This window comes from Mugil cephalus, chromosome 16 (assembly GCF_022458985.1).
Source record: "Mugil cephalus isolate CIBA_MC_2020 chromosome 16, CIBA_Mcephalus_1.1, whole genome shotgun sequence".
NCBI classification, from domain to species: Eukaryota; Metazoa; Chordata; class Actinopteri; order Mugiliformes; family Mugilidae; genus Mugil; species Mugil cephalus.
The window spans coordinates 216,830-286,987 of NC_061785.1; the positions used below are offsets into that span (position 1 = coordinate 216,830).

Consider the following 70,158-nt stretch of genomic DNA (forward strand, 5'->3'; position numbering starts at 1 on the left):
CATGGACAAATGTCCCCTGGTGGGACGTCCCAGGACGACATCACATGACCCAGAGGAAGAGAGAGAGAGGGTTGTCCTCCTCCTCCTCCTCCTCTTCCTCCTCTTCCTCTTCCTCCTCCTCCTCTTCCTCTTTCTCTTTCTCCTCTTCCTCCTCCTCGTCCTCTTCTTCCTCCTCCTCTTCTTCCTCCTCCTCCTCCTCTTCTTCTCTGGGTCTGAGCTGTGTTTATTTCTGAGGTCACAGCTCCACCAAGAGGACGAGGACAGAACTACAGGACGTCTCCATCTGTCCCCTCTAAACTGTCCCTGTTTGACTTTGATGTGAACTCTGTATTGATCTGAGTGTGTGTGTGTGTGTGTGTGTGCGTGTGTGTGTGTGTGTGCGTGTGTGTGTGTGTGTGTGTGTGTGCGTGTGTGTGTGTGTGTGCGTGTGTGTGTGTGTGTGTGTGTGCGTGTGTCTGTGTCTGTGTGTGTGTGTGTGTGTGTGTGTGTGTGTTTACATTCCACCAGGTTTAAACTCATCAGTTTTCATACGTTCTCGTATATTTATGACCAGTGGTTTTCTTATAAATGGTTGTAGTTGTCCCCGTTGTCCCCGTTGTCCCCGTTGTCCCTGTTGTCTCCTCCGTGGTAGAGACACAGTGTTTCATTTTGAAAATGAAGGTAAATGATTAAAGAGGCTAAAGTTAGCTACCGCTAGTTATTGTTAGCCACCGTTAGCTCTGGAAAGGACCTGACCTCTGACCCCTGGAGGTGACGAAGATGAGGATGAGGATGAGGATGAGGATGAAGGTTAAAGTGCAGCTGAGAGTCAGTGAGTGATGAAGATGAAGATGAGTGAACGCATGAATTCCTGATGGAAACATGATGTGAGGCTGAGAGACGAGGATCCTCAGAGAAAAAGATTTCACGCTCAGGATCCTCGAACATGGAGAGGAAACAAGAAACAAGATGGAGGGATGGAGGGGGGGGGGTACATCTCTCTATCTGTCCTCTGTCCTCTCCTCCATCCATCTGTCCTCTGTCCTCTGAGATCATAGATAAATAATTAAATGAGTTATGGTATTAATTAAATAATATAATACATCTAAATGTGTTTATTTGTCCTCCCCAGTTCACTCAGAGCAGCTTTTACCGCCCCCGCGTCTCTGCCGCCCCCTGCTGTTCCCTCACGGTCACTGCAGCATGGGAAGACAACAAATATCGCGAGACCCGTGACTCGTTCTGATTGGCTCGCTGTGCTATGAGGTCTCAGCATTTGAAAAGGACGCATGCGTGGAAAATAACAACGCGACGCGTCAAAAATCGTAAGTCAGACTTCCGGTGCAGCCAAACATCTTCACATTAAAAGTCTTTTCTTTTTCTTGACGTGAATGAGATTTAAAGTTTTATATCATTGACTTAATCAGATATAGATGAATCTAGTTTTGAAATTAAATTTAATTAATTTTATTCTATTTTGGTGTATTTCTCTCAGTTGTACATCTAGAATTGTGTATTAAATATAATTATATATATACATATATATATATATGTATTTTATTTATTTATGTATTTATTTTGTGTGTGTGTGTGTCTGTGTGTGTGTGTGTGTGTGTGCACAATTTCTACCGTTTCTGCTGTAGTACTTTTTACTACTGGCTGCAGATACTACTACACATTTCACTAAACTTGTGACAAATAAACTTGTCTGACCTACTTGGTTTCCATCTGCTAATATGAACCAGAATTAATCCTCCTGGGTGTTTATTTACTTCAGTAATAAATGTGGTTAATTACATAATGATGAGTAACAGATACTGGAAATTTCTCCTACTAGTGTTCAGGTTCATTAATCAGATATTTACTTTCTGTGTCCTATTTAATTTCTTTCTGGTCAATGTTTTTTTTTTTTCTGACTTGTGCCGCTCTAACATTTGAATTTCCACAGCGGGGATCAATAAAGTACCATCTTATCTTATCTTATCTTATCTTATCTTATCTTATCTTATCTTATCTTATATTTAAAGGCAGCAATCTGGCTGCTTTTATTGTGAAGGACCGTGTCCGTGTCATACCGGAAGTGTTGCTGTAGTTGCTGCACACTTTAAGTTGCCGGTCAAAAGAAGGTCGGCCAACAACAGCAACAACAACAGCAACAGCAGCAACAGGAGCAGAAAGTTGTCTGAAACTTAAACGTCAGCGCCCGTTTGATTGTACGAGCTAACCGGCTAACCGGCTAGGCTAGGCTAGGCTAGGCTAACCCCAGTGAAGAGTGGCTTTAGCCGTTAGCTGTTAGCTGTTAGCATGCAGTGTGCTAACCTCCTGAAGAAGAGGAGCTTGGAGGCGGAGGGGGGGCCGTGGAGCTGCAGACCGGTGAGGAGGCGGTGTGTGTGTGAGTGTGAGTGTGTGTGTGTGTGAGTGTGTGTGTGTGTGTATGTGTGGGGGGGATTAATTATTTTATTAATTCCTACAGGAAACTGTTCTGTTGCTCCCTTATAAGGTAATAAATATATAATAATAATAACTGAAACAATAAACACTCAGAGTTATAAAGTCTGATGGTAACAGGAAGCAATGGGTTCTGTGGGAGGTACTGGAGGTTCTCTGGGGTTCTGTGGGAGGTACTGGAGGTTCTCTGGGGTTCTGTGGGAGGTACTGGAGGTTCTGTGGGAGGTACTGGAGGTTCTCTGGGGTTCTGTGGGAGGTACTGGAGGTTCTCCTGAGCCTTGGAGTCGGATGTTCGTCTGAGCATCACTGGCTCAGGGACGTTTGCTGAGTCTGTGATGGTTTGATGTTGAAGGTGACTGTATGTATGACTGTGGTATGTGAAGGTGGTGTTTCAGAGGGATCTGTCTGGGAGGCGGAGGTTCTCTGGTGGTTCTGTGCAATGGAAACGTAGAGTTGATTGTGACATCGGCAACAGGTGAGTTCAGGAGGTTCTCTGGGGTTCTGTGGGAGGTACTGTGGGGTTCTGTGGGAGGTACTGGAGGTTCTCCTCAGCCTGGAGTCCAGGATGTTCCAGCTCCTCCAGCATCACTGGCCTCAGGGATCAGTTTGCTGAGTCTGTGCATGTGTTTGATGTTGAAGGTGACGTCATGTATGAACAGATGATGATGAGGAAGGTGTTTTGTTTCAGAAGCGGATCTGTCTGGAGGCGGAGCTTCCCTCTGCTGTCTGTCCAATGGAAACGTCCCACAGTTGGATTGTGACCAATCAGCAGCAACAGGTGAGTTCAGGTCGCCGTGACAACAGCAAGTCAAACCTCAACATGCACTGTAGTTATGGCCGATCTAGTTGATCAACTCAGTCACATCAGCTGACTGATGACCACGATCAGCTGACTGAAGACCACGATCAGCTGACTGATGTCCATGATCAGCTGACTGAAGACCACGATCAGCTGACTGAAGTCCACGATCAGCTGGCTGAAGTCCACGATCAGCTGACTGATCGATCAGCTGACTGATGTCCATGATCAGCTGACTGAAGTCCACGATCAGCTGACTGAAGTCCATGATCAGCTGACTGATGTCCACGATCAGCCGACTGATATCTACGATCAGCTGACTGATGTCCACGATCAGCCGACTGATATCTACGATCAGCTGACTGATATCTACGATCAGCTGACTGATGTCCACGATCAGCTGACTGATATCTACGATCAGCTGACTGAAGTCCACGATCAGCTGACTGATGTCCATGATCAGCTGACTGATGTCCACGATCAGCTGACTGATGTCCATGATCAGCTGACTGATGTCCACGATCAGCCGACTGATATCTACGATCAGCTGATGTCCATGATCAGCTGACTGAAGTCCATGATCAGCTGATGTCCATGATCAGCTGACTGAAGTCCATGATCAGCTGATGTCCACGATCAGCTGACTGATGTCCATGATCAGCTGACTGATGTCCACGATCAGCTGACTGATATCCACGATCAGCTGACTGAAGACCACGATCAGCTGACTGATGTCCACGATCAGCTGACTGATGTCCACGATCAGCTGACTGATGTCCATGATCAGCTGACTGATGTCCACGATCAGCTGACTGATGTCTACGATCAGCTGACTGCGGAGGAAGAGTTGGGAGCTCATATCCAGGACAGTTCTGATCATTTTGAGCTGAAGTGATGATTGTGGATGTCTCTTCCTGTTTGTCCTGGTGTGTGGTGTCATGTGATGCTGCTGTTGCCGTGGTAACGTGTTACTGTGTGTTGATGCAGGTGGGCGAGGTCCGGCCTAGACCGTCTCCTCCTCTCTGCTGCCCCCGGTGTCTGGGAGGAGAACCGGTAAGACTTAGCACCTTTAGCTTTAGCATCATTAGCTGTTTGTGGAGGAATTTTTTTTTTCGACTAAATATTGTTTTCATCTGATTTCAGGGTCACATCAACCACATTATGGGCCACTGAGGAGGAGGAGGAGGAGGAGGAGGAGGACGAGGAGGAGGTACACTCCTAGAGGAGGAGGAGGAGGAAGATAATAAGGAGGAGAATCAGGAGGAGAAGGAAGTACACTCCTGGAGGAGGAGGAGGAAGATGAGGAGTCACAACCATCCAGTCTCATTCTTGCTGAATGTCAGAGGGACAGTGAAGGCATCACTAGCGTTGGCTAATCAATAATCAGTGAGAGTTCTCAGATCTCCAGACTCCTCCTGAGAAGTGAAGGGCTCTTACACAGTTTTATATCTCAGGATAGCTAGTTAGCTTAGCATCTGACCCATTAGCTTAGCATCTGACAGGTCAGTGAGGTGTTTGTAAGAATCATCCAAACGTCCGTCAGTTCAGAAGCTGCTGAGAATCTGAGTTTAGATTCTGTTGTTGATCAATGATTCATGGAAACAGGAACTCGAGAGAGAAAGAAACAAAATGAGATGAAACTTAAAGTTAAACAAACTGATTTAAACAAACTGATTTAAACAAACTGATTTAAACAAACTGACTAGAAACAAACTGAAATGAAACTAATATTAAACTAAAAACAAACAGATTAAAACAAACTGAAATGAAGCTAATATCAAACTGATTACAGACTAATATTAAACGAGTGATCAGTCGACACATTTCTCGTATTTGTCGTTAAATCTGAGGATGGTTTTTGTGTAATCAGCTGTTTTAAAAAGGGACTGAATGTGTGTCAGAAATTAACGAGACATTAATTAAAGCTGGGAACCAGATTTTCTATTTTTATGAGGCAGATTTTTATCTTTTCTACTTTGACTAAATGTAAAGCAGCTTCTTGTACAGACATATTTTTGATGACATCATTTCCTGGTGGCTGACCAATCAGAGGCCAGCTTTTGTACAACAGGATGATTTCAAAATAAAATACTTGACTGAAACGTGCTGTGTGTTTTTTGCAGAAAATTAAACCCAAGGGGCGGAGCTTCACAGTCCAGGTCACAGGTCAAAATATTTAGTCTTATAAAAATATCAAGAAAAATATCTGAACTCACTCCAACATTTCCACATGAACCGAGATCTGGTCTGAACCCGTTTTATTGTGTCATGTTTATTATATTTTGATAGTAATCGTGACCTTTGAGTCATGATTATACACAACAACAACAACAACCTTTGAGTTCATCAGAGTCAATAAATGAAACACAAAGTGATTCTTCATGAGATTTATTTAGAAACACAAAGAAATGAAGCAGATTGAAGAAGAAATGAAAGTCGTTGTCCTCCTCCTCAGCTGTCACTCACTCAGTGTCGGGGGGGGAGGAGGGGGGGGGGTTGTTTTGGGTCTCTTGGCTGCAGGAGCTTCACCTGCTCAGGTAAACACACACAGGTTGAGTTTGGGTTAATGAACCCAGAGGGAGCAGGATAACTCCAGCCTGGTCATTTAAACCTGACAGAGTTTAACTTCCTCTTTGTGAAACAGGCCCCAGATCTGTGAGGACTGAGAATCAGAAGCTAACTCACCGTGGTCCGAGTCCTGCAGCGCCTCCTGCTGGAGTCTGCTGGTGTAGATGATGCCACTGGCCGTCCTCCTGGTCTCTGTGGACATATGACGTGTTTGTTTATGTTGTTGTTGTTGTTTATTGTGTATATTATGTTAATGATGTTGTTGTTTACCTGCGTGCAGCAGCACCGCTCTGCATGTGGAGGAAACGGCTTCTTTAGAGTCTCGGTCTGACAAACCGAACAACAAACCTCTGAGCAAACACATCAGGAACAAAACACACTCAGTTCTCTGTGGATCAGCTGAGCCATCCATCAGCTGTTCCCATCAGCTGTTCCCATCAGCTGTTCCCACCAGCTGTTCCCATCAGCTGTTCCCACCAGCTGTTCCCACCAGCTGTTCCCATCAGCTGCTCCCATCAGCTGTTCCCACCAGCTGTTCCCACCAGCTGTTCCCACCAGCTGTTCCCACCGACTGTTTCCACCAGCTGTTCCCACCAGCTGTTCCCACCAGCTGTTCCCACCAGCTGTTCCCACCGACTGTTTCCACCAGCTGCTCCCACCAGCTGTCAGTAAGGATACAGGTTGGTGATGTCATATGGTCCTCTGAGCTCCAGAGCCTGAAAATCAACAAATCAGGTTATAAATCAATCAATAAAGATCAAAGTCTCAATAGTTTATTAATTATTAACGGATCCATTAACATATAAATTAACTGATCAATTAACGGATTAATTAAGTGATGAAGTGTGTGATGTCTGACCTTCTCTGCGCCGCTGGACAGGATCACGTTCTGAAAGAGAAACAGAGTGACCTTAGGTTCACCCATGACATCACAGTGACATCACACGCCATTAGCCAATCACACGCCACCACGCCACAGGACGTTCCTACCTTTCCTTTGCAGACGTCCATGAGGGCGACGGCGTTAGCGATGGTGTAGCGTCTCAGGGTGGAGTCTCTGAGGGCAGCGGAGTAGGAGACCTCGAACACCACACCTCTGTCTATGGCCTCAACACAACAATACACACATTAATACACACCAACACCACGCCTCCACCTACGCTGGCCGCGGTTGCCATGGTTACCCCGTTGACTGGCGCTCTCTTGAAGAAGAAGGGCAGTTTGTCGGTCACTGGGACACAGATGATGTCGATGTCGTACGAGGTGCAGGCGGCCTGAACACAAACAGCACAACAGGAGTCAGTGAACGCATCACAACGCTGGAATGAACTGAGAGACAGTGAAGCTCACATGGAAGAGTTTCTCTGAGGTTGGCTGGACGGCCAGGAGGTCGAACCGACGGTACTCTGCTGCACTGGGCCTCTGGACACACACAGGGAACACACACAGGTAACACACAGGTAAGACACAGGTAAACACACACAGGTAAACACACACAGGTAACACACACAGGTAAGACACACACAGGTAACACACAGGTAATACACACAGGTAAACACATACAGGTAACACATACAGGTAATACACACAGGTAACACACACAGGTAATACACACAGGTAACACACACAGGTAACACATACAGGTAACACATACAGGTAACACACACAGGTAACACACAGGTAAGACACACGTAAACACACACAGGTAACACACACACAGGTAAGACACACACAGGTAAGACACACACAGGTAACACACAGGTAACACATACAGGTAACACATACAGGTAACACACACAGGTTAACAGGTAAAGAGAGTCCTCAGGTCTCTGGTCTCTGGTCTCAGGTCGTCTTGCACAAAAGTTGAATGAAGACGTCCAGGATAAGTGAGGAAACCCGGTTTGACTGAACCTCGTTGATGCTCTCTTGGATTAATCGGTTGCATGTTTGCTGAGCCAGGATAAAAAGACGCGGTTTAATCCAGACACGTGTGGATTGTTGGGATAAGAGCGTGTTCACGTTAGATTTCAGAAGAACACGAGATCGATCGCAGCATCACCGCTAAGAATGTGGATCAGGGACGTGCGACGTACTTCACCGTCGCTGAGCAAGAGCTGCTTGTAGCTGTTTAGTAGCTGTTTAGTAGCTGTTTGTAGCCAGTAGTCAATAGTTAATTATTATTATTATTATTATTATTGTTGCTTTAATGTGGCCCATAGAAGTGCATGTTACTCACGTTACGTAGAGTTTAATTAAGCTCAAAGAAATGATCTACTCTGTGTTGAATCTATTTCCCCATGTTGTGTTCTGATCCATCCATCATAAGAACAAACCTGTCGGTCCAGAAAAGAACCAGGCAGCGAAGTATAAGAATATTCTGCAGTCTGCTGAGTTATGTTATTCTAGTCTAAACACCATTTATTAAATGAAGTGATGGGTTTGTTGTCTGCTGACAATGAATTTCTTTATGGTTTTAGCAGTAAAAAGAAAAGCACATAAACCGGTCCAGGGCTGGTCCACCCAGCCGGGACTCGACCCCAGCAGAGGAGCTGGGAGTCGAGCTGAATAGAGGGAGGCCAGTGATGGAGGAGATCCAGGGAGGAACCGTGACGGAACAAAGTGGCATCTTCTGAAGACGTTCATACTGTTCCATTATAGATCAAACAATGTTTTACTGTCTGACTGAGGATTTTCTTGCAGCGTCTGGGGACACGGTTACACATCTGGAGCCACCAGAAGATCCAGTACTGTTCATTTATTAAATTAAGGCTTGTCCTTTAAAATGTCAATGCGTTCTGTCGAGTCACTGGAGATCTCACATCACTGGCCTATGAAGTCAGTGATGTGGTGCTAATAAAAATGTGTTCAGTCAATCAGGCTGGGAACATAGTGAGAATAGTCTGAAGTAAATCTATACGATGCACAAATGCTGCTGCTAAACTGACGTTTCTTCTACAGAATCCGCAAACTACAAGAGTTTTATAAAAACAGACTGAGCTAACACAACTCAAAGTCCAGAGAGAAAGAAGAAGCCTGGGACTGATGGAGCTGGTAGAGAAATTAAACGGGGAACGCTGAGGAAACCAGACACTGGAACGTGAGGCGAGTATTCAACTGCACATTGTAACCGTTATAGTGACGTGGTGTGTTAGTCCTCGTGACGTTTGCTTGTTTCTCTCTACTCCAGGCTCAAAGCTGAGAAACAAGAAGAGTGAAGAAATTAAAACTACAAAACAGGAACAAAACACACGCAGTTCTCTGGGGATCAGCTGATCCATCCATTAGCTGTTCCCATCAGCTGTTCCCATCAGCTGTTCCCATCAGCTGTTCCCATCAGCTAAAACAACAAACTAATTGTGTGCTTTTTTTCTTCTACCTTGAATGTGACGTATTCAGTCGACTGGAGAGGTAGAATAATGAAGTAACTACAAAGTGCACAACTAATACAAAGTAAAATGCACAACCACAGAAAAAGTACAAGATCATTTACTGGACAAAATTCTAAACTCAGCACTTAGGAAACAAATCGGAGCATTTTCCCAGATAACTTCCACAGCCACTAGTGGACGATGTCCTCTCTTACGCTTGCTGTGTTGTGTAGCACTGTGCGCGCTGCAATGATGTCGCCTCAATGCGAGCCCTGTTCCTGCTGGGGTGGGTTAGAGGGTCGATAGGGGAGTCAAAAGAAATGACGCAGGCAGGACTCAGGGCACCTGCAACCTTGTAGAAGTCCTCCTTGTTTTAAAGAAGTCTTCTGTGTGAATGAGTGACTTCAGGGCCAGGAAACGTGCAGCAAATGGTTCCTTTCCTGAGGTTCTCTGCCTCCCCAACTGAATACAGGACGCTCCCACTTGCAAGGAACCGTAATGTTAAAGCATGGCTTCCAGCAGTCTGCTGTGTTTTGGGACAGAGGAGCCTGCATAGGTACCTCAGCCCTTCACCAGAAAATCTGTGTCTTTCAATGAGTCGTCTCCAAATGCCAACTGGTCTGACCTCTCCCTGAAACTCTTTCACGTCCAAAGTTTCGTCTGACGATGAGCGTTTCTTCATCAAGTACATCCTCCAAAAGAGGCCATGCCATCATGAATAGGAAACAGGGGAACGAAGAACTGGACCTGTACTATACCTACTATATATACTACTACATTTACCTACTATACTAACTATGTTGCCATCATTAGACATAATCGAAACCATCTTTGCAACTCCAGAAATCTTTAAAAGTAAAAATCTAATCACTACAATAATACACACTGATCAAACACTAATCAAACCTCTAACAGCAATTCAACAAGCAGCCTTTACTGACACTGGACCTGACTGTAATAAGAACAAATGAATGAAGGGTTAAAAAGCAAAGTCAGCATAATGTGGAACCCTTTACATCCAACAGTAAAGTCCCTTTCTTTCAAATGATCTTCTGTCAGTTGCACTGTTGTCCAAACGTTTAAGTAGTGATATATTCTTTTTCCTATATAGTTTGGTTTTGTATCTTTTTGAAGCTTCAGTGTTGGTGCTGTATTAATAAGGAAAATATTCAAAATTAAGATTCAGAATGAACCTTCTTGCTGCGTCTTTTTCTTACTCAAATCTTTTCTCCACTGACACAAGCTAATAAATACGACTTAAACTAAAAGTCAACCGGCAAATGAAACAACTGTATTTATAATATTTGGATGCAGAATAATTGAAATTGTCTACATGTGTAGAAAAACCACCTTAATCTCTCACAGTGTTGACAACAGATCCAACACAGGATTGATCTGATCCTGGTTCTGATCCTGGTCTGGGGCAGACTCGCTGCAGAGGATAAATCACCATGGTTACTGGTCCGGGATAAAGTTATCCTGCTTTTGTGCAACCGACTTGAGGCTATAATCATCCAGGATAACCAACATATCCAGGATTAATCCCTTATCCTGGTTTTGAGCAACAGCCCTTTGGTCTCAGGTGTAATGTGACTGAACACTGATCAAACTCACAAAGTGGGCGGAGTCTGACGTCACCACGGTCAGTCTGTTCAGCGCTCTGATTGGACGAGAGCGGCCCTGGACCAGGGGCATCTCTGGACCAATCAGCTCATGGATGGGAGTCGGAGTCGGGACGTCCTGTTAACAGAGGGACCAGTTAGAGGGGGGAACCGGACCCAGACCCAGACCCAGACCCAGACCCGGACCCAGACCCGGACCCGGACCCAGACCCAGACCCAGACCCGGACCCGGACCCGGACCCGGACCCGGACCAGGACCAGGACCAGGACCCGGACCAGGACCAGGACCCAGACCCGGACCCGGACCCGGACCCGGACCAGGACCAGGACCCAGACCCGGACCCGGACCAAGACCCGGACCCGGACCCAGACCCAGGACCGGACCCGGACCCGGACCGGGCCCAGACACAGACCCGGACCCAGACCCAGACCCAGACCCGAGCTGCAGGTACAAACTCACCTGCTTCTTTTTAGCCGTGGGTTCAAACACGTAGTTGATGGCGACGGTGGAGAAACCGACTGCAGGAGCAAACAGACACGTTTCAACACGTCATACAAAACAAAACAAAACAAAACAAAATAAAACAAAACAAAATAAAACAAACAAAACAAAATAAAACAAACAAAATTAAATAAAATAAAATAAAATTAAATTAAATTAAATAAAACAAAACAAAACAAAACAAAATAAAACAAACAAAATAAAATAAAATAAAATAAAACAAACAAAACAAAATAAAACAAACAAAATAAAATAAAATAAAACAAACAAAACAAAAAACGAAATAAAATAAATTAAATTAAATTAAATTAAATTAAATTAAATTAAACAAATACGTTTTTTTAACCTCCTCTCATTCCAGCCTATTTAGGACCCAAACTAAACTGAACGCTGTTGATGAACATGTTGGAGCTCATTCATGGTCTTGGTCTCTTTTCTTTTTAAAGACATAACTCAGAAGTGGTTTTATTGTTGTGGAGGAATCAAAGTTGTTGAATCCTATAATGACTTTTATCAGTGAACCCGGAAGAAATAAAAACGACAGATCACATCATGCAGCGTTTACTCAAACAGCTGTGATTGGTCCATGAAGATCCTGCTCAAACAGCACAATGTTAAAGGGAGTCTGGTGTAAAATGTGCTGATCTATAATAAACCAGTCACATACATTAAACGCTGCCCTGTTTGCTCCTGGATTTTCCACAGACTCATGGTTGTTGTTAAAATGTCTTGAGTTGTTTCTGTTTCTCTTTAATGTCTCAGAAATCAAGGAAAACCTTAAATGTGAAGGTTTTTGAATGGAGCCTGGTACAGTGGTTTGTAAGGACAGTCTACTCATTACGAAGGCTCATTAATTATTTCTCACTAATACTTTAAGAGAAACTCTCAGTGACGATAAACTCCAGTACCAGTAGCAGCGGGGCTAGCAGCGTTAGCTCCCCGCCAGCAGCAGCAGAGGTCCGGCTGGAAAAGTGGAGATTTAAGGCGGAGGAGACTCACGGTGAGCGGCCGTTTCTATGAGCGCCTGTAATCTGCTCCTATCGGCCGAGAACATCACGTTTAGATCCATGAACATAGACATGATGCTGCGGGTCCTCGACTAGATGCATGTACTCAATATCCACGACACACGTGTGCAGCCGAAAGGCCTCCTGGGAACTGTGGTTCTTCCTGGTGTCAGCAGGAGGCTGCGCAGAAGAAAACAAACCAAAAAAAAAAACAACTTTATTACCTTTATTAAGAAATAAAGTCCAGAGATTGTCCCAGGGACAATTTAAGGTAGAAGTGAGCAGCATGACGTGGAGGTACAACACACTTTAACAATGACAAATAACAATAATAATAACAATAATAATAATAATAATAATAATAATAATAATAATAATAAAACATTGAACAATACAAATAATATATATATGTTCAAAGCAAAAGGGGAAATGTGGTTCAGTCCAAGTAGAAATCAAGTGGCAGGAAACATCCCATAATTTAGTGACGAGACCAGAATAAATGAAAAACATGTTCACAGAAAGATCAGTTTACGTCGACATCTGTTTAGAATCGTTGTAGACAAACTTTAGGTGAGTGAATTATTTTATGAGCTACTTCTTTGACTTCATTATTTATCTTATATCTGGCAGGTAATTAATACCTTTATCCTGCAGGAGGCAGCGACACAGGGAGTAGCTGCAGCACTACCTCAAATACACGACGAAGAAGAAGAAGAAGGAGAAGCAGAAGAAGAAGAAGAAGAAGAAGAAGCAGCAGCAGAAGAAGAAGAAGAAGAAGAAGAAGAACGCCTTTGCTGTACATGTTTATATTTGTTTTTATTGAATCACCTCAGACCTGAAACCCGAGGATCATTCAGACCAGACTCCATTCAAAATCTGTCAACTTTAAACTTGTGCCCGGACCTGACTGTGAGTTTAATGGGAGTAAAGCTCGTGTTTACGTGCGTGAACATCACAACTTAGACTTTAATCATTTAATCAGACGCAGGCGAATGAGTCACAGTAGCTTAGCTGCACATTCACAAGAACCAGTAAAAAAGAAAGATTAATCAAAACTGTTCAAATAAAAGGAAAATGAAATAAAATCTAGTAAAGTAGAATAAAAATAATAGGAGAAACATTTACAGGATTAGCAGGTGAACAAATGTCCAAGAACTACAGACAGAATAATATAGTTTGTACAGAATAATATATAGAATAATGTACAGAATAATATACAGTTTATATAGAATAATTTATAAAATAATGTACAGAATAAAGAATAATGTATAAAATCATGTACAGTTTATATAGAATAATTTATAGAATAATATAAAGTTTGTACAGAATAATATATAAAATAATATAAAGTTTGTACAGAATAATATATAGAATAATGTACAGTTTATATAGAATAATATATAAATAATATAAAGTTTATATAGAATAATGTATAAATTAATTTATAGAATAAAGAGTTTATACGTAGGAATAATAATCATGTGTCAGAGTGAACATTAATTACATGCAGTTATCAGCTGGACAGTGTCCTCCTTTCCAGTGTCCAGTGTTTTGACTCATGTCTTTTTCACTGGTTCTGCTCCCAGAAGAACACAGGAAAGTCCAGACTGGAAGAAAGTCTCCATTAAAAACCTGAAGTGCTCAGGTCCTTCTAGTCCAGCGTCCCTGTTGTCCCTGTTGTCCCTGTTGTCCCTCCAGTCCACTCTGTTCTTCACGTAAACTCCCAGGTACTTTGTCCAGACCCTGTGTCCCCTTCCTCCTGAAGTCAATGTCCAGCTCCCTGGACAGCATTCCCCCGTCTTTATGTCTCTGTCCGTCTCTATGTCTCTGTCCGTCTCTATGTCTCTGTCCGTCTTCATGTCTCTATCCGTCTCTATGTCTCTGTCCGTCTTTACGTCTCTGTCTGTCTCTATGTCTCTGTCCGTCTTTACGTCTCTATCCATCTTTACGCCTCTGTCTGTCTCTATGTCTCTGTCTATCTTTACGCCTCTGTCTGTCTCTATGTCTCTGTCTATCTTTATGTCTCTGTCTGTCTCTATGTCTCTGTCCGTCTTCATGTCTCTATCTGTCTCTATGTCTCTGTCCGTCTTTACGTCTCTGTCCGTCTCTATGTCTCTGTCCGTCTTTATGTCTCTGTCCGTCTTTACGTCTCTGTCCGTCTCTATGTCTCTGTCCGTCTTTACGTCTCTGTCCGTCTTTATGTCTCTGTCCGTCTTTACATCTCTGTCCGTCTTCATGTCTCTGTCCGTCTCTGTCTCTGTCCGTCTTTACGTTTCTGTCCGTCTTTATGTCTCTGTCCATCTTTACATCTCTATCTGTCTTTATGTCTCTATCTGTCTCTATGTCTCTATCTGTCTCTATGTCTCTGTCCGTCTCTATGTCTCTGTCCGTCTTCATGTCTCTGTCCACCCGTAGAGTCTTAAACGTACCGTGGTCTGGGGAGTCTGCTTGGATCCAGGTCTTGTAAAACACTAAATATCCTCCCGTCGTTCTCCCTCTGGGTCCCAACGAGCTCCGTTGATCAGAGGGAACCTCCAGACCCACCTGGTCCCTAAACACCACCCAACCTAAACAGACAAACACCGACAAATAACACGGTGACTGTTGTTGTTCCAGACCGGCGGCCATGTTGAAACCTCTGAGGATCCTCCTCACTGTCCCAAGACGTCCTCTGATACGATGCTGCTCCGGATTCATCTCCAGGACGAGGTTCATGGATGGATGGATGGATGGATGGATAGATAGATAGATAGATAGATAGATAGATAGATAGATGGATGGATGGATGGATGGATGGATGGATGGATGGATGGATGGATGGATGGATGGATGGATGGATAGATAGATAGATAGATAGATAGATAGATAGATAGATAGATAGATAGATAGATAGATAGATAGATACTAGTTGTTTATCTGTTCCTCTCAGGTTCGTCAACAGGCTGAAGGAGGATGATGCTGCCTGTGCTGCTGCCCTCCAGACTGGAACCATCTTCCTCTTCCATCAACTCTCTCCTCTGCTGCAGCGCAACAACTCAGGAACCTTCAGACCAGCTGCTCTCACCTGCTCAGGTACAGAACCTCAGAACCAGGACCTCAGAACCAGACAGGACCTCAGGTGGAAGCAGACGGTCTTTGTGTTCTGTGTTCCAGATGTGGAGTCGGTCCTTCAGAGACTCGGGTCTCGTGGATCCCTGCTGGAAGAGTCGGTTCTGATTGGTTGCTCTGATCAGAACCAGGCTCAGTTCTGTCTGGATGTTGGTGAGAAGACGTTCTGTCCCCTTCTCTGTGTGAGCTCCTGGTTCTGGAGGGTCTGGTCTGATGTTGCGGTCTGTGTTCAGGAGAACTGGACCAGGCTGCAGTAGAGGAAGAGTGTGAGGGAACCTTCGTCGACCTGAGGAAAGCTTTCTTCCTGCTGGCAGGAGCTGAGGCGCCTCTAGTGGCCAAGGTGAGGAACTGCAGCCGGTCCGTCTCAACCCCAGGAGAATGGTTTTATCTGTGAGACCTGATCCATGTCCTGGTCCGGTCTGTCCCGCAGGGTCAGGCTCTGCTCCGCTGGCATCAGACCAGCAGATTCTGCAGCTCCACGGGTCAACCCACCCACCGGAACCAGGCCGGCAGCCAGAGGGTCTGCAGCAGCAGCTCCATCATCTACTACCCCAAGGTACCTGAACCAGGTCCAGGTCTGACCCGGTCCTGCCCGGTCTCTAAGGGTTTGTCTTGATGTGGGTGCAGATGTCCCCGGTGGTGATCGTCCTGGTCTCTGATGGGAAACGGTGTCTGTTGGGACGTCAGTCGTCCTTCCCTCAGGGGATGTACAGCGCTCTGGCTGGATTCTGTGACATGGGTCAGTCTCACCTGTCTGTCTCCGTCTCCGTCTCCGTCTCTGTCTCTGTCTCCGTCTCCGTCTCTGTCGCTGTCTAAGTCTCTGTCTAACCCCTCTGTCTCTGTCTCTGTCGCTGTCTCTGTCTCTGTCTCTGTCTCTGTCTCCGTCTAACCCCTCTGTCTCTGTCTATCTCCCTGTCTGTCTCTGTCTCTGTCTGTCTAACCCCTCTGTCTCTGTCTTTCTGTCTCTGTCTCTGTCTGTCTAACCCCTCTGTCTCTGTCTATCTCCCTGTCTGTCTCTGTCTCTGTCTCTGTCTCTGTCTCTGTCTCTGTCTCTGTCTGTCTAACCCCTCTGTCTCTGTCTTTCTGTCTCTGTCTCTGTCTGTCTAACCCCTCTGTCTCTGTCTCTCCCTGTCTGTCTCTGTCTCTGTCTCTGTCTGTCTTTCTGTCCAGGGGAGAGTCTGGAGGAGGCTCTGTGCAGGGAGGTGGCGGAGGAGGTGGGCCTGGAGGTTCAGGGCGTCTCCTACAGCTCCTCACAGCATTGGCCTTTTCCTCACAGCTCCTTCATGCTGGGCTGTCATGCCTCCGTTAGCCCCGCCCACTCTCAGGTGAGCTCACCTTCATCATGTGTGTGTGTGTGTGTGTGTTTTAATGTTGCGTCATGTGACCTGCCGTGGTTTCCTGTCCAGCTGAGCGTGGACCACTCGGAGCTGGAAGACGCTCGCTGGTTCACTCTGGAGGAAATCACCTGCGCCCTGAAGGTGAAGACTCCTCCCAGGAGAGGCCACGCCCCCGTCCTCTGGCTGCCCCCCCCCCACGCCATCGCCTACCGCCTCATCACAGAGTGGACACACCACCAGAGACTCAGAGAGGATGTTCAGCCTGTGGATGTACAGTAAAAACCCTGACGGTCTGAGCTGGACCAGAACCCCTGTGAGGACCAGAACTCTGGATCTGGTTTTAGTTTCCTGTCTCTGGTCAGTGAGTGAGATTCAGAGTCAGACTCTTTGAACAGAACCAGACTCCTTCATCCTTCATGTTTCTGTTAATGATGTCATCACAGACTCTAGTTCTACACAAACACGATGTTGTACTAGAATGGATTTCTGTTAACTGGTGTTCCTAATAAAGTGGCTAGTGAGCGTCAGTTCAGTATTCAGTGAGAGTGATGTCACAGACGCCCCCTGGTGACATCATTAGTTATGTTCCTTCTGGTTGTCAACCAGCTGTCACCTTCATCTTATAATCGTGTTTCTGTTCTAGGATTTATTGTAGTGACACAGGTGGTAGATCCAGACTAGCGTCAAAAGCACTTTTCATACAAATGTAGCACAAAGTGCTACACAATAATCCCCCCTGTACCTATGAATAGTGGACTGAGAAACACTGCTCTAAGGTAACATAACCGTCTCTGTCGCTAAGATTTAGGCCGATTACAAACAGAACCAACCAGATTATGAAGTCTGTCAGAAAGAACTGAGTGAACCACTGTGTCGGAGGCAGCAGTCGATCAAGTAGGACCAAGGTTTTCTCACAGTTTTCTCATATCCACTCTGGACCTGGGGTCATTTAACGCCTGGACTCAGTCTCAGTGCTGCGGTTTGTCTGAAGTCCTGATTGATATGGATCAAATACACTGTGGTTGTTTATAAAATCATTTAACTCATTAAAACAAGTTTCTCTGAAATTTTGCTTAAAACTAAACACTTCAGTATCAAACTTCTCTAGTGTTTTCTCTCACATAAATACGTTTATACGATATATATATATCATATATATATATATATATATATATATATATATATTACACATACAATTACAGCTGACATGCGCTGCAAATTCTTCACAGTTGGAGCTGGCTGACTTTCTGCTAGAATTATTAAAAGAAGGATTAATGAGGCATCAGCTGTATCAGCTTTGCCTGACTTGTTTTTTTAATTGCTTTATTGTAGATGGTTTGTTTTCCCAGAATATTTGAAAGTTGACCACTAATTTGTTCTTCCTCCATCTTCTTTCTGCTACACAACAGTTTCTCTTTAGTTGTTTGGTTGTTTGGTTGGTTTGGGAGGTGTTGTGTTGGTAGTGGTCTTTTTCACTTTTAATGGAGCCACTGGGTCAAGAGCTGAACTTAGTTTCTTGTTAAAACTTTCCACATTAAAACCACAGGAGGACGGTAAAAATTCTGAATGTCACTTAAAAGTCTGATAAAATTAGAAGCCACTTCAGCAGTAAGATAGCGTTTCCTGACAGTTCACTCCATTGGATTTTGTTGCTGAATATGTCATAGGATATGTCCTTTGTGATGAGTGGGCTGAGTGACATAACCACATCAGAGCTGAACACAATGTAAAGCTGTGCTGTGGAGCAGAAAACACAGTCACATAAACCGGGTCAATCACTTCTTTAAAACATGTCAGATTTTTCTCCCTAACCGGACCTGGTTCCATAAAAACACATCAGAAATGTTGAGTCCTGGGTCATTTTGGTTCCAGTGATCTACTAATGAAGGCCGTGCTTTTTATTAAGAGACATTGTTCTGTTGCTTCGTGTCTATATAAAGCCAGAACATTCGAAAGTTCTTCAGAGACTAAAACGTCTAAAACAAGGAACCTAAAGAAGATCCAGGTTCTCAGCCAGGAAGGTCCAGCTGCCTCCAGATCACCAGGAAGTACAGATTCAGTCCTTCATCAGTCGGATCCACTCTGCAAAAATACAGACGACCCAACATCTGGACGTCCAAGGGTTTCTACAGCAACCAATGACCCTGATCAATGAGAGACAGAGCTTAGCCCCAAGAACACAGGAACTGGACAGTCAGGACCTGGAAGAAGATTCTGTGGTCAGATGAGTCCAGTTTCCAGCTTTATCTTCCTCCTGCTAATGTTCTGCTACGCAGAAGGCCAGGCCAAGCATCATCTCCAGCATGGACAGTAGCTACTGTCAGACATGGTGGAGGCAGCATCATGCTTTGATGCATGATGCTGCTGGTGGATCACAGAGACCATCCAGATCAGGAAGGAGGTGGACCAGACCATGAGCATTCATGCTCTCCTGCACATGGGACTCTCTTCTCCAGAGACCATCGGACAGCACGGGGCGTACACATCACTTCCACCGGATGATGCCTCTGAATCAGACTGCAGAAACATGTCAGGTATCTAAAATTCTCACCTATCCCTCCTGTCTTACTAAAAGAATCAAATAACACTGAAAGATTAAGGAAGACACAATGAAGTTTTGAGTTATTGGTGAGAACAAGTGAAAACTATGACAAATATGACAAAAATGAAAATAAACTGTATACTCTGAATTACATGTGGAAGCGTGAATTATTTTGTTGTCCTGTAAGAGGTGTGTTACTGAATGTGAGTGTGTATTTCATTGTTCAACACCCTGTGCTGTACTGGGCCTGAGACAAAGTCATCACAGTCACTCATGTTCTTCAGATATTGCAGAGGAGTCATGAGTCTGAGAGTGTTACTGAATTAAACAACCTGTCTTTATTAATGAAAACAGTTCATTTCTGAACAGAAAGGTGATGTTAGCTTATTTCCTTAGGCCTTAACCTCCAGTAGTGGAGGGTGGTGCTCAGTCTTTTCTTCTTAGGATTGGAGGCCTATGGTATAAATCCTCTTATTGGGAAGGTCAGCAAGGTGGAACAGACAGACCAGGGTTCAAACCTGTGTCATAAGGGAGATGGAACAAGAATCTCTAGGGTTCAGTCCATCTGAGTTGTTATTTTCCCATAAATTCCAAGATTCATTAAAATGGGCGACAGTAGATGTGTCCAGGGGAGCTGTCCAGTGCTGAAGTGACCTCTCCTCGTGCTAACCTGGCTAAACTCAATTGACTCCTTGAATCTGACAATATCCCACATGAACATTTTTTTTTCTTTTTTTCTAAACGTTGACCTATTTTTAATTGAGCACCACATGAGATCCGACACGGTGCTGGAGATACTTTCAGTCCTGTGTGAGACACACACGATACACTGAGTAAAGTCAGCCGCCACGTTCTTCTGCACTATCCTTAATTAAAGCATTAGTTTACCACATATAAAAACAGCCCTTCAAAATAAAAGCGTCATTCATGCATGCTGTCAATTGGTAAAAGGTGATGATTCAATTCAATTCAGTTTTATTTATATAGCGCCAATAACAACACAAATCGTCTCAAGACGCTTCACAAAAACCAGCCTGAAACCTCCAGAGCAGCCTGAGGGAAAAACTCCCTTTAACAGGAAGAAACCTTGAGCAGAACCAGCTCATATGGAGGAACCATCTGCTGAAGACCAGCCGGGTAGAACCAGAGAAGATAGAGAGAAGAAGAACAGGAGAAACAAGATAAACTAACTTCTGTCACAGATACAAACATCAAGCTGAAGGAAACATGTAGGGTCTAGTAATATAACACATAGCTGATGATCTGTGACAGTTTGTGAGTATAACAGGAATCATGGGCAGGTTGGTGAATAGTTCATCTAGGTAGGAGTGGACACCTGGAGGAGGACATGAAGACTGGGACAGATGTAGTTTATGGAGCTCCACAGGTCTGAGACACAGACTCCAGACCATGAAGACTGGGCTGGTTGATGAGGCCACGGCAGCAGATGTAGCTTAGAACTCCACAGGTCAGATATTCAGCCTCCAGACCAGAGACCCTCACAAGAAGATGGAGGGAGAGAGGGAGACACAGTGGTTAGTAAATTATAAGAGATAGAAAATAAAATGATAAGATATTAGAGGACAGGAGCCAGAGAAGAAAAAGGAGAGGACATGTCCTCAGTGCATCGTCCCCCTGCAGCCTAGGCCTATAGCAGCATAACTAATAAAAATAACTTAATAAAAAATAAGGACTAACAGAAATGAAAACTGTATGTCTGTGTCAAATAATGTCAATATAAATATAAATGTGGAGTCTCAGAATAAAAGCCCCTTCAGTTTTGTAATATTTTAGTTACTTTTCACATGAGTTTAATTTGTTAATTATTTTCATAAAATTTAAATTCATTCACCATTTACCAGTTGACTGTGTGCATGAATGACGCTTTTATTTTGAAGGGCTGTTTTTATATGCTCTTACGGTAACACTTCAATTGAGGACGAAGTGCAAAAGAGCACTGGTTAAAAACTGGTGAAACAGGTGGAACCTGATGTGAGCTCAGATCTTTATCTTTCAGCCTTTATCAAAGCCACGCCTCCAACACATGAATCATCCAATCAGCTGAGGCCGGTAAGAGGAAGGAACCAGGAAACAGTCTCCTCTGACTCTGACTGGGGGCGTTGACCAACAACAAGTACACAACGTTCACATTAGACAAGTAGAAACTCTTCCTGATGAAATGCATTCTGGGATACCTGGCAGTACAAAGTACACACTAGATACCTCCTGATCCGTCCTGGTTAAAGCAGCCGGGACAAGAACACATCCAGGTGGTTCCTGATCAGATGGGACTTTGAACTGAACAAAACTTTAACACAAGAACTGAAGCTGATGAACTCCTGTGTCTCTGCTACAGGTCAGACTGGTTTCAAAGTCACTCTGATGAGTTTTTACAACTAATGAGGGACAACGAGCAGCTTCTTCTCAACACATGAATCTGGAAAGTGTCTGGAAGTCGACCTGAGGTGAGAAACCTGGAAATGTTTAACTGGATCACTCTGATCATGTTGTGTTGTATCCGTACATTTCATATATTTCTTGATGCTGATTGGCTGTTTTAAAACATCTTTAAAACATAATGTGATTCTACCAGGTATCAAAGTATTTTACAGTGATTTAAACATGTTAGTGTCACAGAGTTTAATCTCAGCTCTGTTCACGTAAACAGAGAATGTGAGGACTGGTCTGACAGCTTGGATCAGTCTTACAGTGTATTTCTCTTTTCCAACACTGAGGAGTGAAGTTCATCTTGAACAGTTCATGATTCAACTCATGCTGCAGCATCTTTTCTCCATGTTTCCAGAGTCTTAGTTCTGTCTCCTCAGTCATCAGACCAATACAACATGTTGTTTAGTATTTAAAGGTGAAGATAAATCATCATGATGATCATTATGGACACTTTCAACATAACTATTTGATGTTTGCTGGCTCTAGAAAACATGGACAGCAGTCTGCTGATCCAGGGTAAGAAATCTAAACTGATGCTTCATCTAGTATTGTACACATTCTAGCAGCAGGAGACATAAAGACACATTCATCCATCAAATAGAAGAGTATCTAGAGCTGCAAAAATAATCCTTCATGTTTCCTGAAGTTTGTCCTGTTATTTCAAAAAACACCAACAACAACAACAAAACACACAAAAAATAAGCAAAAAAAAAAAAAAAAAAAAAAAAAAAAAAAAAAAAAACAGGGTGACCAGCAGGCCAGCACTCAGTCACTAGCAACTAACAAGAAGACACCAGCTATGGCCACCTCCCTTCACCAGTGTTTCATTAAGTTAGGCCCATCACCATGGGCTAGTTGCACAAAATGAAGACACAATTTCTCCTATATTCAGCTCCAAAACTAAATGTTAAATCTAAATGTAAGTGTTATTTCTAACATGTTCATAGTGGGTGGAGCCCTGAGGAGACATTTTTTTCCAGATACAGTAGCATTAGCATTAGGATGATGTCAAAGCAAATGTGGTCCGTACGGTGCATGTTGATCGCCAACTAATCTAGCAAAGAGTTGGTTCATCTTCTGCTAGTCTTAGCTAGACAGATTTTTCCTCCATGCTAATCATACTAAGCTAGTTGGAAGACAAACTTACCGATGCAGTCGTGGTTCAGAGTTGCAGAGCTGCACCTGAACATGTAGATGCATGAAAGTCTGAATTTTAGTCAAAAATCGCTCTGCCAACGTTTTCCAATAAAAATGGGACATGCAGTCAGCCAGTCAATGAATGGCAGCATGGAGAGAGAAAGATCCGAAAGAGACGCAGTCCTATCACAACACTGCTCAGAATGAAGCTTTAATTTTGGTACTGCAGCGTTAATTAGCATATTGGTTAAATGTTTAGTTTCACCTAGCGCAATATTTAACATTCATATTCAACCTTTAACATTTATGTTAAATATTTACAATTAGATTTAACAATTACATTTATATTTATCATTTAATGTTTAGATTTAACTTTTAGTAAGTTTGATTAAAAAAAAAATAATAATAACAATAATAAAAAAAAGACTGGAAAATTCACACCTCATATTTTATGAGTTATTTTGCAGCCACAAATGCTAATTTCACGCAGGAGAGCAATGGTGGATTTTGCTACAAATCCACGGCAACCAACCTCCGCCTCCACCGCTGCTGTCCAGCTTCTGCTGCCATCTCTGCATATCTAGTTCTCTTGCGCTCATTAGCCTCCTCAACTCTGTCTTCCCACAGGACAATAAGTTCAATAAAATACACTACCTTCTCTACTTCTGACCACAACCGCATGTTCAGTCTCAGCCAGTTACTCACTATCTGCACTGGGATGATCAGCTGGTTTGTGTCGGCTCTCAGCTCCCAGGCTCCACCTACCCTTAGCTGCCCTGCTAACCTCCATGCTCCACAGCTTTCTCCACTTCAACTTGCTTTTCTCTACACTCTCCCAGTTCACCCACTGTCCTTGCTTACCCTGTGACACTGCCTTAGTGGAGTAGATTCATAGGCAAGAGGAAGCACTAAGATGCACTTCTTTCTTTCTGTTACTGATGCCTTGCTCCACAGAGGTTTCCGTGCACACAGCCACAGGCCTTCACACCCTTGCTGTGTATGAGCTGTGATATCCCTAAGCCTGAGGTCTAAGTTTGAAATGCTTTGAATAATTTCTTTCCTCAATCCTTCAAACGGCACTTTATCTATAAGATTAGCATCATTCCACGTTCCCACTCTTCACTGACTTCTCTAACATATCATAACAAGGAGGAGGATCCTTCAACAGAAACATGATTCTCCTGAACACAGCTGTGTGTCCATGAAGAGTGACCGGTCTATGGGTGAACCTTATAACTTCAAAGATGGACACCAGTCTGATGATCCAGGGTGAGAAGAACAGCATTTATCTGAACAAACAAACCAAATATTTAGCATTAAAACTTAAGAATCCAGAAAGAATTTACTCAGGATGTTAATCCAGGTTGTGTTTTAACAGGATCCATCAGCAAAGACCAGATCCCTCTGGAGTCACAACTGTGTCCATAAAGAGTGACTGGTCTATGGGTGAACGTATTAACTTCAAAGATGGACAGAAGTCTGCTGATCCAGGGTCAGAATGAACACAGATCTATTCATCATTGTTCAGTTGTGTTGATTAGTCTGTCATGTTTTAGTCCAGAGTTTATCTGTAGTTTAGTTTCCTCTGTTAAACACCACATTCAGTCATCAGAGCAGGGTTTGTTGTTCTCATCTTGTGTTTGTGGCATCAATAAAATGATGATCATCACCAAAGTGTGTTTGTTAAAGAAGTGAGTTTGAATGAAAGATGTTTCTCCACAGACGTCAGCAGCAGATCTCAGTGGTTTCCAGTCATCAGTCTGAGCAGCAGCATCACAAAGACCTGGACTCCATATTCATGGTGAGGAAATGTTCAATCACAGCTGCTACTGCTAACCTCAACAAGCACAAACTACCATTCTGCTTGGAGAAGTCTTCATGTTGCATGCTGACCACAAGCAGCCTTTCACATCAACGTGACTGGAGATTATTATTCTGTTCCAGCTGCTGGAGGAGAAAATGGTCAGTTTTATGAAGAAGGAGCTGAAGAAGATCCAGAAGGTTGTGAGTCCAGATTACCCAGAATGCTCAGAGAGTCAGAGGGAGGATGAGGAGGTGTTGGAGGGTGAGGATGAAGAGCAGAGGAGGAGCAGCAGAGATTTATTGGTGAAGATGACAGTGAACTTCCTGAGGAGAATGAAGCAGGAGGAGCTGGCTGACTGTCTGCAGAGCAGTAAGAGGATTTAACAGCTTTAACTGGATGGAAAGAGGAAATGGAGGAAACATGGGACAAGTTTACATTTCTACACTCTGATGTTAATATGATGCAAACATCTGAATCAGATCTATGAATTCTACTGGACTGAAAACAGTCACATGTAAATGTTATTGTTATATCACTGATTAATTACATTTCTTGTTTGTTCAGGAACTGGTGCTGCAGAGTGTGGACGTAAAGTTAAATCTGATCTAAAGGAGAAGTTCCAGTGTTTGTTTGAGGGAATTGCTAAAGCTGGAAACTCAACCCTTCTGAATGAGATCTACACAGAGCTCTACATCACAGAGGGAGGGACTGCAGAGGTCAATGATGAACATGAGGTCAGACAGATTGAAACAGCATCCAGGAAACTACACAGACCAGAAACAAGCATCAGACAAGAAGACCTCTTTAAAGCCTCACCTGGAAGACATGGACCAATCAGAAGAGTGATGACAAAGGGAGTGGCTGGCATTGGGAAAACAGTCTTAACACAGAAGTTCACTCTGGACTGGGCTGAAGACAAAGCCAACCAGGACATCCTCTTCATATTTCCATTGACTTTCAGAGAGCTGAATGTGGTGAAAGAGAGAAAGTTCAGCTTGGTGGAACTTGTTCATCACTTCTTCACTGAAACCAAAGAAGCAGGAATCTGCAGCTTTGAAGACTTCCAGGTTGTGTTCATCTTTGACGGTCTGGATGAGTGTCGACTTCCTCTGGACTTCCACAACACTGAGATCCTGACTGATGTTACAGAGTCCACCTCAGTGGATGTGCTGCTGACAAACCTCATCAGGGAGAAACTGCTTCCCTCTGCTCGCCTCTGGATGACCACACGACGTGCAGCAGCCAATCAGATCCCTCCTGAGTGTGTTGACATGGTGACAGAGGTCAGAGGGTTCACTGACCCCCAGAAGGAGGAGTACTTCAGGAAGAGGTTCAGAGATGAGGAGCAGGCCAGCAGCATCATCTCCCACATCAAGACATCACGAAGCCTCCACATCATGTGTCACATCCCAGTCTTCTGCTGGATCACTGCTACAGTTCTGGAGGATGTGTTGGAAACCAGAGAGGGAGGAGAGCTGCCCAAGACCCTGACTGAGATGTACATCCACTTCCTGGTGGTTCAGGCTAAAGTCAAGAAGGTCAAGTATGATGGAGGAGCTGAGACAGATCCACACTGGAGTCCAGAGAGCAGGAAGATGATTAAGTCTCTGGGAAAACTGGCTTTTGATCAGCTGCAGAAAGGAAACCTGATCTTCTATGAATCAGACCTGACAGAGTGTGGCATCGATATCAGAGCAGCCTCAGTGTACTCAGGAGTGTTCACACAGATCTTTAAAGAGGAGAGAGGCCTGTACCAGGACAAGGTGTTCTGCATCGTCCATCTGAGCGTTCAGGAGTTTCTGGCTGCTCTTCATGTCCATCTGACCTTCATCAACTCTGGAGTCAACCTGATGGAAGAACAACAAACTACATCTCTGTGGCCTAAATTACTTGAAAAACTAACACGTCTCCATCAGAGTGCTGTGGACAAGGCCTTACAGAGTCCAAATGGACACCTGGACTTGTTCCTCCGCTTCCTCCTGGGTCTTTCACTGCAGACCAATCAGACTCTCCTACGAGGCCTGCTGACACAGACAGGAAGTAGATCACAGACCAATCAGGAAACAGTCCAGTACATCAAGGAGAAGATCAGTGAGAATGTGTCTGCAGAGAGAAGCATCAATCTGTTCCACTGTCTGAATGAACTGAATGATGGTTCTCTAGTGGAGGAGATCCAACAGTCCCTGAGATCAGGACGTCTCTCCACAGATAAACTGTCTCCTGCTCAGTGGTCAGCTCTGGTCTTCATCTTACTGTCATCAGGAGAAGATCTGGATGAGTTTGACCTGAAGAAATACTCTGCTTCAGAGGAGGCTCTTCTGAGGCTGCTGCCAGTGGTCAAAGCCTCCAACAAAGCTCTGTAGGTGGATTTAGGAACTATTTGAAACATGATTCATTTAGTAAATGACAAATAAAACATTTGATGTTGATTCTTCTTCAGGCTGAGCAGCTGTAACCTCTCAGAGAGAAGCTGTGAAGCTCTGTCCTCAGTTCTCAGCTCCCAGTCCTCCAGTCTGAGAGAGCTGGACCTGAGTAACAACAACCTGCAGGATTCAGGAGTGAAGCTGCTGTCTGCTGGACTGGAGAGTCCTCACTGTAAACTGGAAACTCTCAGGTCAGGATACAGCTGCTTGTTGATCAGTTAAATCCTGATTTAGGTTCATGTTGGTACAAGTTCAACATGTGGAGGATTTTCCTTCTTCTTCTTGAGTTTCCGATATGTTTCTATCTCCAGTCTGTCAGGGTGTCTGATCACAAAGAAAGGATGTTCTTCTCTGGCCTCAGCTCTGAGCTCCAACCCCTCCCATCTGAGAGAGCTGGACCTGAGCTACAACCATCCAGGAGACAAGGGAGTGAAGCTGCTGTCTGCTGGACTGGAGGATCCACTCTGGAGACTGGACACTCTCAGGTATGGACACATAACCCTAACCCCTCCACATGTGGGACAGCCCCAGTTTCTTCTTTTTGATCAGCATCGTACCATGCAAAAAAAATATATATATTTTGAGTGTTACAGGGAGTTTGAAAGCTTTTTTTTCCAGAAAGCCCAACTTCCTGGTGTTCAGCAACACTTTGAAAGATGGTGTTTGTATGCTCCCTGTACGTTGCAATAAACCCGATCCAGGATGTTATTGTCTCTGAGTGGAAAGTTTATGGATCTATGGGTTTGGGAAGCACTGATTTAACCCACATTTACAGCTGCCTCTGGTGTATTGGATTGTATTGATATGCTGATCAGATAATACAGCTCCTCTTATGCAAACATTTATAATGACACTGTTTGCTGTACACCATGAGTTGTGGATAACTAATCCACCTTTGCATTGGCCATAGTCCAAACTTCTCAGTTAAGAGAGTTTACTTGTAGCACAACCATAGGAATGTTGGAATGTCTGGAAAGTTATTGTCATACCAGGTCTCAGTGGCAATTGCGACAAAACTGTCCCTCGCTTGCTATACAATCCTCAGCCATTTTGGTTGCTGATACACCTAGCATTCTTCAGGAACAAACTATGAGGATTAGCTTGTAGCCTAGCATGCAGTCCACTCCTCTTGTTCCGGTTTGTTTACAGTGTCTCCTCTGTCTCCTAGGCAACAAATGTGTAATAGTGACGTCGCCAGTGATCGGCTGCACTTCTGCTGTTATAAAATCAGTCTTGGGATATTCATAAAGTCTCTGCTGACTCTCTGTTTCTGATGAATCAACACATCTGTACTGATTTAAGGCACCCACAAAATGCAGTACGGAGAAACATAAAAAGAAAAAAAAAAAGCAGAGTGCCCTGATCCACTGTATCCATATCCACAAAATCATTGTTTGTGTGTTTGTTCCTCCAGGATGGACCATGGTGGAGAGCAGAGGTTAAAACCTGATGTGAGGAAGTGTAAGTTTGACTTATGATGACAAACTGTCAGTTTAAAATCAAAGCTGATAGTTGTGGTATTTATTCATTTAATCATCACTGACAAGAGAATCCTGATCTAAAGTATCACCATTAAACTTTCTATGAATGAACAACAGATCAGTGAGTAAAGAAAGAATGAATCCATCAGATGTGTCACATGATAAACTGCAGCTGGGTTGTGTCTTTTTCTCTATATCAGATTTCTGTGAACTTGAAGTCGACACAAACTCAGTCAGTAGAAACCTCAAACTATCTGACAACAACAGGAAGGTGATATATGTGGAGGAGGAGCAGCCATATCCTGATCATCCAGACAGATTTATCTGGAATCAGCTGCTGTGTAGAAATGTTGTGACTGGTCGATGTTACTGGGAGGTTGAGTGGAGCGGAGGGGTTGATATATCAGTGAGTTAAAGAGGAATCAGACGGAGAGGAAACATGAATGACTGTGTGTTTGGATGCAATGATCAGTCCTGGAGTCTGAGCTGCTCTGATCATCGTGGTTACTATGTCTGGCACAATAACAGAGAAACATCCGTCCCCTCGTCCCCTGTCTCTAACAGAGTCTCAGTGTATGTGGACTGTCCTGCTGGAACTCTGTCCTTCTACAGAGTGTCCTCTAACAAACTGATCCACCTCCACACCTTCAACACCACATTCACTCAACCTCTCTCTCCTGGATTTAGAGCCTGGTCTCCTGGTTCCTCAGTGTCTCTGTGTTCTCTGTAGGAAGGAAGGAGAGTCTTTAAAGTGACAGCAGCTTCAACTCTGCTTTAAATGTTGATGGTGGATTCTCTTTGGTTCACAGATGAATCACTGACTATGATTTCATGTCAGAATATGTTTTATCTCAAATGAGATGAGATGAGATGAGATGAGATGAGATGAGATGAGATGAGATGAGATGAGATGAGATGAGATGAGATGAGATGGGGGTTATCTTTACACATGGTTGTTTAAGAAAATGAGAGGCTCCTCATTGCATCAGTTGGTCTTAAATAACTTGTAGAACTAATGATCCACCAGGAGGCACTGGACTATGAGCTCAGTAAGATCCAAGTGATGAGTTCTTTTTCTGACCAGGCTGTGTGTAATGCTCATGTCTATCATTATGAATATAACTGAACCAGTATCATCTACTAGTACTGGTTGAGAAAGAAAATTGTGTGTAAGGGCACATGGTATGCAGAACATCGTTACACTTATTCCACTTGGTAAAATTCACAGTTTGTTTGTAAAAAGCTTCATTATTTAAAAAGAAAAAAAAAGAAAAAAAAACACTTAGAAGTAAGGGTCTAAAATGGGCAAAAATAAAAATAGGGGAATTCTGAAGCTACTGGTGTGATATTAGTGGATAACCTTTGGAAAAATCAATAAAAGGTACTGGATATCATCACAATGTTAAAAGCAAAAGCAAAAAAAACGATGGGCATTTGATGCGAACAGCCACACACCCCTGCAGATAAGATGAGGCCTCCTAGATTCTAAGGTCACAAAGCCTCAGCAACAGTGATGATGACAATTTCTAATGGTGTAATTGGTTAAAATGTAGGGGATGGACAGAAGGTGTGACCTGTGAAGTCCCCAAATTATACAAGACGAGAACAAAGGCTTTTACACTTTAGAGTGGGATTGTGAGAACTTCTGTGCACTGTAAGACTGCTCTCCTTTGTTGATGGCAATAAAGACCACTCTGATGCTCTGAATGCTGACTCCTGACGATTTCTTCGAGACACCAAAGAGAAGACTCCACCAGGCTGAATTGAACAACTGCCGGGGGCTTTCTTTGACAAAGGTCTCCTATTTGACACAAAATTTATTGGATAGCCAGGCCGATTGGACGGAGAGAATCATCGCGAAGGTGTGCACAATCCCATGCACAACTGAACACAGAGCAAGATGGAGTGGTGGTACGTTGGAGATGTGACCAGAAAGACCATCGTCGCGTTGATTGCCCCATCAGTCCATGGGTGGGGCCAGCAAGAGAGTGGCAATAGGGGTACCTAGAGAAGCCAGGGGGGATACACATGTCACCGGTCATGTTAACACAACCACAGAAGGAACCCACTGCTGCTGTTGAAATACAGAATCAAGAATATGCTTTTATGGTGGACACAGGAGCCACCCATTCCTGTATGGGCAGCGAGGACTCCTCCCTCCCCCTCTCAGATCAGTCCATCAAAACCGTAGGCTGGTCTGGGACAACCCAAGTAATTCCTCTAACATGACCGGTGCACATGAAAATGTCAGGAAAATTAATAACAGCATACTCAGAAAGCACTCCAATTAATTTATTGGGACAAGACATCCTGTGCCCACTTAAAGCGACAATCATCTGCACACACAAAGGCCTTACACTGGATCTCAAAATAGAGCATTCCATTGGCATGATGACGGTTCAAGACTTAATAGACCAGACACCTTTGTTCACCCTTGTCTGCCCAAGATTCAAGAACACTTTATTGATCCCCGCAGGGAAATTGTTTTGTCCAAGTCTTAAGCAAACAGAGAACATAAATGTGACTAGACATAGACATAAGAGTATGAGTCAAGGAGAAAAAATTGAATAAGATAAAAAATAAAAAAAAATAGTGTAGTGTAACAATAAGGTAGGAATTATAAGAAAATATTCTGAAAATATACAGTTCAATCTACAATCCCAGACATGAGATATATATATATGTACATTTTAAAGTGTCTCAGTCCGGATCCAAAGTGTCTCAGTGTTTGTTAAATAAAGTTTCATTAAAGTAAAGTGTCTTGTATGCAGACACAGATGCACAACAGATGGTGCAATCACCCAAGCCATTAGCTGTTAGCCTGCTAACAGTTAGCGTTGTGTGTTCTGATGGCTGTGGGGATGAATGACCTCCTGAAGCGCTCCGTCCTACAGCTCAGTGATAGAAGCCGTTGGCTGCAGCTGTTTTCCTGTCCAGCCAGGGTGCGGTGAAGGAGGTGGCTGTCACAGTCCAGGATGCTCTCAACTTTCCTCATGTAGCACCTTTCCGTGACAGTCCAAACTCCTCCCCAGAACCGAGCCAGCTCTAAGGATGGGCTTGTCCAGACGCCTCCTGTTCTTTGCACCTGCGCTAGGAAACCCCAACTCATCTCATCTTCCGTACCACTTAATCCTGCACTAGGGTCGCAGGGGTTGCTGGAGTCTATCCCAGCAGTCATCAGGTGAGAGGTGGGGTACACCCTGGACAGGTCGCCAGCCTATCACAGGGCAAACACTGAGACAAACAACCATTCACACTCACACCTAGGGTCAATTTAGATTCACCAATCAGCTTAACGAGCATGTCCTTTGGAGGTGGGAAGAAGCCGGAGTACCTGGTGAGAACCCAACCAGACACAGAGAGAACCTGCTAACTCCCCCTAGAAAGACCCGAGCTGGACTCGAACCCGGACTTTCTCACTGGGAGGCATCAGCTGACCACCAAGCCGCTGTGCCTCCCCTATGCTAACATGTTTCATCTATATGTTGCTACACGTGACACTCCCAAAACGTAAGCAACCATTAGCTTATTACAGCACAAAACTGGGTAACATAGAAACAGGCCTTCCACCTTGTTACCAGGGTCTGGCAGCAGCTGCTTTTGCATACCAAAAAGCGTCAACCATCACAACGGGCCATCCAACCACGTTGTGCACATCCCATCAACTACATGCATTGATCACTCACCCTAGGTTTGTATTGACATGACATGGAAAACAGGCTATGAGGTAATCCTCTCAGCCCCAGAGCTAACCATCCAGTGATGCACCACTGTGAACTCTGCCACACATATGATGTTGTCTGTAGAGTACATGACTGCGTCTAGTCAACAGAAGTGTTTCTGAGCCACGTCTCGATACAGGTCGCAGTCCATGATGCGCCTGGTTAGGACCACTGCGCAGGGGGTGGAGGTGATGAAACGACTCCAGCAGGTCTGATGGTGCCATTTTTTAGCAATGTTTTTTATTTAAGCAATTTTTTAGCAGCCATGGTAGATAGAACATTGCAAAAATGTGAAGTATGTGCACACCACGATGTAAGAAAAGCATTTTCAGCGCCAATTGCACACATACCACCACCGGAAGGTTTCTTTCGCCACCTGATGTTAGATTATATCAACATGACAGAACGGATAAGGGGACTCAGATACATTTTGGTGACAGTTGATCGATTAAGCAGATGGATAGAGGCAGTCCCCACTAAAGGCCCAGACTGTAGATCTGTGGCTAAGTTCCTGTGCAAAGACGTTTTTCCAAGATTTGGAATTCCAGAGATCATCAGTTCTGATAATGGACTAGCATTTGTAGCTGTTTTGTTGCATTTAAAATGTTAGAGAGTGAATGGTATGCGCACACAAGCTAATTGACCAACACATTTAACACCACATGAAGCACTTACAGGGAGAGCGATGTCGGTCCCCTATTGCAGAGGGCCGTATGAGGTGCCGCCACTTGAGCAATGCGAAAGAAGGAAAAAATAAGAACTAACATGCTACCTGCGACACCTAACCCCAATACACAAGGCTGTGTTCCAACAGGTGAAAGCAGTATCTGAAAACAAGGTCGCTGAGATTCCAGAACAACTGAGGGGTATCGAGCCTGGAGAGTAGGTCTACGTAAAAGTGTTCAAACGAAAGTGGGATCAACCAAGGTGTGAAGGACCTTCTAAAATGATTCTTGCTACCCCAACAGCACTGAAAGTGGAGGATAAGAGAGTTTGGTTTCATCTTAATCACTGCTGTTGAGCAAGAGACCCAGGCGAGAAAGAAAGGGAGCAGCCCGAACCACAACCAGAAAGGGACGGCGACGCCTCCCAACTGGAAGATAGACAGCCATCTGAACACCAAGGAGAGAGACAATCACAGAGACTAGCTGAGAGACAGAGACATGCAAGTAGAAGCTCCATCGGTAGAGAATTCATAAGTAGCAGGTCACTGCCAGCCAGACAGTCATGACAGCTCAGCAGAAGAAAAAAGTGCACAAAGCCCACCCCCAAGGGAGGGAACGTCAACAAGGACAGCACCACCTGAGTGTGACCCACTCAGCTATTATGATTTCGAAGCAGGAAGATGGAGGAAGTCACTGGAGTAGTAAAAGTAGGGCCATAATCCTACTGTCGTTGGGAGTAGGACTGCTGTATGTCAGTAAGTACACTACCTGCGGCAGAGGGTTAGGGTTAGGACCTAGAGGTGAAAAAATAGATGTCTGGTAGACGGAGTAGTGTTCAGGTGTTCGGGAAGCCAATGCACAGAAGTATCAACTAACTAGATAAAATGCCAAAATGTAAACGAAAGAGAGGAAAACCTAAATCACAGAATGCACATGAATATCAGAAAGATTTGCAAGACATATTAAATAATTTAGACAAATACCATTACGTCAATCTAAAACTCATGTATTGGCCACAAAACAATCTGTTCATTCCAAAGATTTTCCGCTGCCCCCATTGCCTCGAGAAGCCCAGATACATACCATACAGAGGGTAGCATGGACAAGTCAAACCTACAACTTCGGTCCGGGCTTAGTAGTAAAATAGCAGCAGTAGAAGTAGTAGTAGTAGTAGTAGTAGTAGTAATAGTAAAATCACTCTGAAGTATGGCTATGATTTAGTGACCACCCAGTTTCCCCCACTCCTCTCACGAGTGCTCCTTTGTACTAAATATACGTTGAATGTGATAACAGTACATTATGGAACAGATTTGCTGTTTAGCAAGTTACATGTTTCTGTAAAAGTATGGCAATAGAGGGATAGACCAGAAGTCTGCAGAGTATGACCAACAGTACGTGATTGACAGGGACAATTTGAATGTCAAGTATAGAAGGCAACTATACCTACACCTACGGGGAGACAATGACTAAGTAGGAAAAGTTGATGTCTGTATGTAAACTGGGACAAGGACTGTAGTCAGAAAGTAGAGTTTAGAGCGAAGCTCCATTAAACTCTGTATGTAAACACACTGACTGACACATGAGAGGCAGGACTCCTCCCCATTGTCTTACGGGCGGAGTCTGGGTAGAATAAGGTCACTGTACGTCCCTGAAGTGGGGCTTTTGGTTCTTTTTATCCCTAAGGTGAACTGACCGAAGCCTCAGCGCTGAAATCAATATCTGTTCTCTGTGTACCAAATAAATATCCAAAACGTGAGAAATTGTCGCATGATTTGTGCGTATGTGAACTACCCTTTCCAAAAGGAATAAAGATCCTGGGCTGAAGGACAGGAAAATATCCTCCTTCGACAACTTGAACTGAAAACTCTGCTCACAACGATACTGTTAGTACAACAAACTACAGGATATTTCAAATTACTTTGGAATGTTAAATGAAATTGTAGTACTCCCTGCATGAAGAACAGAACATCACAACATATTTGTCCTTTCTTACAAAATGCAATAAGTTCTGTACAGCTGTACTTATCAATAGCTTCACTATTAGACTGTCATATGATGTTGTCAATATTTGTGTTTATGTGGTGAGGTCAGTGATGGACGCCTTTCCAGCAGTTCTTGTCATCAACTTTGGGACATCCAGAAAGGAAATGGTAAAAGAAAGAAAACATGTGGGTGTGGAGATACTGAAGGCTTCAGGTTTACAAGAAACACCAGTTCACAGCAATACTGGTGAATAGAATAGAATAGAATAGAATAGAATAGAATAGAATAGAATAGAATAGATGTTACGACCTCATGAAATTGAAATAACACAAGGCTCAATGAGACCACAACATATAAGAACGCCTTTCCAAGGTTTTAATGGTTACCAAAAATGAAACTTTATTGAATAATTTGCACTGGGGAAAAAAATGGCCCGACTAGAGCAGTGGAGGTTCAGTAGGTTCCTTCCTGGCACAGTCCTCAGGCTTTGTGGCCAGCCTGGGCTCTAGCTCGCCATCAACCTGGCCAATTCCGAGATTTAAATTGGCACACGGCTCGGCATTCAGACGCTCAGCAGCTCCGGTAGCTGGCTCCTGCAGCAAACATTGCCCCAGCGTGCTCCTCTCGCTACCACCGGCAGCAAGCCACCCAGGGTTATGTTACCGGTGTTACTAGGTGTGCCCTGTCACATGACGCGATGCGCTCCGTCATTTGACGGCTTAACAGCATGATACGATAACGTATGGCATCACGTAATATTTTACTCTATACAAAGACAAGGGAATAAATTCATAAGTTTTTTTTTTCCACCCAGGTTACAATAGCATTCATGATCTATGAACAGTATTTGAAAATGAACTCCAGAGATCTGGAAAAGGCCAGGACTGACACCTGGAATTGTCCGACATCATCTCTGTTATCTGTCTTTTGTTGAGTTTGAACTGTCCTGCTTATTGTTTCATCTGTTAATTTGTCATTTGATGCACATTTGCAGATTTTCTTCATCTTCTTCTCCCTATTCTTCTTCTTATCATTATTATTATTATTGTTGTTATTACTATTATTTGTTTTAATCTAACAGTCCAGTCTTACAGCTGGAATACTGGAAACAATATAGCATTATTGTGGTTTCTTATTGAAAAACAGCAAAAGAGCTTTTTATGGTGGTTTAATATTAAATATAGGTCAAATATTAATTGGAAAAGGGGAGTTTCATTCTATTTCTATTTCCTACATCATGTGGAAACGAACACAAGTATTAGAGAATTGAAGGGGCTTTTATTCTGAAATTCCACAACAGAATGGCCAGATATTTCCTAGGTGACATCTTAGTGGTGTGTACTATCTGGATGAAGTAGAATTAGTTTATGGAAAAATAAACATTTCTTTTGTTGCATTTTAAAATCATGTAAAAAATAAAATAAAAAAAAATAAAATTATAATAATAATAAAATATTAGAGAATTTATGAGGCCTTTATTCTGAAATTCTACATCAGGTGGATGACACCTTGGCTGTGTGTACTATCTGGGTGGAGTGGAATTGAGCTTCCTTTTTTTGCAATTTAAACTTGTGCAGAAAAAATGGTCTAAAATATTAGAGAATGGAACGGGCTCTCATTCTGAAATTCCAGATCAGAATGGGCTGATATTTCCTAGATGACATATTGAGGTTGTTCTCATCTCATCTCCCGTACCTCTTAATTCTCACTAGGGTCACGGGGGTTGCTGGAGCCTATCTCAGCTGGCATTGGCCGAGAGGCGGAGCCCACCCTGGACAATTCGCCACCCTATCACACACTCACAATAACACCTAGGGTCAATTTAGAGTCACTAATTAGTCACCTAACGAGCAAGTCTTTGGAGGTGGGAGGAAGCCGGAGAAGAACCCACACGAACACAGGGAGAACATGCAACCCATATTGAGGTTTTTTTTATATTTTAAATCGATATTGTTTGACACAATTTGTTTTTAATTCATTTATATTTGCATTCAATTTAAATTCATTCACCATTTACCAATCAGCAGGGTGCATGAGGCCAGTAAGAGGAAAGAACCAGGAAACAGTCTCCTCTGACTCTGACTGGGGGCGTTGACCAACAACAATTACACAACGTTCACATTAGACAAGTAGAAACTCTTCCTGATGAAATGCATTCTGGGATACCTGGCAATACAAAGTACACACTAGACACCTCCTGATCCGTCCTGGTTAAAGCAGCCGGGACAAGAACACATCCAGGTGGTTCCTGATCAGATGGGACTTTGAACTGAACAAAACTTTAACACAAGAACTGAAGCTGATGAACTCCTGTGTCTCTGCTACAGGTCAGACTGGTTTCAAAGTCACTCTGATGAGTTTTTACAACTAATAAGGGACAACGAGCAGCTTCTTCTCAACACATGAATCTGGAAAGTGTCTGGAAGTCGACCTGAGGTGAGAAACCTGGAAATGTTTAACTGGATCACTCTGATCATGTTGTGTTGTACATTTACACTTCAAATGTTTCCTGATGCTGATTTCAAATATCTATCAGATACTACCAGGTATTATTCCAGAGTTTACCTTAAATCTGTCAACCAGAGACAGTTTGACAAGTCTCAAATATATTAAATAACCTTTAAAAATTTATTTAGTTGTGTCTGAGTCACGTGTTCTCATCAACGCTGCTACACATCCAGGAAGTCACATGATCATCAAAACCATAAAGAGAAATAAAGATAAAGACTCAACCTGATTTATTGTCACCACTGTTAAACCAATAAAAGACTTTCTGGTTCAGCTGTGGAACCACAATAATCTGGATCCACATTAGAACAAATAAACATCTGTCCCAAGAAAACTTCCATCATTTTAGAGTTTGGATCAAATCAGATCAGATCAAACACTTGAAGTAAAAACCAGTTTCAGAGTCATAACCATTTCTTCATAAATTTTTAATTTGAAGTTGGGTTTTAAATGTGTTATTTCGACCCTGTAAAGACAATTTAAAGGTTTTAAAGTTAATATTTTGATTGTAACAGATCTGAGTCACTGAAAACTTACAGATGAAACACAATTATTATATTCTAACATTCTGAATTCATTAGTTTCTATTTAAGGTAAATATGTCATGGATGTACAGATTCCAAACTTCCACCATTTTAAAATATAACAGAGTAGAAAGTATTGAGAGGCCTTCACTATCTGAAGACTTTACTGTGTTGTAGGTTTCATCTTAAATGGTTCTAATGGTCTCTTCCAGTTTGGCTCTGAGTGTCTAAGTGTCAGTGTAGAGTGTGAAGACACTCCAGTGTTGTCTTGTCTCTTTGTTTGGGCTCATTGTGGAGCTGAAAGGTGAACCATGGTCCCAGTCTCAGGTTTTCTTCAAGGACATCTCTGTATTTGGCTGAATTCATCCTTCCTTCACTTCTGACCAGTCTCCCATAGCATGATGCTGAGAAGCAGCCCCACAGCATCACTATGGAGGATGTGACTGACAGAAATGATTCTTCCATTTCCAGGATTGATTGTTGTCTCTTAGAGAGCCTTTATAATGTAGCATGTGATGACTGGTTCAGAGCTGTTTCTAAGGAACATGTCAGCTTGTTAAAATGTGTGTCCTGTGTTTAAAGGAAGACCAAAGACTCTCCTGTATCCAGCTGTGTCCATGGAGACTGAGCGCTCTAAGGCTCCACCTGTTGACTCCAAACATGGACAGCAGTCTGCTGATCCAGGGTAAGAAATCTAAACTGATGCTTCATCAAGTATTGAACACATTCTAGCAGCAGGAGACATAAAGACACATTCATCCATCAGATGGTGTTTCTATCATCCTCCTGTGTCAACTCATTTGTTCTGTGAAGGCTTCTAGTTGTTGGCTCTTGGTTTGGACCCAGGTGTCATCCACATATCTGAAGCAGGTGTTGTTCTCTTGAAGGAGCTCAATGCTCTGCTTTCCACTTCCTCCATGTAGAGACTGACCACAGTGGGTGGCACTGGAGAACACATGACACAGCCATGTTTGATGTGGAGAAAGCCTCATTGTATCTGAAGGATGTGGTAGTTAGACGGAGGTCAAGCAGGACACATATCTGATGAGAGGTGGACTTGGTTCCATTCTTTAAAGTCATGTCTTCTTTCTGGAAAGAATCCCTGGAGTAGACTACATACTGGAAACTAATCTCCTCATCCAAAACCTGGTCCTCAGCAGACACTATTAACAGTATCTAGAGTTGGAAAATACTCCTTCATGTTTCCTGAAGCTTGTCCTGTTATTTGAATTCAACATTAAACATTGTATTTACATATTATATCCGGTGTTTGGAGGAGGATCCTTCAACAGAAACATGATTCTCCTGAACACAGCTGTGTGTCCATGAAGAGTGACCGGTCTATGGGTAAACCTGTTTACTTCAAAGATGGACACCAGTCTGATGATCCAGGGTGAGACAAACAGCATTTATCTGAATAAGCAAAGGGCTTCACATCAAAACATTTAACATTAAAACTAAAGTATCGAGAAAGAATTTACTCAGGATGTTAATCCAGGTTGTGTTTTAACAGGATCCATCAGCAAAGACCAGATCCCTCTGGAATCACAGCTGTGTCCATGAAGAGTGACTGGTCTATGGGTCAACGTATTTACTTCAAAGATGGACAGAAGTCTGCTGATCCAGGGTCAGAATGAACACAGATCTATTCATCATTATTCAGTTGTGTTGATTAGTCTGTCATGTTTTAGTCCAGAGTTTATCTGTAGTTTAGTTTCCTCTGTTAAACACCACATTCAGTCATCAGAGCAGCGTTTGTTGTTCTCATCTTGTGTTTGTGGCATCAATAAAATGATGATCATCACCAAAGTGTGTTTGTTAAAGAAGTGAGTTTGAATGAAAGATGTTTCTCCACAGACTTCAGCAGCAGATCTCAGTGGTTTCCAGTCATCAGTCTGAGCAGCAGCATCACAAAGACCTGGACTCCATATTCATGGTGAGGAAATGTTCAATCACAGCTGCTACTGCTAACCTCAACAAGCACAAATTACCATTCTGCTTGGAGAAGTCTTCATGTTGCATGCTGACCACAAGCAGCCTTTCACATCAACGAGCCTGGAGATTATTATTCTTTTCCAGCTGCTGGAGGAGAACATGGTCAGTTTTATGAAGAAGGAGCTGAAGAAGATCCAGAAGGTTGTGAGTCCAGATTACCTAGAATGCTCAGAGAGTCAGAGGGAGGATGAGGAGGTGTTGGAGGGTGAGGATGAAGAGCAGAGGAGGAGCAGCAGAGATTCATTAGTGAAGATGACAGTGAACTTCCTGAGGAGAATGAAGCAGGAGGAGCTGGCTGACTGTCTGCAGAGCAGTAAGAGGATTTAACAGCTTTAACTGGATGGAAAGAGGAGATGGAGGAAACATGGGACAAGTTTACATTTCTAAACTCTGATGTTAATATGATGCAAACATCTCAATCAGATCTATGAATTCTACTGGACTGAAAACAGTCACATGTAAATGTTATTGTTATATCACTGATTAATTACATTTCTTGTTTGTTCAGGAACTGGTGCTGCAGAGTGTGGACGTAAAGTTAAATCTAGTCTGAAAGAGAAGTTCCAGTGTGTGTTTGAGGGGATTGCTAAAGCTGGAAACTTAACCCTTCTGAATGAGATCTACACAGAGCTCTACATCACAGAGGGAGGGACTGCAGAGGTCAATGATGAACATGAGGTCAGACAGATTGAAACAGCATCCAGGAAACCACACAGACCAGAAACAAGCATCAGACAAGAAGACCTCTTTAAAGCCTCACCTGGAAGACATGGACCAATCAGAAGAGTGATGACAAAGGGAGTGGCTGGCATTGGGAAAACAGTCTTAACACAGAAGTTCACTCTGGACTGGGCTGAAGACAAAGCCAACCAGGACATCCTCTTCATATTTCCATTGACTTTCAGACAGCTGAATGTGGTGAAAGAGAGAAAGTTCAGCTTGGTGGAACTTGTTCATCACTTCTTCACTGAAACCAAAGAAGCAGGAATCTGCAGCTTTGAAGACTTCCAGGTTGTGTTCATCTTTGACGGTCTGGATGAGTGTCGACTTCCTCTGGACTTCCACAAGACTGAGATCCTGACTGATGTTACAGAGTCCACCTCAGTGGATGTGCTGCTGACAAACCTCATCAGGGGGAAACTGCTTCCCTCTGCTCGCCTCTGGATAACCACACGACCTGCAGCAGCCAATCAGATCCCTCCTGAGTGTGTTGACATGGTGACAGAGGTCAGAGGGTTCACTGACCCCCAGAAGGAGGAGTACTTCAGGAAGAGGTTCAGAGATGAGGAGCAGGCCAACAGGATCATCTCCCATATCAAGACATCACGAAGCCTCCACATCATGTGTCACATCCCAGTCTTCTGCTGGATCACTGCTACAGTTCTGGAGGATGTGTTGGAAACCAGAGAGGGAGGAGAGCTGCCCAAGACCCTGACTGAGATGTACATCCACTTCCTGGTGGTTCAGGCCAAAGTCAAGAAGGTCAAGTATGATGGAGGAGCTGAGACAGATCCACACTGGGATAAAAAGAGCAGGAAGATGATTGAGTCTCTGGGAAAACTGGCTTTTGTTCAGCTGCAGAAAGGAAACCTGATCTTCTATGAATCAGACCTGACAGAGTGTGGCATCGATATCAGAGCAGCCTCAGTGTACTCAGGAGTGTTCACACAGATCTTTAAAGAGGAGAGAGGCCTGTACCAGGACAAGGTGTTCTGCTTCGTCCATCTGAGCATTCAGGAGTTTCTGGCTGCTCTTCATGTCCATCTGACCTTCATCAACTCTGGTGTCAACCTGATGGAAGAACAACAAACTACATCTCTGTGGTCTAATGTCTTTAGAAACAAACCTAAACTAACACATCTCCATCAGAGTGCTGTGGACAAGGCCTTACAGAGTCCAAATGGACACCTGGACTTGTTCCTCCGCTTCCTCCTGGGTCTTTCACTGCAGACCAATCAGACTTTCCTACGAGGCCTGCTGACACAGACAGGAAGTAGATCACAGACCAATCAGGAAACAGTCCAGTACATCAAGGAGAAGATCAGTGAGAATGTGTCTGCAGAGAGAAGCATCAATCTGTTCCACTGTCTGAATGAACTGAATGATGGTTCTCTAGTGGAGGAGATCCAACAGTCCCTGAGATCAGGACGTCTCTCCACAGATAAACTGTCTCCTGCTCAGTGGTCTGCTCTGGGCTTCATCTTACTGTCGTCAGGAAAAGATCTGGATGAGTTTGACCTGAAGAAATACTCTGCTTCAGAGGAGGCTCTTCTGAGGCTGCTGCCAGTGGTCAAAGCCTCCAACAAAGCTCTGTAGGTGGATTTAGGAACTATTTGAAACATGATTCATTTAGTAAATGACAAATAAAACATTTAATGTTGATTCTTCTTCAGGCTGAGCAGTTGTAACCTCTCAGAGAGAAGCTGTGAAGCTCTGTCCTCAGTTCTCAGCTCCCAGTCCTCCAGTCTGAGAGAGCTGGACCTGAGTAACAACAACCTGCAGGATTCAGGAGTGAAGCTGCTGTCTGCTGGACTGGAGAGTCCTCACTGTAAACTGGAAACTCTCAGGTCAGGATACAACTGCTTGTTGATCAGTTAAATCCTGATTTAGGTTCATGTTGGTGCACAAGCTCAACATGTGAAGGATTTTCCTTCTTCTTCTTGAGTTTCTGATATGTTTCTATCTCCAGTCTGTCAGGGTGTCTGATCACAAAGAAAGGATGTTCTTCTCTGGCCTCAGCTCTGAGCTCCAACCCCTCCCATCTGAGAGAGCTGGACCTGAGCTACAACCATCCAGGAGACAAGGGAGTGAAGCTGCTGTCTGCTGGACTGGAGGATCCACTCTGGAGACTGCACACTCTCAGGTTGGTATGAACCTTGTAATTCATGTGTTCACATTTATGTTGCATCTGATTTGTCTAAAGACTGAGAGGAGGAACAAGATAATACAAACATGTGATGAAGCATCAACATGATGCAAACAAGAGAACAAGATATATGTTGTGGATGTTACATGAGATGCTGTTTAAGCAATATTACCCTCGAGCGTGTGCTTAAACGTCATTTGAGGACGACGGTGATGCAGTCAGGACCGAGGCACCTGCGCGATTATACAACAATTACCAACAAAATAAAGCGTATAATTAAATATATATTCATGTTAATGGACATTTGTCTCAAAATTTAAAGTTTTTTGTGTTGTTCCCGTTTCCATGGCAATAAATGGGGCCTGACTAATACCTGGAAACAATCAGGCACAGCAGTAGACTCCTATGTGTAATGGAACAGTTTACTACTCCAGCAAGTAGCCCGAGCCTTAGTAACGACCTAGCAACGGAGAAACTTTCTAGTCCTGTCAAAGTTTACGGAAATGGTGGAGTTGCCCAAACTGAATAAATAGCGCACATATTAACACTAAACTGCTTGGTTAGTTTAGTCTTGTAGTGACTAACATGTCTGCTGTAAAATCTATGTTTCCATAGACAGACTGGCCTCCTAGTTTCACATTTATTTTGAAGCCTGCGCCGTATCAGGGACTCACTGGAACAGCTGATGATCCAAACAGTTCCAGTAACTCCACAGAGTTGTAAAGTCTAAAAGTCAAAATGTATTGAACAAAGATGGAAATGGATGGAATAATTTCCAACATGAACATCATGTTTTTATCTAAGGGAATATTCCTCTTCAGTCCATATTAGTCCACCTTTAGCCTGTAGAAATATTTTCTCTGCGCTCACTGAACTGTTTGATCTCTGACGTGAGAAACAAATGAGTTACACCTGTATTAACAAGGCGGTCTAACAGAAGATTTATCAAAGAAAGCTGAAGTTGTAAACTCAGATGTATGACTTTATTGAAGTTGACTTCCAGTGGACTTATTCCTATTTATTTACATGTTATAGACGTGACAATGTGGAGATGGCGGAGTGATATTTTTAGTGATGAGTCAGCCGTGCTGTAACGCTGATTTGAGCACGTTCTAAATGTCTCATTGACCAATCACATTGCTTGGTCGGAACTACTTGTTGTATAATATTGAATAAAGTGGAGCTGCCAATAGAGGAACCATTAAAAATAATTAGTGTAGAAACATTTTGTAGAACTTGCCAGCAGGTGTCGTTTGTTTCGAACGACTCTTTCTAAGATCGATCTACTGATTAGTACTCGCGAAGGCCGATTAGCTCCACAAAGACTGCAAAGGGTTGGCGTCCTGGTGTTGTGGGATGGTCCTCTAGGGAAGACCGTGAGTGGTGTGCATCCAGACATCTTCGAAGAAGTGGAGCTGACCACATGGCACTCAAAGACGCACTTCGCACACTCCATGAGGACGGTAGCCATCAAAGTTGAAGAACACTTTGTGGGAAGGCCGGGAAGTCATTCGGAACAAGGAAGAAGTGTGCAGGTTCGAACGACAGCAGCATGCAATAAAGAGGTCCTTGAGTGGCTAAAATGAGATAGCATCAGAGCTGCCTATGATCCTGCCTGTGGAGGGTGTCGCTGTGGGAAGTGCCCACCGGGAGGAAAGGAGATGTCACTGGCCGACGAGAAAGACCTGGAGATAATAAGGGCAGGTCTGACCTTCAAGGAGAGTGACACCCACAGCAACCATGATGCAAAGTACCCCTGGAAGGAAAACCCAGCTTCTCTTCCCAACAATCGAAAGGCTGTGGAGGCAACGTTCCTGAGGGCTGAGAAGCGGCTCATGAAAGACCCCATGTGGAAAGAAGCTTACGTGAGGCAAGTCCACGAAATGGTTAGGAGGGGAACTGCTGTTAAGCTCACCAAGGATGTGATGGACAGCTGGGATGGCGCCGTGTAGTGGGTGAGCCACCTAACCACACCAAACCCCCACTCAGTGACTACACCGGTGTGCCTCGTCTGGAATAGCAGCCAGGAGTGAGCATGAACAGCATTTTGCTCAAAGGGCCAGACGTCCTCAATCCCATCAGAGCAGTGCTCCTCAGATTCTGGGAAGGAGAATACGCAGCCATGGGAGACATCACCAAGATGTATAATTCTGTATGGCTGGAGGAACGAGAGGTCCATGTGCATCAGTTCCTGTGGAGAGACTCACCAAAAGATGAGATTGAGGACTATGCTGTCGTTAGGGTGAACATGGGGGACAAACCGGCAGGGTGCATTGCGCAGGTTGCCATGCGAGAGACCGCAAAGTTGCCTCAGTTCTCTGATATGGTGGAGGAAAGAAGGGTCATCATGGAAGACTCCTATGTCGATGACCTTCTCACGTCCCACAATGACTCACACTGTCTGGACAATATCCTGGAGGGAGTGGAGAAGATACTGAAAGCAGGAGGCTTCTACCTCAAGCCCTGGGTCTGGTCTGGTCAAAGTGGGAGGCGGGACGGGACAGAGTCCGAGCCAGTGACTCTGATGTTGCCTAACCAACTAAGGGAGGAAGACAACAAAACCCTGGGGGTTGGGTACCTGGTGCAAGAGGACAAACTTTTCGTGATGGTCTCTATCAACTTCTCCAGAAGGAAGAAGAAGATGAGAACTGAGATTGACCTCACCGAAGAAGAAGTGGAAGTAAAGACGCCAAATCCACTGACCCCTCATGTTCTACTGAGCCAGATCACCGGGCTGTATGACCTAATCGAACTAGCAACACCCCTGAAACAGAAGAGCCTTCCAGGAGGCTGGCAAGCTCACTAAAGACATCTGGGATGAACCCCTGTCTGAGGAGCTCAGAGGAAAAGCAATCGCACTGTTTAAGGAGTACGTTCGTCTGAGTAGCGTCAAGTTCCACAGGAGCCTCACGCCCTTCAATTGGAGGGGTAAACCCTGGGGAATCACGTTTTCTGACGGGAGCTGTGAGTCCTATGGCGCTGTGCTCTACTTGTGATGGAAGACATAAGATGGTGTGGTCGTCCGGCTGGTAGAGTCAAAGGCCAAGTTAACCCCCCTCGACCAGAAGGGCGACGCGGTCAAGGCTGAAATCTGCGGGGCTGTCTTTGCTACACGTCTGAAGGGATACATATTGAAGCATGGGCGATTAGATGTGGAGAAGTGGTTCCACTTCATTGAAAGCCAGAGGGTGCTGGGAGCCATCCAGAGAGAGAGCTACGGATTCCAGAAATACAGAAGGCTGGGCCCGTAGCTGACTGGTGGTGGATACCAGGTGAGATCAATATCGCCGATTTAGTCACGAGGGGGTGCTCACCTGACCTGCTGGGTGAGAACTCTGTGTGGCAGAGAGGTCAAGAGTTCCTGTCTGGTCCAGTCGAGGATTGGCCCATGAAGTCCACTTCTCAAGTAGCAGCTGGTGCCAGAGAAATGGGGTGTAAACTCGAGAGAAAGGCCTTTTGAGCAGTCCTCACCAGAGCTCAAGCCAAGAAGTTGGTAAACCCTGACAGTCCTGGTGGTGAAGGCTCAGTAGTCACAGAGGGAGTTAGCGGGGCTCCAGGGTCCTCAGGAAATGAGATAAAACAGACCTCAACCGAAGCCAAGGAGACAGGGTCACTGTGGGGAGCCATGCTCATAGACCAAGTGGATCCAAAAAGGTGCAGTTCTCTAGCCAAGCTCTGTGGAGTAGTCGGTTATGTTCACAGAGCTGTGAAGAAATGGTTGGCCATTGACTCTTTTATGCATGGTCAAAAGACCAGAGCGAAAATGTGCAAACAGGTGATGAGTGAGCTTCCCCTCGAACGGACTGAACCAGCTGCACCCTTTGAGTTTACGGCCCTGGACCTCTTCGGCCCCTACGTCGTTAAAGACACTGTGAGACGAAGAACAGTCTGGGGTGTGGTGTTCAGTTGTATGGCTTCGAGAGCAATGCATGCAGACATCGTCGAGGATCTGTCGACAGAATGATTCCTGAAGGCGTACCAGCGCTTCACAGCTCTCAGGGGTCACCTGAGGAAGCTCTGGTCGGATCAAGGAACCAACTTTGTGGGTGCTAGGCCAGTTTTTCAGGAGCTTTATGAGTTCCTAGATAGCATCGACAAGGAAGGCGCCAGCTGCAGGAATGGACTGGACGTGGGTATTTCACCCGCCAGACTCTCCCCACCGAAATGGGGCAGCTGAGGCAGCTGTCCGTGTACTCAAGAGAGCGTTAAGCAGCGTTGGCGAGGAAGGTAACCTGACGGTGTTGGAGTTCCTCCTCTACCTGGCTGCAAACCTGTCAAATGAGAGGCCAATAGGTGCCAGAGCTCAGGTACAGGAAGAGACCGTGGAGGTCACCCCCCCCAATTCTCTTCTGCTCAGTCGTGCAGGACCCAGGGGAGACTCCCTAGGGTTTGAGTATCCGACTTACCCCGTTGTGCGTCTGAGAGCAATCCAGATCGAGGTCGCCAACCCTAACCCTAACCCTAACCCTAACCCCAAGTTCTGGAAGCGGTGTAGCCAGGTGGCGGGTCCGGGCCTTTACATCAGGCAGAAGTGGTACGTGCCTGCTAGAAACATCACAACTGGGGACCTGGTGTGTTTAGCTGACCAGAACGCGCTGAGGGGCCAGTTCAGGCTGGGTCGAGTCATCGAAGCGTGTCCTGACGCAAAGGCCGTGGTACGGTACGTGAAGGTGAGAACAGGCCAAGGCCGTTCCAGTTTTCGGCGGGCAGGCCAAGAGAAGCCGAGGTGCAGAGAACTGTCTGTCCACCACCCTCCACAGGGACGTTAGGAGGTTGGTGGTTCTCCTACCAGTGGAAGAGCAAGAAAAGACTTCCCCACCATGGTGTGTTTCGGAAGGTAAAGGACGGTAAAGGATCCCCACCATGATGTGTTTCGGTAAAGGTTCAAGACCCCCCCGTCACCATCCACCACTAACCCTAACCCTAACCCTAACAAAGTGTGTTGTTTATGGACATTAAAACCACCTTGAGGTTATAGTTATTCATAATGTAACATGACACATTCATATCCAAGAATGCAACGTTATGTTTATAGTTATGGGGTGAATGTCATAACTAGAAGTTTAACTGTTCGAACTGGTTATAGTGGCCCACTTGGATTCTAGAATCAGTAGGTTAAGTGGGAGGTGTAGAACTTGCCAGCAGGTGTCTCACATTTTGGTTTCATTTTATTGCTTAATTGTCTGGACTGGTACGCCTTGCCGGTGAGTAGCTGCAGAGTAGCATTGTTGGTGTTTAAATATCATATGAATGAGTATATATTTCACTCATTAATTCGGGGTTTTGTGTTTATGTTTGCATTACAGGTTTACAACCTAATCAACGTCACTATATTACTTTCTAATTAACGCACTAATGAGCTGACTAACGTGGGCTAGCAGCTAACAAACGTGTGGATGCTTGTTGTACATGTGAATGTAATAAAATCATAAAAGTGACTGGAGTTGTATCCGTCGTACCTGTCCTGATAACCCTTCCAGAGGGGAATTTATTAAACTATAGCAAGCAGCTTGATAAAATTCCGCACACATTTGTTGGGTAAACAGTGACCTCATAAAGTTTCTCTTATGAGGATAAACAGCAGCATAGGGACATTCAACTCTTAGTGACAGTTGTTCCATCACAGGTGAATTAGCTGCTATAATGTTTGAATAATAGAATCATAGGCAGGTTGGAGGATGAAGCATTCAGGTAGGAGTGGATAACTGCAGGTCATGAAGACTGGGCAGGTTGATAAGACCAGGACCATAGATGAGTTGTATGGAGCTCCACAGGTCAGAAACATGAAGAAGATGTGAGAGGATATGGCCCTGGTGCATCATGGGAAGTCCCCCAGCAGCTTAGACCTATAGCAACATAACTACAGGATGGTTGTGGGTCACCTGAAGATAGAGAGTCTCTGAGGAGTTGAGGACTAAACACAATAACTTTGGTTTGTCTGAGTTTACAAGTAGAAAACTACAAGTTATCCAAGACTTTATTCATTCAAGTCACGCTTGGAGTTTGACCAACTGATCTGTTTCCTCTGGCCTCATGGATCATTTAGCTGGGTTTCATTGTTGAAGTGAAGTTCTCACATTCTTCACTTGTGAATCAGAACAATGTTTTAATACAATAGAATCAAATCATTTCAGATGACCAGACAATTTTTATCCTTTTTAACGTCACAGAGATTTTACACTGAGGTCCTCAGAGGATGGAACCTCCTCCACCATCATCATTGAGAAATATTTCAACAACTACAGATGGATGGATCACTGTAAAAATAATACAAAAAGATAACAGTGCATAGAGAATAATCTTCTGTCATCTCAGTGATTCCCTAAATCTAATGTCCTCCATCACCAGATCAACTTTTCTACTAAACCAACTTCTTTTAGGGTCTGATGTTGGATGAAAATCATTGTTTGTGTGTTTGTTCCTCCAGGATGGACCATGGTGGAGAGCAGAGGTTAAAACCTGGTCTGATGAAGTGTAAGTTTGACAAATGATGACAAACTGTCAGTTTAAAATCAAAGCTGATAGTTGTGGTATTTATTCATTTAAACATCACTGACAAGAGAATCCTGATCTATAGTATCACCATTAAACTTTCTATGAATGAACGACAGATCAGTGAGTAAAGAAAGAATGAATCCATCAGATGTGTCACATGATAAACTGCAGCTGTGTTGTGTCTTTTTCCCTCCATCAGATTTCTGTGAACTTGAAGTCGACACAAACTCAGTCAGTAGATTCATCAAACTATCTAACAACAACAGGAAGGTGACACGTGTGGAGGAGAAGCAGCCATATCCTGATCATCCAGATAGATTTGACTGGTATAAACAGCTGCTGTGTAGAAATGTTGTGACTGGTCGATGTTACTGGGAGGTTGAGTGGAGAGGAGAGGTTTATATATCAGTGAGTTACAGAGGAATCAGAAGGAGAGGAGACATGAATGACTGTGTGTTTGGATTCAATGATCAGTCCTGGAGTCTGAGCTGCTCTGATTATGATGGTTACTGTGTCTGTCACAATAACAGAGAAACATCCGTCCCCTCGTCCTCTGTCTCTAACAGAGTCTCAGTATATGTGGACTGTCCTGCTGGAACTCTGTCCTTCTACAGAGTCTCCTCTAACAAACTGATCCACCTCGTCACCTTCAACACCACATTCACTCAACCTCTCTATCCTGGATTTCTACTTGGGCCTGGTTCCTCAGTGTCTCTGTGTTCTCTGTAGGAAGGAAGGAGAATCTTTATCTTTCTCTACTACACCTTTATATCAATCAGTGTTCATCATCGTTATTAATCAACCTTTGGTTTTAATCATTAATCTTAATGAAACTCAGTTCAGTCTAAACCAATAAATAATCAGATATAAAAGGATCAACAGGACTTCATCATCATCTCATCACTTATTAAAACTTCATTGAATCAACTTTAATCTCCTTCATTGTTTTTCTTTGTGTAACTGTTTAAAAGAGACTCAGCTACAATCTACAACTATGAGATTATTTTTCTCTCATGACGACTTTTCCTCACACTCGTTGTTGGAGCCATGATAGTTAAATGAAGTAAATAATGACTGAACATGGCTCCTCCCTCCACTCTTTGCCTTGATAATCAGGTGAGATGAACCAGGTGTGTGGAGCCTTTTGTGTCTGAAGTTGAGAGGTTGAACAGTTTGATGAGCACAGGTCTTAGTGGAGGTGGCTGTATACTAGGGGCCTCTGGTTAAAATAATAACACATGTTAAACTTCATTATTTCACACACTTGTATATATGTGCTTACATATTCTCACCATGTGCAGTAATGTTTGAGTGTAGAGTGTTGTTCTCGGGCACAACTATGGTGTAAATATATATCAGTAAGAATATGGAGAATATGATGCCTCTCATGGAAGCACCGTTTATATTGGGGGTTAAACACTGCCCCCTACAGACAGAGCAGGTCCAGGTTATGCACCATAAACATCAGGCTCTATTTGACCTAGAGGGCGCTATTTACGGTCCACTCAGGTGGGTTATTGGCTCAGATTAGTAAAATATTAATACTGAAATATTAATAATTACTATGAAACATTAATATATAATTAACATTAAGTCCACCTTGGGGCACCAGACAGAAAATTTACCAAGAATCATTCTCATGAAGGTAAACTATTAACACAGAACCCGTTTAATAATTAACTTAATAATCACAAACAGTGGTGCCCTATTAATAGTAGCAAACCTGAAGGATTTAAGAGTTCTACAGTGTAGAGGTTGGCACATTCACTCTGATACAACATTAATACACCAGGAAACTTTACTGGACACATCTAGAAAATAAAATAACAAAACATTAATGTATGGTGAGCTACATACACTGTGTACACGTGTGGATGTGTGTATGTTAGTGAGAGTGTTTGTGTGAGTGTGAGACCATGTGTGTGTGTGTGTGTGTGTGTGTGTGTGTGTGTTTGTGTGTGTGTGTGTGTGTGTGTGTGTGTGTGTGTGTGTGTGTGTGTGTGTGTGTGTGTGTGTGTGTGTGTGTGTGTGTGTGTGTGTGTGTGAGGTGTGAGCTCAGACAGTGGAAAAGATGGAGGCTGGTTGCTTTGTCCTGAGACAAAAGGAGCCATGTGGCCTTGTCCTCCATTATGAACGGGCTGAGTCCCAACAAGAGCAACAGGTTCACTTCACTTACACGTGTACATATTGTTATATATATGTTTCCTATATTCGTACATTCTCTTACTTATTCTTATTTTGTTCTTAACACTGGTACTTTGGGTTGGAGCTGCTGTAATGAAAAGTAATTTGCCCCTGGGAAGTAATTCTGGTTCTGATTAGTATTTGAGTTTTGATAGTAATATATATCAACTCTATTGGTTTTCTAGTAAAGTCAACCACAGGGATTATTTGTTGTCCTTTATCTTTAATAAATAATCCATGAAGAAAAGAAGTGCTGTATTGTTTGAACTCTGAGTCACCTCCACCAAGTCTTCAGTGCAGCTTTGAAAGGTTGACACCACACTAGTCAATATGAGATGAGATGTGATGCGATGAGATGAGATTCTCCACCAGACTAACATCTTCTTCACATCCACAGGATTTGTCTTTACACATGAGAAGCTGCTCATAAATGACTTATTGAACTAATGATCCACCAGGAGGCGCTGGACTATGAGCTCAGTCAGATCCAGGTGATGAGTTCTTTTTCTGACCAGGCTGTGTGTAATGCTCATGTCTATCATTATGAATATAACTGAACCAGTATCATCTATTACTACTGGTTCAGATCATTAATCAGAACCATGAGTTTATTACGTAGTGAGTCCACATCAGTGATGATCCGTTAGTTCATAAAGAACAAGTCTAGAGTGAGAACAGGATCCAGTTTGAAGACATGACAGACGTCCTCCTGGCTGGTGGAAGACATCACTTTCCTTCCTTGTTGTTGTTCAACTCTTGTATTTCTGTGAAGTTTAACACAAGTTCTTCTTTGGTTCCCTTCATGACGTCGTATGGTTGGTGATGTTCAGACCATCTTCATGTCAGTTATGGTCACACAGTGTTTATCAGGTCAGAAGATGGAAAAATGAACATGATGAGAAAGAAAATGAAACAATAACATTGAATATTTCTACTTGTGTCGATCATGTTGTTGAGTCCTTGTGTCCAGTGTTGATCATGTTGTTGAGTCCTTGTGTCCAGTGTTGATCATGTTGTTGAGTCCTTATGTCCAGTGTTGATCATGTTGTCGAGTCCTTGTGTCCAGTGTTGATCATGTTGTTGAGTCCTTGTGTCCAGTGTTGATCCTGTTGTTGAGTCCTTGTGTCCAGTGTTGATCATGTTGTTGAGTCTTTGTGTCCAGTGTGTGAGTGTGTGAGTCCTTCAGACTAAATGTTCCTGGTAACAGCTGATCAGGGTCTAATCTGATCCATTAATCAGATCAGAACCAGTTGAGTTGTGAGATGTTGGTGGTTTCCTCTCATCAGCTGATGCTCCAACATTTCTACTGGATGAAGGTCAGGACTTTGACTTGTTCCTAAACATTCATCTGGTTCTTCGTTCCAGACTCTTTCGAGATGGTTGTGGAACCTTTTCCAGCCTGATGAGCAACAACAACTCTTTTTCTGAGCTTCTCACAAAGCTCCTTTGTCTGTTGTCATCACACACTTCAACACAAACATGAGACAAACCCTGATTTATAGAAACTAAACCAGGACCTGGACGAGGTTCTCCTCTCTGATGTGGAACATTGGCTCATTTTAGTTTAATATTTGGGTTCTTTCTCTACTGTCAGACACAGTTAAATTATAAGACCATTATAAGAGTTAATCATGCAACGTATTTAATTAAAGATTAAACAGCCGTATATTGAACCAAAGATCCAGATGTCCCAACTGGAAGACTCCCCCACCGGCTGACTTTACCATCCAATCAGCCTGAAGAAGGAATGGGGGTCCAAGGAGGTCTCCAATAAACATGTGGAGTCGGACCCTACTCACTAGGACCCTGTTGCCCCCTCTCTTCCAAGGAGAGAGGGGGCAACTAGAAATACATGCAGGACTGGACACGGCCCGTGATTGGCCAGCGGACAACAGGTTGGTTGAAGGAATAAAGTACATGTGGTGTAAACATCCTAATATGAATAGTCAGCGAGTCAGTGAGCGGTGGTCTATGGGCTCAGGTCCCAAACCTCCATCCAGTCAACAGGAAGCAGGTTCATCAGTTCATTCTTTATTGAATGCCGTCAGATATTATTTTAATATTGTTTTTATTAATATTATTATTATTGTAGAACTGTCATTCCTTAGTCCATGACCCCTGACCTTTTGACCCCACCCACCTCCGTCCCCAGCTCCTCCCACTGTCGTAAAGACGTAAAGACTGTATGTACTAGTCGTAAAGCGGCTTTTCTTTCCTTTCTCCGCTGAGTCCTCTCCAGGACAGGTAGGTCGTCTCTCTGTCCTGCTAGTGTTTTGTGAGCTAATGCTTACTTTGCTTATATGAAGCACATCGTTTATGTAATAAAGCAATGATTTCGAATGGTTTCAATCATTAAACGCAAGAATATGAAAACGATCTAATTTGTGAATTAAAAATAGCTGTGTCTGGTAACTTTCGTGTGGCTAGCTTAAGCCATCTACGGGTAATCTGCGGTGCCTGCATGATATGCGGTAACATAATGTCTCATTAGGCTGCTTTAAACAAAAAAACGTGATCTGCTTATGTGTTTTCAATCAAACCTTTCTGCACAAAAAACAAACCCAGCTAGAGCACTAAAGATTTGCCTCTGTTCTTCTTGTAGTTGCTGTCAAACCATCTCCTGACCTCTGACCCTGAATCACCTCACCAACCCAAAGGCACTTTTAAGGGACACATCTCTAGGACCACGCCGTGCCACTTTTGTGGCCTGTTTCATGTGTTTCATGTGTTTGTGTAATGTGCTCAGAGCATTGATAATCATTATGATGATGTGTGTTGGTTTAAATGAAAATAAAGTGAACTAAATGCATTCCTTTCATTGTGCCTCATATTTGTTTATAATAGTCTTATATCCACAACACCTCATTTGCACTAATTTACCTAAAGCTGACAAATAACACCTATGATATTAACATTGTGCATATGGGGTAAAGATGCCAGACTCAGGACTTAGTTCATTGCACCTTTTAATTACTCATCGTAACTTATATCTGTTAATAATAGTGTCATATTCTTGTCACTTTACTTAGCGCTGACAAATAGCACTTATGATATTGCATGGCTGTTTATGACTGTGTGCTGTAGATAGATGTATACATTATTATAACTTTATTACATATACTTATAGCTTCAGATATAAAGGACTATAGGCGAAGTCAAAACTCATTATGCATCACTATACACATTTAGCAAAGCAAAGTAGTTGCATCATAAAATGAACAAGTGACTAGGCAGATATTGACATATTTATGATGCACTATTCAGATTAAAATTATAATCATTCATAACCAGTTGTCAAAATGCATCATGAAGTTGGTTATGACGACTTGTGAATATGTGCATTCATAGGGCATTATAAATACAACCTTCATAGAAAGTGTTACCGGATTAATACAGGATTAATACGGATAATCAGGATTAATCCTGTATTAATCCTGTATTAATCCTGATTACCTGTTTAAATCCTGATTACCTGTATTAATCCTGTATTAATCCTGATCACCTACCTGCTCCAGAGTGGACTGGGAGAAGTTGTACTCCTCAAAGTTGAAGCTTTGCTTGGCTGAAGACAGAAAGATAAATTAGTGTGAGATGATGACGAGGTTTGTCCCAGAGTGTCTCAGTGTGTCTTCGTCTCACCGCTCTCTAACTGAGAGAAACACTTGGCCAGAGACTGGACGTCCTCCATGGGGACCTTATAAACCATCAGAGTAGCGAAGCTGCAGAGGAACAACAGAGGAAGACGGACAAGTCAGATCACACCTGGTCACAGCATCACATAACTCTGCCTCTAAGCCTGGACGGGGAACCAGGAACCATCATCAGGTCTGATCCGGGTCTAATGTGGTCTACACTGGTTTATTAGGAACCATGAAGAAGAACAAGTGTCCTAATGTTTCTAATGTGATGATGTTGACAAGTGTCTGAATCAGCTCTGATGTTCTAATGTGACAAATACATGTTTACATTAGTTTAAGGCCAGGAACCAGATTTGAGACCAGGAACCAGATCTGAGACCAGGAACCAGATCTGAGAGATTCATTCATCTGGATTTAACTCAGGAACATTAAAAACATATCAATGAATTCATAAAGATGGGAGGAGCTAATGTTGAGTGGGAGGGGCTAGTATGAGGTGGGAGGGGCTAGTGTGAGGTGGGAGGGGCTAGTCTGACCTGTCCTGTCTCGAGGCGTGGGGGAAGATTCTGAGGATCTCCTTGTGCAACAGCGCCACCTGTCTGAGCTCCGTCAGCTCCTCCCTGAGTTTCACCTCCAGGCTGTAGCCTCGGCCGTACTTAGCCTTCAGATGCTGGATGGAGCCGATGCACCTGGAGGACAGAGAGGAGGACACTGTGAGGAGGACACTGTGAGGAGGAGGACACTGTGAGGAGGAGGACGCTGTGAGGAGGACACTGTGAGGAGGACGCTGTGAGGAGGATAGAGAGGAGGACGCTGTGAGGAGGAGGACACTTTGAGGAGGACGCTGTGAGGAGGAGGACGCTGTGAGGAGGAGGATGCTGTGAGGAGGATAGAGAGGAGGACACTGTGAGGAGGAGGACACTGTGAGGAGGACAGTGTGAGGAGGATAGAGAGGAGGACACTGTGAGGAGGAGGATGCTGTGAGGAGAAGGACGCTGTGAGGAGGATAGAGAGGAGGACACTGTGAGGAGGAGGACGCTGTGAGGAGAAGGACACTGTGAGGAGGATAGAGAGGAGGACACTGTGAGGAGGAGGACACTGTGAGGAGGAGGACGCTGTGAGGAAGAGGACACTGTGAGGAGGAGGACGCTGTGAGTAGGAGGACACTGTGAGGAGGAGGACGCTGTGAGGAGAAGGACACTGTGAGGAGGATAGAGAGGAGGACAGTGTGAGGAGGATAGAGAGGAGGACACTGTGAGGAGGAGGATGCTGTGAGGAGAAGGACGCTGTGAGGAGGATAGAGAGGAGGACACTGTGAGGAGGAGGACACTGTGAGGAGGAGGACGCTTTGAGGAGAAGGACACTGTGAGGAGGATAGAGAGGAGGACACTGTGAGGAGGAGGACACTGTGAGGAGGAGGACGCTGTGAGGAAGAGGACACTGTGAGGAAGAGGACACTGTGAGGAGGAGGACGCTGTGAGTAGGAGGACACTGTGAGGAGGAGGACGCTGTGAGGAGGAGGATGCTGTGAGGAGGAGGACGCTGTGAGGAGGATAGAGAGGAGGACACTGTGAGGAGGAGGACACTGTGAAGAGGAGGACGCTGTGAGTAGGAGGACACTGTAAGGAAGAGGACACTGTGAGGAGGAGGACACTGTGAGGAGGAGGACGCTGTGAGGAGGAGGATGTTGTGAGGAGGAGGACGCTGTGAGTAGGAGGACACTGTGAGGAGGAGGACGCTGTGAGGAGGAGGATGCTGTGAGGAGGAGGACGCTGTGAGGAGGATAGAGAGGAGGACACTGTGAGGAGGAGGACAATGTGAGGAGGAGGATGCTGTGAAGAGGATAGAGAGGAGGACACTGTGAGGAGGAGGACACTGTGAGGAGGAGGACGCTGTGAGACATACCTGAGTTGTCCAGACACCATGATGGCCACACGGTCACACACGGCCTCAGCCTCCTCCATGTAGTGGGTGGTGAGGACGGCTCCACGCTCTCGGTTCCTGAACGCAGCACGAATGGCTCTCCTGGACGAAGGAGACAGGAGACAGGACAAAGAGTCCAGTGAGTAGGGACGTCCCCATCACTGTCAGGATGAAGACAGGTTCTGATAGGATGATATAAAAACACTTCGTGTAGAAGAAGAACTAGACTAGAAGTGGGTAGTATCTCATTCAGCAGAAACAGAAACATATTCAGAGACCAGAGCAGATACAGACAGAATTAATAATAATAACAGATTTTATTTTATTCCATTCAAACAATTAAAGAATCTGACAAACAGGAAGTAAATCTGACCACATGCGCTGTTTGGACTTGGGGTCCATCCCTGAGGAGGGTTCATCCAGTAAGACGATCTGAGGGTTCCCGATCATACTCAGAGCAAAGCACAGCTGCAACCAAACCACAAACACACATGAGGCTTTAAAGGAGTTCTTCTAAAGTCTGAACTGTGACAGAGGACGTCCACCGTGTCCTCACCTTCCTCTTCAGCCCCGCTGACAGACTCTTGGTTTGTTTGTTCACATGTTCCTGCAGCTCCAGAGCGTCCACCACCCTGAACACAACCACCACAATAAATCAGATTGTTTAATTCAAGTCAGTTCAATTCAGTTTTATTTATATAGAGCCAATAACAACACAAATCGTCTCAAGACGCTTCACAAAAACCAGCCTGGAAATGATCCCGAGACCAGACTAGAAGGCTCTTTGACGTGATCTGATGTCAGTTAGCATTAGCTAGCAGCCGTGTGGCTACAGAGGAGGAGGAAGGAGCATCACTCTGACATTAATTAACCATCACAGCTACTGAACTAACTATGAAGTTCACCTTCAGATTGTGTTAGGGTCAAATTTGACCTGTTTCAAAGTTAAAATGTGTAAAAAAAAAAAAAAAAAAAGAAGAGCGACATTTTCCTTGTTTTTATGGGACCAATACGTCTCATCTCAGTGTTTCTTTCAGTAATTCCATCACACTAGTGACCTCCGACCTTTTACTGACACATATTTAACAAGTGGAAAGAACCTGTAACCAGACAGGAAACAGATGCTTCTAAATCCCTTTAATTAGCTTTACTGTCTGAGTCAGTTGCTAATTTAGACATGGCGTCTTCCAAGAGTGTCTGATATATATAAAATATTTTCGTGTCTCAAAGGTGTGTCTGCATTAGACAGACACAAAAAAAATACAAATTATATTTATTCTGTTTGTTGTTCACAAGGAAAATTAACAAAACTTAATTCTTGCCAGTTTCAACGTGTCAGTTCTCAACATTGTTGGAATCAAAGTGAACAAATAACAGAGAATGTGTTTAAAACTGAACTAAAACTAAATGAACCATCAGATTAATATTTATTAGCAGCAGTAAAGCTCTACTTCTTCAGAACTGCCTTAATTCTTAGTGTCAGACTTTCAACAAGTAGTTGAAACGTTCCTCAGAGGTTTTGGTCCATATAGAACTGATAACATCACACAGTTGATACGATGAGAATCTCCCATTCCACCACACCCAAAGGTGAAATATTGGATTGAGCTGTGGTGACTGTGGAGGAAGCATTGGAGTGATGTGAACTCATTGTCATGTATGAACCAGTTTGAGATGATATGAGCTTTGTGACATGGTGCATTATCCTGCTGGAAGTAGCCGTCAGAAGATGAGTTATTACTATCAAATTCAACACGACCGCTGTCCTCAGTGTTTAGTCAATATGATGATTATGACACACAAAGGGGTAAATGTCTGTCTCTGCTAGAAGTCCCACCTCTAACCTAAATATCGCTCTCTGATTGGCTGCCTGGTTCTCACTAGCGTACATGTGATTGGCTGTTCCCGCTGTCACTCCACTTGCTTTAAAAGCTACATTGAACCTGCTGGTTGGACCGGACCAGAGGCAGTGCATGAATCTGAAACCACGAGTGGAAGTTGTCAACATGTTCAGCATTTGTTCTGCCTGGGTCACGTCACTAGACAGATTTTAATATCAGTGATGTCATCTACATTTTTGTTTGTGTCTGTTTGTGTTCATGTGCTGTATAAGATTTGAAGGATGTCAAAGAAAAGAAAACAGGATGTAAGAGACTTGTTTAGGACTCAAAGTGTAACTTATTAGTAGTAGATATGTAACTGTAGAGGCTCAACAATACACACATTGAATAAAAGGCCATATTTAATGCCAAAGAGGTACACTTTTTATTTTTTTTCTTATTTTCATGTATTTCTGTGGAAGAAAGGAAATTGTGGTGAAAATACAATAAAACCTCAGATTGTAGATGATCATGTGATTTTATGCATCCATATTATTTGGGGGAATTAATTACACGCACTAATTGTGTGAAAGTAAAATAATATTTTGCTCAGGCAATAACTTCACCATCAAACTCTATGATCATTCCGCTTCCCCACCATTACAAGTTCTGAATCTTGATCATGATTATTCTCTTGTTGGTCATTTGGCCATCAGGAAGGTTTCCAGAACCAGGCCAGGGTTCAAACCTGTGTCACGTGTTTGCTCTGGTGTTAACGCTGTTCAAGATTAAACGTCGTGCTTCTTTGTGGTTTGTCATGTCAGTCTGTGTTATGTTTTGTTTCCTGTTTTATTTTGTTAAGTTTTTGGATTTCCTGTCTTGTGCCTCTGTAGCAGTTGTGAAATGGATGCTTATAGGCTGAAGGATGACAACACCATGGAGTAGAGTTTATTCATTTATTTTGCAAAGGCAGCACAGGGCAGAGTCAGGAAACACAGTTGCAGGTAGGAAAAGTCTACCGCCACAACAAAAGCTTGTGGCTTTTTTAACTGTATTATATCTGTCAAAACAAAAAAATGAATAAATAAATAATAATAATTTTAAAGAAAAAAATACTCTCTTGAATAGAAACAAAAAGAATCACATGGAATTAATATCTCTATAACTCACTTGTAAATAATAATTATTAGAAAACCAGAACAAAAATCAGCATGAAATTATCAAATAAAAACTGCCTTCCCTTTGTTCCTTGTAACGTCGTTGATGTTATTTTGTCCCCAAGCCATGTTCCTTCTCTCTATGCCACGTCCATGATTCTTTTGATTTTTGTATTTAGGATTACCTGCCGTACGTAGTGCCTTTTGTTTGTTCTTGTTTGTTAATTATTATACACTGTTTGTTAGAACTCCCTGCCTCATTTGTCAGTCCTGCATTTGGGTCCTCACCTCAACTTACACATCCTTGACAGAGATGTAACAAGAATCTCTGGGTCTTAGTTATTTTCTATACAGTCCAAGATTCATTAAAAGTAAAAAAAACTTCTTGGACTTGGACTTCTTGTGAGCAATTTCAAGTTTAGACGATGTCACGCTTGGGAAGTAACCAGAGCTGATCTGGAGTAAACCCAGCTCAGGATGAAAGGGTGGTCTGACCAGTGTGATAAAAGTAGAACAGTTGGTTTTAGTACTGATTCATATCCCTGGGTCTAGACTGGAAGCTCAGGACACTGGGTCTGATCTGATGCTAATAAATGTTGGTGATAGAGACCATCTCATGTCCATTCCATATCACTGACACAGATCTTGTCTCTTTAAATATGTTGACGCTGTTTTGTAAGAAGAAACATGAACAAATAAAAGTTCAAACCGAGATGGTGAAGTAGAGGTGTCCAGAGGAGCTTTCCAGACCATCTTGTTGGGAGGCATCAGCGCTAACCACCGAGTCACTGTGCCGCGCTTGAAGTGACCTCTCCTTGTGTTAACCTGGTAGTAGAGAGGGTCCAGAGGAGCTGTCCAGTGCTGAAGTGAGGTTCATCAGGGCTTATTAATTTATAGCCTATGTGAAGTGTCAGGTAGAAGCAATGAATGTCTCTGTTCTTCTCGGTACTGATTTAAATTTTCCCACAAAACTGAACCAAAACAATTCTTATTGAAGACATTCTGAGATTCTGACATTATTTTGAGATTTCAATAGATGTGTGATTAACAAATGTCTCCATCTCTTCCAGTACATCAATGCAGTCAATCAGACAGTTTTTCTGTTGGATCCTGCACCAAGTTCCAAACAACAAGCTGATTCCAACCTGCTGTAAAATGATTCAGGTACTTATTAAAGAGTGATTTGGTTTAGTGAGCAACAATATAGACTCATAATATCACACTGAGGATATTTCACAATTCAAAATGAAATGGTTGGGGAAATGCACATTTTTTGTTATGCATCCATTATTAACTGTTTAATGTGTTTAGAGGTAAAAATTCAAGTTGTGTTAATTGTCACATTCGGAGATGTAAAACAAAGTTTCTACCTGTTTCACTGTGCTACATATATGCTACTATGCTACTGTGACTCTCACATTACTACCATAGAACGATACTGAAATATGTTTGTACAACAAACTACAGGGTGCTTCATATATTTTGGAATGTTAAATGAAATTGTAGTACTTCCTACATGAATAACAGAACATCACAACATGTTTCTTTCTTACAAAATGCAGTAAGTTCTGTCACATACATTCAGCAGCTGAAGATGAGAAGAAGGTGTCATGGAAAAGCCATGGTAACAATTTAGAATGTAAAATCTAAAAGGGTCATTTTAGAGGTTTACTTACATTAAGACTCATGTGTGTCTTACTATTCTTGCTTTATTCTAATTATAACATGAAATTGCACTCGTTAATGAGTGTAGAGAAATAAACAGAGATCAGTACAGCTGCACCTTTCAATAGCTTCACTATCAGACTGTCATATGATGTTGTCAGTATTTGTGTTTATGTGGTGAGGTCAGTGATGGATGCCTTTCCAGCAGTTCCTGTCATCAACTTTGGGACATCCAGAAAGGAAATGGTAAAAGAAAGAAAACATGTGGGTGTGGAGATACTGAAAGCTTCAGGTTTACAAGAAAAACCAGACCATACACACACACAAACACACACACACACACACACACACACACACACACACACACACAGGTAACTTTGTGTTATTACAGTTACAAATACACTGAGGAAGAGTAGTAGGATGTACAAACATGCCCGCAAAAGCGTACATTACTCTCTCACACACATGCTAACTGTGCTAACTGAAAGCTAACTGTGCTAACCGTATGCTAACTGTGCTAAATGTGGGTTAAGTGTGCGACATGTGGCTTAACTGAACTAAATATAGGCTAACTGTGCTAAATGTAGGCTAACTATGCTAACCGTAAGCTAACTGTGTTAAATGTGAGTTAAGTGTGCTAACTGCAGGTTAACTGTGCTCACTGTAAGCTAACTGTTCTTACCATGAGCTAATTGTGCTAAATGTAGGCAAAGTGTGCTAATTCCCATGTTGACAGAGACCCGCGGCATTAGCTCGCGTATCCCCTTCTAGTAATTATTATTATTATTATTGTTATTATTATTACTATTTGTTAATCTAACAGTCCAGTCTTACAGCTGGAATACTGGAAACGATATAGTATTATTGTGGTTTCTTATTGAAAAACAGGAAAAGAGTTTTTTATGGTGGTTTAATATTAAATATAGGTCAAATATTAATTGGAAACAGGGAGTTTCTTTCTATCACTATTTCCAACATGCGGAAACGAACACAAATACTAGAGAATTGAAGGGGCTTTTATTCTGAAATTCCACAGCAGAATGGGCTATTTCCTAGATGACATATTGAGGTTATTTTCTATTTTAAATCAATATTATTTGACACAATTTGTTTTTAGTTCGTTTAAATTTTTATTAAATTGAAATTCATTCACCATTAACCAATCAACATTGAATGACTGACGCTTTTATTTTGAAGGGCTGTTTTTATATGCTCTTACGGTAACACTTCGATTGAGGATGAAGTGCAAAAGAACACTGGTTAAAAACTGGTGAAACACATGAAACCTGATGGTGAGCTCAGATCTTTATCTTTCAGCCTTTATCAAAGCCACGCCTCCAACACATGAATCATCCAATCAGCTGAGGCCGGTAAGAGGAAGGAACCAGGAAACAGTCTCCTCTGACTCTGACTGGGGGTGTTGACCAACAACAAGTACACAACGTTCACATTAGACAAGTAAAAACTCTTCCTGATGAAATGCATTCTGGGATACCTGGCAGTACAAAGTACACACTAGATACCTCCTGATCCGTCCTGGTTAAAGCAGCCAGGACAAGAACACATCCAGGTGGTTCCTGATCAGATGGGACTTTGAACTGAACAAAACTTTAACACAAGAACTGAAGCTGATGAACTCCTGTGTCTCTGCTACAGGTCAGACTGGTTTCAAAGTCACTCTGATGAGTTTTTACAACTAATGAGGGACAACGAGCAGCTTCTTCTCAACACATGAATCTGGAAAGTGTCTGGAAGTCGACCTGAGGTGAGAAACCTGGAAATGTTTAACTGGATCACTCTGATCATGTTGTGTTGTACATTTACACCTCAAATGTTTCCTGATGCTGATTTCAAATATCTATCAGATGCTACCAGGTATTATTCCAGAGTTTACCTTTAATCTGTCAACCACAGACAGTTTGACAAGTCTCAAATATCTTAAACAACCTTTAAAAACTTATGGTTCAGGAGTTGTGTCTGAGTCACGTGTTCTCATCAACGCTGCTACACATCCAGGAAGTGGATAAAACCATAAAGAGAAATAAAGATAAAGACACAACCTGATTTATTGTCACCACTGTTAAACCAATAAAATACTTTCTGCTTCAGCTGTGGAACCACAATAATCTGAATCCACGTTAGAACAAATAAACATCTGTCCCAAGAAAACTTCCATCATTTTAGAGTTTGGATCAAATCAGATCAGATCAAACACTTGAAGTAGAAATAATAAATATCAGAGTCATAACCATTTCTTCATATTTATTTCATTTAAAGTTGGATTATAAATGTGTTATTTTGACCCTGTAAAGACAATTTAAAGGTTTTAAAGTTAATATTTTGATTGTAACAGATCTGAGTCACTGAAAACTTACAGATGAAACACAATTATTATACTCTAACATTCTGGATTCATTAGTTTCTATTTAAGGTAAATATGTCATGGATGTACAGATTCCAAACTTCCACCATTTTAAAATATAACAGAGTAGAAAGTATTGAGAGGCCTTCACTATCTGAAGACTTTACTGTGTTGTAGGTTTCATCTTAAATGGTTGTAATGGTCTCTTCCAGTTTGGCTCTGAGTGTCTAAGTGTCAGTGTAGAGTGTGAAGACACTCCAGTGTTGTCTTGTCTCTTTGTTTGGGCTCATTGTGGAGCTGAAAGGTGAACCATGGTCCCAGTCTCAGGTTTTCTTCAAGGACATCTCTGTATTTGGCTGAATTCATCCTTCCTTCACTTCTGACCAGTCTCCCATAGCATGATGCTGAGAAGCAGCCCCACAGCATCACTATGAAGGATGTGACTGACAGAAATGATTCTTCCATTTCCAGGATTGATTGTTGTCTCTTAGAGAGCCTTTATAATGTAGCATGTGATGACTGGTTCAGAGCTGTTTCTAAGGAACATGTCAGCTTGTTAAAATGTGTGTCCTGTGTTTAAAGGAAGACCAAAGACTCTCCTGTATCGAGCTGAGTCCATGGAGACTGAGCGGTCTAAGGCTCCACCTGTTGACTCCAAACATGGACAGCAGTCTGCTGATCCAGGGTAAGAAATCTAAACTTATACTTCATCAAGTATTGAACACATTCTAGCAGCAGGAGACATAATGACACATTCATCCATCAGATGGTGTTTCTATCATCCTCCTGTGTCAACTCATTTGTTCTGTGAAGGCTTCTAGTTGTTGGCTCTTGGTTTGGACCCAGGTGTCATCCACATATCTGAAGCAGGTGTTGTTCTCTTGAAGGAGCTCAATGCTCTGCTTTCCACTTCCTTCATGTAGAGACTGACCACAGTGGGTGACACTGGAGAACACATGACACAGCCATGTTTGATGTGGAGAAAGCCTCATTGTATCTGAAGGATGTGGTAGTTAGACGGAGGTCAAGCAGGACACATATCTGATGAGAGGTGGACTTGGTTCCATTCTTAAAAGTCATGTCTTCTTTCTGGAAAGAATCCCTGGAGTAGACTACATACTGGAAACTAATCTCCTCATCCAAAACCTGGTCCTCAGCAGACACTATGAACAGTATCTAGAGCTGGAAAATACTCCTTCATGTTTCCTGAAGCTTGTCCTGTTATTTGAATTCAACATTAAACATTGTATTTACATATTATATCCAGTGTTTGGAGGAGGATCCTTCAACAGAAACATGATTCTCCTGAACACAGCTGTGTGTCCATGAAGAGTGACCGGTCTATGAAAGAACCTGTTACCTTCAAAGATGGACACCAGTCTGATGATCCAGGGTGAGACAAACAGCATTTATCTGAACAAACAAAGGGCTTCACATCAAACATTTAACATTAAAACTGAAGAATCCAGAAAGAATTTACTCAGAATGTTGATCCAGGTTGTGTTTTAACAGGATCCATCAGCAAAGACCAGATCCCTCTGGAATCACAGCTGTGTCCATGAAGAGTGACCGGTCTATGGGTCAACCTATTGACTTCAAAGATGGACAGAAGTCTGCTGATCCAGGGTCAGAATGAACACAGATCTATTCATCATTATTCAGTTGTGTTGATTAGTCTGTCATGTTTTAGTCAAGAGTTTATCTGTAGTTTAGTTTCCTCTGTTAAACACCACATTCAGTCATCAGAGCAGCGTTTGTTGTTCTCATCTTGTGTTTGTGGCATCAATAAAATGATGATCATCACCAAAGTGTGTTTGTTAAAGAAGTGAGTTTGAATCAAAGATGTTTCTCCACAGACTTCAGCAACAGATCTCAGTGGTTTCCAGTCATCAGTCTGAGCAGCAGCATCACAAAGACCTGGACTCCATATTCATGGTGAGGAAATGTTCAATCACAGCTGCTACTGCTAACCTCAACAAGCACAAACTACCATTCTGCTTGGAGAAGTTTTCATGTTGCATGCTGACCACAAGCAGCCTTTCACATCAACGTGACTGGAGATTATTATTCTGTTCCAGCTGCTGGAGGAGAACATGGTCAGTTTTATGAAGAAGGAGCTGAAGAAGATCCAGAAGGTTGTGAGTCCAGATTACCCAGAATGCTCAGAGAGTCAGAGGGAGGATGAGGAGGTGTTGGAGGGTGAGGATGAAGAGCAGAGGAGGAGCAGCAGAGATTTATTCCTGAAGATGACAGTGAACTTCCTGAGGAGAATGAAGCAGGAGGAGCTGGCTGACTGTCTGCAGAGCAGTAAGAGGATTTAACAGCTTTAACTGGATGGAAAGAGGAAATGGAGGAAACATGGGACAAGTTTACATTTCTACACTCTGATGTTAATATGATGCAAACATCTGAGTCAGATCTATGAATTCTACTGGACTGAAAACAGTCACATGTAAATGTTATTAAAATGAATGAGTTCACTGATTAATTACATTTCTTGTTTGTTCAGGAACTGGTGCTGGACCTTGTGGACGTAAAGTTAAATCTCGTCTGAAGGAGAAGTTCCAGTGTGTGTTTGAGGGGATTGCTAAAGCTGGAAACTCAACCCTTCTGAATGAGATCTACACAGAGCTCTACATCACAGAGGGAGGGACTGCAGAGGCCAATGATGAACATGAGGTCAGACAGATTGAAACAGCATCCAGGAAACCACACAGACCAGAAACAAGCATCAGACAAGAAGACATCTTCAAAGCCTCACCTGGAAGACATGGACCAATCAGAAGAGTGATGACAAAGGGAGTGGCTGGCATTGGGAAAACAGTCTTAACACAGAAGTTCACTCTGGACTGGGCTGAAGACAAAGCCAACCAGGACATCCTCTTCATATTTCCATTGACTTTCAGAGAGCTGAATGTGGTGAAAGAGAGAAAGTTCAGCTTGGTGGAACTTGTTCATCACTTCTTCACTGAAACCAAAGAAGCAGGAATCTGCAGCTTTGAAGACTTCCAGGTTGTGTTCATCTTTGACGGTCTGGATGAGTGTCGACTTCCTCTGGACTTCCACAAGACTGAGATCCTGACTGATGTTACAGAGTCCACCTCAGTGGATGTGCTGCTGACAAACCTCATCAGGGGGAAACTGCTTCCCTTTGCTCGCCTCTGGATAACCACACGACCTGCAGCAGCCAATCAGATCCCTCCTGAGTGTGTTGACATGGTGACAGAGGTCAGAGGGTTCACTGAGCTCCAGAAGGAGGAGTACTTCAGGAAGAGGTTCAGAGATGTAGAGCAGGCCAGCAGCATCATCTCCCACATCAAGACATCACGAAGCCTCCACATCATGTGTCACATCCCAGTCTTCTGCTGGATCACTGCTACAGTTCTGGAGGATGTGTTGGAAACCAGAGAGGGAGGAGAGCTGCCCAAGACCCTGACTGAGATGTACATCCACTTCCTGGTGGTTCAGGCCAAAGTCAAGAAGGTCAAGTATGATGGAGGAGCTGAGACAGATCCACACTGGAGTCCAGACAGCAGGAAGATGATTGAGTCTCTGGGAAAACTGGCTTTTGATCAGCTGCAGAAAGGAAACCTGATCTTCTATGAATCAGACCTGACAGAGTGTGGCATCGATATCAGAGCAGCCTCAGTGTACTCAGGAGTGTTCACACAGATCTTTAAAGAGGAGAGAGGCCTGTACCAGGACAAGGTGTTCTGCTTCGTCCATCTGAGCATTCAGGAGTTTCTGGCTGCTCTTCATGTCCATCTGACCTTCATCAACTCTGGAGTCAACCTGATGGAAGAACAACAAACTACATCTCTGTTGTCTAAACTATTTAAAAATCTAACACGTCTCCATCAGAGTGCTGTGGACAAGGCCTTACAGAGTCCAAATGGACACCTGGACTTGTTCCTCCGCTTCCTCCTGGGTCTTTCACTGCAGACCAGTCAGACTCTCCTACGAGGTCTGCTGACACAGACAGGAAGTAGCTCACAGACCAATCAGAAAACAGTCCAGTACATCAAGGAGAAGATCAGTGAGAATGTGTCTGCAGAGAGAAGCATCAATCTGTTCCACTGTCTGAATGAACTGAATGATGTTTCTCTAGTGGAGGAGATCCAACAGTCCCTGAGGTCAGGACGTCTCTCCACAGATAAACTATCTCCTGCTCAGTGGTCAGCTCTGGGCTTCATCTTACTGTCATCAGGAGAAGATCTGGATGAGTTTGACCTGAAGAAATACTCTGCTTCAGAGGAGGCTCTTCTGAGGCTGCTGCCAGTGGTCAAAGCCTCCAACAAAGCTCTGTAGGTGGATTTAGGAACTATTTGAAACATGATTCATTTAGTAAATGACAAATAAAACATTTGATGTTGATTCTTCTTCAGGCTGAGCAGTTGTAACCTCTCAAAGAGAAGCTGTGAAGCTCTGTCCTCAGTTCTCAGCTCCCAGTCCTCCAGTCTGAGAGAGCTGGACCTGAGTAACAACAACCTGCAGGATTCAGGAGTGAAGCTGCTGTCTGCTGGACTGGAAAGTCCTCACTGTAAACTGGAAACTCTCAGGTCAGGATACAGCTGCTTGTTGATCAGTTAAATCCTGATTTAGGTTCAGGTTGGTAAAAGTCCAACATGTGGAGGATTTTCCTTCTTCTTCTTGAGTTTCTGATATGTTTCTATCTCCAGTCTGTCAGGTTGTCTGATCACGGAGGAAGGATGTTCTTCTCTGGCCTCAGCTCTGAGCTCCAACCCCTCCCATCTGAGAGAGCTGGACCTGAGTTACAACCATCCAGGAGACAAGGGAGTGAAGCTGCTGTCTGCTGGACTGGAGGATCCTCTCTGGAGACTGGACACTCTCCGGTTGGTATGAACTTTGTAATTCATATGTTCACATTAATGTTGCATCTAAATTGTCTAAAGACTGAGAGGAGGAACAAGATAATACAAACATCTGATGAAGCATCAACATGATACAAACAAGAGAACAAGATATATGTGATGGATGTTACATGAGATGTTGTTATTGAATAAAGTGGAGCTGCCAATAGAGGAACCATTGAAAATAATTAGTGTAGAAACATATGTTGGGTAAACAGTGACCTCATAAAGTTTCTCTCATGAGGATAAACAGCAGCATAGGGACATTCAACTCTTAGTGACGGTTGTTCCATCACAGGTGAATTAGCTGCTATAATGTTTGAATAATAGAATCATAGGCAGGTTGGAGGATGAAGCATTCAGGTAGGAGTGGATACCTGCAGGTCATGAAGACTGGGCAGGTTGATGAGACCAGGACCATAGATGAGTTGTATGGAGCTCCACAGGTCAGAAACATGAAGAAGATGTGAGAGGATATGGCCCTGGTGCATCATGGGAAGTCCCCCAGCAGCCTAGACCTATAGCAACATAACTACAGGATGGTTGTGGGTCACCTGAAGATAGAGAGTCTTTGAGGAGTTGAGGACTAAACACAATAACTTTGGTTTGTCTGAGTTTACAAGTAGAAAACTACAAGTTATCCAAGACTTTATTCATTCAAGTCACGCTTGGAGTTTGACCAACTGATCTGTTTCCTCTGGCCTCATGGATCATTTAGCTGGGTTTCATTGTTGAAGTGAAGTTCTCACATTCTTCACTTCTGAATCAGAACAATGTTTTAATACAATAGAATCAAATCATTTCAGGTGAACAGACAATTTTTATCCTTTTTAACGTCACAAAGATTTTATCAGAATTAATTTTGTAAATCTCTGGAAGTGTTTTACTAGTTGTAGATGGTAAGTCTGAAAAAAGGAATCTTGACATGATACACATTTTTTTGGAACTTTATTTTTATTAAAGAGAATACAAACATTCCTTGACAGTATCAGCATCACAAGTTATGTATGACGGTGCTAAAGACAAGAGCAAAAAAAAAAAAAAAAAAAAAAAAAAAAAAAAAAAAAAAACTTTGGGCCCAGAGAGCTTAGTAATAGGCTACATATGACTGAAAAATAATAAATAAATAAATAAATAGATAAGTGGACATTTAAGACATTACAAAAACATCAGATCTTAATTGTAGTTGAGCAGTTAAAGCCTCTAT

At 43.3% G+C, this 70,158-nt stretch overlaps 5 protein-coding genes across 8 annotated transcripts in view; 4 read left to right on the forward strand and 1 right to left on the reverse strand.

The window, feature by feature from the left end:
• Positions 1–5,624: 5,624 nt before the first annotated feature.
• Positions 5,625–12,450, reverse strand: rpp30 (ribonuclease P/MRP 30 subunit). Of its 2 annotated transcripts, XM_047608233.1 has the most exons (11): positions 12,286–12,447; positions 11,245–11,303; positions 10,777–10,902; positions 7,145–7,216; positions 6,979–7,068; positions 6,785–6,901; positions 6,654–6,683; positions 6,473–6,510; positions 6,065–6,144; positions 5,912–5,986; positions 5,627–5,755 (listed from the first exon to the last, which is right to left on the reverse strand). In XM_047608233.1, the coding sequence occupies exons 1-11, from the start codon at positions 12,365–12,367 to the stop codon at positions 5,685–5,687; spliced, it is 840 nt and encodes a 279-aa protein (XP_047464189.1). In that variant the 5' UTR covers positions 12,368–12,447; the 3' UTR covers positions 5,627–5,684. The 2 variants fall into 2 exon arrangements, with proteins under 2 accessions (XP_047464190.1, XP_047464189.1); XM_047608234.1 differs by lacking the exon at positions 10,777–10,902 and having other exon boundaries at positions 5,625–5,755; positions 12,286–12,450.
• A 572-nt stretch (positions 12,451–13,022) lies between these two features.
• Positions 13,023–17,265, forward strand: nudt13 (nudix (nucleoside diphosphate linked moiety X)-type motif 13). 3 transcript variants are annotated; one of them, XM_047608295.1, is made up of 10 exons: positions 13,023–13,202; positions 13,880–14,020; positions 14,910–15,002; positions 15,223–15,365; positions 15,447–15,554; positions 15,635–15,741; positions 15,832–15,957; positions 16,029–16,140; positions 16,572–16,726; positions 16,808–17,265. In XM_047608295.1, the coding sequence occupies exons 3-10, from the start codon at positions 14,920–14,922 to the stop codon at positions 17,015–17,017; spliced, it is 1,044 nt and encodes a 347-aa protein (XP_047464251.1). In that variant the 5' UTR covers positions 13,023–13,202; positions 13,880–14,020; positions 14,910–14,919; the 3' UTR covers positions 17,018–17,265. The 3 variants fall into 3 exon arrangements, with proteins under 3 accessions (XP_047464251.1, XP_047464252.1, XP_047464250.1); XM_047608296.1 differs by lacking the exon at positions 13,880–14,020 and having other exon boundaries at positions 13,023–13,213; XM_047608294.1 differs by lacking the exon at positions 13,880–14,020.
• Positions 17,266–21,299: 4,034 nt separating this feature from the next.
• LOC125022304 (NLR family CARD domain-containing protein 3-like) lies at positions 21,300–50,258 on the forward strand. Its single transcript, XM_047608834.1, has 11 exons — positions 21,300–21,745; positions 38,558–38,660; positions 39,243–39,368; positions 39,489–39,602; positions 39,833–39,911; positions 40,055–40,283; positions 40,479–42,282; positions 42,364–42,537; positions 42,660–42,833; positions 49,264–49,310; positions 49,531–50,258. The coding sequence occupies exons 2-11, from the start codon at positions 38,593–38,595 to the stop codon at positions 50,058–50,060; spliced, it is 3,345 nt and encodes a 1,114-aa protein (XP_047464790.1). The 5' UTR covers positions 21,300–21,745; positions 38,558–38,592; the 3' UTR covers positions 50,061–50,258.
• LOC125022299 (protein NLRC3-like) lies at positions 21,762–30,280 on the forward strand. The gene is made up of 10 exons (XM_047608826.1): positions 21,762–22,244; positions 24,018–24,134; positions 24,244–24,357; positions 24,588–24,666; positions 24,810–25,038; positions 25,234–27,028; positions 27,110–27,283; positions 27,404–27,577; positions 28,507–28,553; positions 28,774–30,280. The coding sequence occupies exons 1-10, from the start codon at positions 22,198–22,200 to the stop codon at positions 28,986–28,988; spliced, it is 2,991 nt and encodes a 996-aa protein (XP_047464782.1). The 5' UTR covers positions 21,762–22,197; the 3' UTR covers positions 28,989–30,280.
• Positions 50,259–63,204: 12,946 nt separating the features above from the next.
• Positions 63,205–70,158, forward strand: part of LOC125022768 (protein NLRC3-like) — a 14,727-nt gene continuing 7,773 nt past the window's right edge. The window contains exons 1-8 of the mRNA XM_047609696.1: positions 63,205–63,483; positions 64,663–64,765; positions 65,348–65,473; positions 65,578–65,706; positions 65,937–66,015; positions 66,159–66,387; positions 66,590–68,384; positions 68,466–68,639. Coding sequence (XP_047465652.1) covers positions 64,698–64,765; positions 65,348–65,473; positions 65,578–65,706; positions 65,937–66,015; positions 66,159–66,387; positions 66,590–68,384; positions 68,466–68,639 — 2,600 coding nt within the window. The 5' untranslated portion in view covers positions 63,205–63,483; positions 64,663–64,697. The remainder of the gene's footprint in view (positions 63,484–64,662; positions 64,766–65,347; positions 65,474–65,577; positions 65,707–65,936; positions 66,016–66,158; positions 66,388–66,589; positions 68,385–68,465; positions 68,640–70,158) is intronic.

Bases quoted from the DNA above. Each gene is read 5' to 3' on its own strand.
- nudt13 (XM_047608296.1), top strand. From the start codon at position 14,920: ATGTTGAAACCTCTGAGGATCCTCCTCACTGTCCCAAGACGTCCTCTG. The intron at 15,366-15,446 runs GTACAGAACCTC...TCTGTGTTCCAG, and splicing joins AGCTGCTCTCACCTGCTCAG to ATGTGGAGTCGGTCCTTCAG. The intron at 16,727-16,807 runs GTGAGCTCACCT...TTTCCTGTCCAG, and splicing joins TTAGCCCCGCCCACTCTCAG to CTGAGCGTGGACCACTCGGA.
- LOC125022304 (XM_047608834.1), top strand. From the start codon at position 38,593: ATGGAGACTGAGCGCTCTAAGGCTCCACCTGTTGACTCCAAACATGGA. The intron at 39,603-39,832 runs GTCAGAATGAAC...GTTTCTCCACAG, and splicing joins CAGAAGTCTGCTGATCCAGG to ACTTCAGCAGCAGATCTCAG. The intron at 42,283-42,363 runs GTAGGTGGATTT...ATTCTTCTTCAG, and splicing joins AAAGCCTCCAACAAAGCTCT to GCTGAGCAGTTGTAACCTCT.
- rpp30 (XM_047608233.1), bottom strand. From the start codon at position 12,367: ATGTCTATGTTCATGGATCTAAACGTGATGTTCTCGGCCGATAGGAGC. The intron at 7,069-7,144 runs GTGAGCTTCACT...GTTTGTGTTCAG, and splicing joins CCTCAGAGAAACTCTTCCAT to GCCGCCTGCACCTCGTACGA. The intron at 5,756-5,911 runs GTGAGTTAGCTT...TTACCTGAGCAG, and splicing joins GCTGCAGGACTCGGACCACG to GTGAAGCTCCTGCAGCCAAG.
- LOC125022299 (XM_047608826.1), top strand. From the start codon at position 22,198: ATGTTTGCTGGCTCTAGAAAACATGGACAGCAGTCTGCTGATCCAGG. The intron at 27,284-27,403 runs GTCAGGATACAG...TTCTATCTCCAG, and splicing joins TGTAAACTGGAAACTCTCAG to TCTGTCAGGGTGTCTGATCA. The intron at 28,554-28,773 runs GTAAGTTTGACT...TCTCTATATCAG, and splicing joins AAAACCTGATGTGAGGAAGT to ATTTCTGTGAACTTGAAGTC.